This window comes from Epinephelus lanceolatus, chromosome 1 (genome assembly GCF_041903045.1).
Source record: "Epinephelus lanceolatus isolate andai-2023 chromosome 1, ASM4190304v1, whole genome shotgun sequence".
NCBI classification, from domain to species: Eukaryota; Metazoa; Chordata; class Actinopteri; order Perciformes; family Serranidae; genus Epinephelus; species Epinephelus lanceolatus.
The window spans coordinates 27686615-27747562 of record NC_135734.1 but is presented as its reverse complement, the minus strand read 5'-3'; the positions used below and the strand labels follow the sequence as shown (position 1 = coordinate 27747562).

The following is a 60948-nucleotide window of genomic DNA, read 5'->3' as shown; positions in this document are numbered from 1 at the left end:
GAAAAAACACTTTATTTTTAAGTACAGCAAATTTCCAGCACAGAGCTTTCATTCTGAAGTGCCGTTTCCTGCTGTAAAGTGAGTGGCTAACTGACAGCTACCTGCTAGAGACAACAAACTAGCTTAACGACATAACCAAACACAAATATCATGCTGAATGTATGAAAGTGTGAGACCTTGAGCTAATGACTGAGGAGAAATCTGGACCTGTAGCTGAAACAGTTTGAAACCACTGGTCTAGATGTTCCACAGCTGAGCAGCAGCCACACTGCCTGCTGAGTGGCTGCTGCTCATGCGGGCAGTGTGGCTGCTCTTACCTGGTAACAAAGTTTCCAAAAAAAAAAAAAGAAAGAAAAACAAGAGGGTCCAGGACACACACATGCACTGCTCACACAGGCAGTGTGGCTCGGATGTTAGTTTTAGGCGGGTGTACAAATTAAACTGTAGACCTCAGGCTGTTCTTACAGAGGAACTCCCAGTGCAAAGAGAATAAGGTGTCATTGCAGAAATATTTATTGAAATAAATATGCAATGGATACACTTTCATATTATGTCACATAAATATTGAATTTAGAGGCAGTTCTTTCAAAAATTCCTTTAAAATGTTCAAGATTTAGCTTTTCTCCAATTCAGTTTCTCTCCTCAAAACAATGTAAATACATCATTCTAGTAAAACGTACTGTCTGCAGTGACAGGTCATGGTCCAATTAATAATTATCTTGCCTTATAATACTATATATTGTTTTAGCTTATGATTTATACTGCTATCGTGCTGAATCAAGGGTCAAGTGTTCACATCTACTGCTATATCAATAGTACTCATTCATATAGAATATTGTGAACATGTAATATTTACAGTCTCAAAAATGAGCGAATAAAAGCTTCGGTTATATTGTGAAAAGATATCTTGATATATAAAACTTCAGGATTTAGACAAATATTTAGCAGATTTAAGAGTAAAACCAACCTCTACTATGCTTATTATTGTTATCATTTCAAATTCTAAACACCACAATGCAACTTGCTAGTCTAGTTTGGTGAAAAATGAAGGCTGAGTCATGCTAGGTTATTACAATCATTCAAACACTGATTTAAATGTCATTCTGTACAAGGAAACCATTTAGAAATCATAGGTAGATATTTAAACTCAACACCAAAGTCAGTCTGTTTTCATATCCTTTAAAAGAGTTGTGTTTTATCAAATTCATGTCACTGCATATGAAACAGTTTTACAGTTTGTTAGAGAAAATCCATCACTTTAAATCTCACATGAACAGGTGAGACTGCTCCGTTATTTCGATAATAAAACTAGTATAAAGTCTTAAGTGATATGAAAAACTCAGACGGACTTTGACAGTCCCGTTAAGTGCTGAACAAGGAATGCACATAAAGATCCACAAAGATTTTCCTAAAATATATTAAAACAAAGAAACTGACACACAAATATTCTCTTACAGTCTTAAAAGTACACAGTATTCTATTGGGTATGAGTGTAGGGATTCAGGGCATGCACCACCTCGCACTCAAGATGGCTTGTCACCTTCTTTCTTCAGTCGGCTTTAGGGAACAGAGAAAAAGAAAACACTTTAAGCACTTGGCTGTAAAACACATTTTACAAGAGTTTGATTAAGTAATGTGGAATAATTTTGGCTCTAAGTATACATATCTATATCTATATATCTATATATCTATAGATATATATATGTACATACTTTCCAGAAATCATGACCTGGTTATTCAAGATAATCCACAGACCTTGTTGTGAGCAGTTTCATGTAGGAATTATTTACTTTCTAACGAACTACCCCCACAAACTGTATCGTGGTGCAGAGGGAAGCATGCATTTACTGCTAGCTAGCTAATAAAAAAAGTTGTCATCTGTTATAGCCTGTGTTGAAAATGGTATCAAATATCGACAGTTTTGAATTTATTGTATCATGGTTAGTAATTCCACTATCAAGACAACAATAGAAGAGATTCAGCAATACCATTTCTACCATACGAACAGACTATGTGGCAAAGTAATATGATTTGAGCAGACATGGAGGAGGGGAGAAGCTGTAAATAAGGAAACCTGTAACACCTGAAATTATTGTTGTCAGGAACCTTAAAGCTTCAATTCTGAAAGAATTTTAGTTTTACTGTTTAGATTTTTTTGTTTTTAACTCAAGTGTTGTCTCATGAGAGTCAGTCGTTTATTGATTTGTATGTAAGTTCCAAAAAATAAAAAATAAATAAAAAATGTTGAAAAAGTTAAAAAAAAGTACAGTACGGTCATTTTCCAACAATTTCTTAATTAAATTTACAGAACAATTACTTTATTGTGATATGGACCGTTTCATTGCTATTCTGTTGCTAGGGCAACGACTTTGGTCCCTGTTTACTTCCTGTCAGCTTCTGCATTAACATACATTCAAACAGGAAATACAAAGGGACCCATTTAGAATGTTTATGTTGTCTGGTTTGAAACGGTCTATACTGTATATTGGTATAGAAGATTTGGGCCCTTCTGCCCGCCCCTACGATCAACAATAGAACAAATTTTAGACAAGGAAAAATAAGCTTTACAATCAGAGATTAAATAATAAGACTTATTCCAAAGACAGACTCTGTTTTAATCTAGCCATGAACAGGTACTGCCTAATCCCTCCTCTCCCACCGACCCCCTTTTTTTGTTTCTTTTCTTCTTGGTTTGGTCAAGTTTTGTATATTTTATTTATTTTCTATTATATATTAATTTAACCTGTATATAAAGTATAAAAATGTGCAATGGATTCTGAAGTTAACAACTGCCTGGAAAATGATGAAATATTGCAATTAAGTACATATATATAAAATAAAAGATGCGATTTCTTTTTCTCTCTGGTGTTTTTCTCGAGTGATTGTTTCAGCCTGTGCAGTAGATCAGACATTGACAAACCTTACCTGTAATAATCTTCCTGACTTGGTAGAGGGCCGCCATGCAGGTGATGCCCATGCAGCCACTGCTGCTCCATAGCCATCCTCTGCAGCTCTGCAGACTGAGCGTGCATGGCCTGGAGCTGGTGAGCAGCAGACATCTGAGGAATCGGGCCCTGCAGCTCTCGTGGATATGCAGCGCCTACCGAAAACACAAGAAAAACAAAAATACTAATTGATGGAGCAGGACACAGGAAAGAATCAAGTTGTGGGTGTTAAGAGATGAGATTATGTACCAAACAGTGGGTGGCGCAGCATCTCATGATCATGAGGAAGATCGCTGAGTAAAGGGTTGGGGATCGGGCCACCAGGGAAGGGGAACCGAGCCAGACGTGGTCCTGTAGCCATGGGGTCCACTAAAGGATGAGGGCTTGTTCCTGGATGAAGAAACAAAGTCAAACAGTAAATGCAGGTCAACGTTCCACCACTGGATATGTTACTGCTGACTCTGTAAAGTCAATAAATCCGACCTCACCTTGACCGAGGGGATCCTGTTGGTGCAGGTGGAGGTGGGAGTGAATGTGAGAGTGCTGGTGATGATGCGGCGTCACATTGAGCATCTGCAGCCTGGCAGCAGGGTCGGTCGCCACAGATGCCATCCTCTCTGCGTGAAGCCGCTCTGCAGTGAGTCGCTCTGCGTAAGTCAGCTCCGGGCGCAGCTGAGGTCCTGCTAGCGCCATCCTCTCCCGCTCCAGGTGGTTCAGCCCGGGATGGAAAGGTGTGAAGTGGTGGGGAGGCCCTGGTATGTGGGGAAGACCGATCGCCCCGTGTCTGGCAAAGTGCTCCATGGGGTTGGCCGAGGGGTGTAGAGTTTCCATGTCTGGAGGTTTGACCTCGTAGCCAGGCTTCATCCTCTCGCGGAGCTCCCTCTCTCTGAGGTTCCTCAGCTCGCGCTCTCTGAGGCTGGGCTCAGCGCTGTACAGTCCAGGCATGTGGTAGGCCAGCAAAGGGTCGCCAGGGCTCAGGGACACGTAGAAAGGGTGGTTGCGGTTGGTGGGTGACATGACATGGGGTCGGGCGTATTCGCTCAGGGTGCGCAGGGCGGGTGTGTCAGGGCCAATGTAGGGGGGCACAGCGGCTACAGTGGTGGGTGGCTGCTCAAAGGAGGGGCGTCCATGGACCTGAACCGTCATCTGAGGATCACTCATACGACTGTCGTGGGAAGAGCTGGAGGCTCTCTGTAAGCAAAGACAATGAGTGAGCTACCATGTACATGTTTGGTGACAGAGAAGATATTTAAAAAAAGGAATGAACACACTGTTGCACTCACAGCATTTCTGTCTGCCTCCCTTTCTCTCTCCCGCTCTCTGTCTTTCTCCCGTTCGCGTTCTTGTCGAGCACTGAGCTCAGCCTCTCTCCTCGACTTCTCCACAGCCTCCTCCCTCTTCTTGGCCAGCTTGGAGGATGAAAGTGGAGTGAAGAACAGGTCTGTTCTGGCACAGGAGTTGTAACCACGATCCAAGTGTTTGATAAACCTGAAAGAAATAACAGATGTACATTTTTTGAGTATAACTAATAAACTTCATCACAAAATAGTGACATGTTTTATTCAAAGGTAGATTATTCCTGTTGGTTCTAAAATTTCAGAGGCAACTTTATTATGGAGATCTGGGAATTAATTAACTCTGAAAGAAGTGCATTTACAACAAAGTCCAAATAGAAACCACATCAACAATTTAAAGTCCACAGTTTACGTGTACAAATTAAACCACTTATGTGTATAGGAAATCCAAACCAAACCCAAACCGACATTAAAATGCTGCTGACAGCCATGGGAACTTCAACTCAATCAACCACACTGAAAGAGATAGTTTGGACCTTTTGAAGTAGGGTTTTATGATGTACATATCCATAGTCAGTGTACTACATATAGTAAAAGTTTTTTGACATGCCCCCAGTGTGGAGCAGCGGTAGGAGTAATGCCACAGAAGCTAAGCAATTTACTGCTGTGGACAGGGGCAGCAGCAAAACAAATTTTAGCCTCTAAAAAAAGTCCCACCCAAAGAAATCAATAACAGTTTAAGTGTATTATTTAGGTGTTTATGTACAATATTTTCACCTCTTTACTTTCCGTCCGACAGCCCAGTCTATGCTCTTGTAAAAGCCACCACACTCCATTGACAACAATAGTAATTTTGGCTTACTGAACACTGGAGCTGCTGATCTACTGCTGCAATTCAAGGTCAAAAACATTTTGTGACTTTCCTAAAAAAAAGACAGCCCTCCAACATACCGTGCAGACTGGCTGGCATGACTCGCCATGTTGACAATGGTGGGCTCTGGCGAGGGGCTCCGAGGTGGAGACGGTGGGCTCTCAGCCTCTTCAATCTCATCCAGTGGCTCTTCTTTGATCTGAATTTGGGGTCCTCCTGCTGTGGAGCTCGGCGAGGGTCTCAGAGGAAGAGGTGGGAATGACGGCTGGAGGCTCGGGACAGGGCCAATAGCAGAAGATGTTACGGAGGTGAGAGGGTGTGAGGCTGCGGCAGGTGGGTGAGAGGAAGTCATGCTTTTTCCAGGGTGGGTCTGAACCTGAGAAATCACTGGAAGTTGGGTAGGAAGCGACTGCATTGGCAAAGGCTGTGGCATGAGCTGAAGGGGGGGAGGGGGAGCACCCGGAGGATGCTGGTTGGGCAGAGCGTTGAGTGGCTTTAGAGCAGGGGGAGGGGGGAGATTGGAGGGCATCTGAGGGAAAGGTGGAGCAGACTGGTGTGGCATCTGTTTGTGTGAGGGTGGAATTGGAGTGGTGGGAGGAGGCTTGATTTGTGGGCCAGCCAGAGGAGGCTGGGGGAGCTGAGACTCCCTGAAGAAGGGCAGGGGTCGCTGGGGGGCCTGAGGTGGCGGGCCATGAGGCTGCAGAGGCTGTGCAGAGCTGAGAGCAGGTGGGATGTGAAATGCTGGAGAAAGAGGAGAGTCCTGACCCAGTACTGGCGGAAGAGGCGGTGGACCGGGAAGAGCGTGAGAGCCGGGCTGCGGTCGGATGTTTGGAGCCTCTGACGCAGCTGACTGACCGGCAGCTGGCTGAGGGGGGTCTGGAGAAGGAGGGGGGGGGCTCTGAGCTGAATCAGCAGGGGGAGTGCTTTGCGTTGGCTGAGGAGTGATGGGAGGAGCCTGAGAAGGGAGGGCCTGTGGGACTGGTGTGTCAGCCAGCACAGCAGCAGGAGCGACAGGCTCTGATGGGACGCCGTTCGGCTGGGCAGATGAGTCCGAGTCGCTCTCGTTGCCCTGTTGAGGGCTGGGAATGCTGGGAGAGGAGCTGCGGTTGTCCTGATCGATGTCTTTGGTGTCACTGCTGCCATCGTCCTGAGCACTGCGGCTTTCTGAAGAGCTTTCCTCCTCTACCTCGGCCTCTCCCTCTGACCGCGAGCCCCGTGGATCCTAGAGGACAAAACAAACTAATTAAGTTCCAATACATTATTACTATATAACTTTCTGTGCTCAGATATGAAGGACGAGCTTCCAATAAGGAATGAGCCACTTGCACTTGAAACATATTGCAGAATTTTCTGACATTACAAGACTGACAGATTTTACTGCAAAAAACTAGACGTTTACTGTCTCTGCTGCACAAAATATCACAAATGGAGCATCTTTGGAGAAGTTTATACCGAAATGGTATTTGACATTAAAGTAGAGTTTTAACCCAGTTCCCAGGGTTTTTAAACCCAGAGACAACTTTTCAAGGAACTTAAAGGTTCCATTAGCACATTGTTGTCTGTGTTTCTATCCTGGGAGTGAACACACTGCAGCCTGCAGTTCAGTGTGCCCGTCCGTTTCATCTAAAAAACACATTAAAAAAACAATACACCTCAGGCTTTGTCTTACTACGACAACATTTACTGCCGGATGTCAGATGCAAGTTGGGTGTAATGAATGAAATTCAGAGGAGGAAAATGAAACCAAGAGTGCCTTTCTCTACGATAAATCATCTGCCGAGTGTTTGAAGGTTATTCATTTGTGCTTTGTTTTCCTCTTTGTCTTTTTTAAAATGAGTCGGGAAGCTGACAGAAAAGCCTGACTTTACGTGTAATGATACCAAACAAGATAAAATGTTTCCCTTTTGTCCTAAAATGGTCCTGAATTGATTGTTTTGTGAATGAAGTGGTGCATGCATTGAACCAGCAGTGCTGTGTGTGTTTGATCAATTAGCGACGGTCCCTACAAACCCCACCCCAAAAGTACTACCCCACTATCAGGGACTTTTTAGTGATTAAATAATGACTCTGCAGCTTGATTTGGACCCTGATCCCTGCAGTCAAAAGGCAATGAGTTCCTCAAAAGGTTCCTGGTCCCTGGGGAAAGTTAATGCAGTGAAAAGCGGGCTTATGTGTTCCCTCTTACCTGTGTCTTTGGCCTTTTCGGTGTAACTTTTTCAGGCTCGTCAGGCTCCTGAGCAGGACTCTCCCGTACACGTTTTGTTGTCTTTGGTGACATTACCTCCTCTTTTATTTTCTGTGGACGCAGCATGAGATTTGCACAGAAGTGTTAATGACCACCCAACATGACTATAATTGAGTCACATGTTGGCTGGGACTGACTAAACTTTCGTTTACTTAATGGCTGAATTCTTTGAAGACCTCCTCACTAGTCTGATAAGATAATGTCATGCAGAGGCAACATGTTGGCCTACATGCATATAAAAAAAACCCTGTAGATTGTGTTTACCTTGTTCGTCTTCTTGCTGGGTTCATTCTTGTTGTCAGTGGAAGACGATCTCAAAGAGTTAGAAGCTGCTCCGATCAGAGAGGGCTGGCTGCTGGTCTGCTGATCCTCACTGGTGGGGGAGCCTGTGAGCCTCCTGTGGCCGCTTCTCAAAGATGACAGCTGCTTTAAATAAAAATATTCAGCAGTTAGTATTGTTGTAATTTTTGTATTGTATTAATGTAATAACACGTGCAGGAAAGACACGTTTGCCCTCACGTACAAGATATTTTTCAGACTAAACAGTGACAAACACATTTTGACAGACTCAATAAGGATCTGGAATCTGTTGTAAATCGTGATGACATTTTAACTGCAGCGCTGCATTTGCACAAACAACTCTTTTGTATCTTAATGAGCAGTAATAAATACGACAGTTTGATTGATCTGTCAGCCTCAGGCTTACAGGTGCTCTGCTCCGCCGCGTCCTCATGCCATGCTTGCTGTTAACCTCTTCTTCTTCTTTCACAGGTTTAAACATGAATGGAGCGCCTGCAGATTTTGGAGCTGCTGGAAGACATCCATGTTTGTTTTCATATGTGCGACAAGACGTGCAGAGCAGCGGGCTGTCTCTTCTCCCCTGGTGCCAATCTTTAGAACCTGTTTCAAAAGAGTAAAACACTTCAGGTTCACATTTCACAAACTGTTTGCTTTTGTACATCAGGATTCAAGTATTTTCTCAGAATAAAAAGGCTTTCACAGAAAAGCACTCAGCCTAATCTGATAAATCTGAATAAAGATGTGTACTCACTTGTTGTGCCACAGTGGCTGCAGCTCTTGATTTCCTGTTCACTGTCTTCACTATCAAGATCATCCTCACTGGCAGAGCTCACATCCACTGCAAAGGAAAAGATTAGCTTCAATGAAGACCAACACCACACTATGTGACAGCACGACTATGAACAAAAATAATCTGCATGAATGTGAGAAAATAAAATGGCAACACATCTGAGAAGTGCTCACCTGAATAATTTCGCGATGGGGTGACAGGAGCTGCCGCAGAGCGAGTCTTTGCTTTGCGAGAGGACGGCTGTCGGCGTTGTTGTCGATAGGCTCTCGTTCCTGCAGCCTCAGGAGTTTTCTTCCAGTGGTAATAGAAAGTGATCAGCTCCCCCTGATGATAAGAACAAAGGACTTTGGGAACAATCCAAAACTATAGCTACCATTAAATCACCGCATGCATTACAAACTGTTCTGTATGCAAAAACATAGTGTTTAATTACAGTTTTCTTGCTGGGCAGAAAGTCTTTCCGGATGCGGAAGAAATTCTTTCCGTACTGTCTCAGGCCTTTGATGAAGCGTTTCTGTTGGGAAAAAGTAGGAAAGGTAATGGCAGATGAAATTACATGATATACAGTTGAAAATCGAAAGAATCCGGCATAGATAATGTTAATCCTGTGATACATAGCAGCATTTATCAAACAGATGTCTGACACAAATATTATAAATAAGTACGAGACTGATTTGCTGTTTACTGTGCCATATAAAAGGCTACTATTTAAGAAACTGCCAATTTCTAGACATCCATTTCATTACCAAGGATTTTTATCTGCCTGCAGATAACTCAATGACTGTGATGGATTGTGTTACAAGCTAAAGGTTTCTCACCACATCATCCTCCGACCAGCATTTCTCAATAAGCTTCGGCAGAGGCTTCTTGACCAGACGCTGGAGAGCTTTTGCTGCATCATAATGACTTGCATGTAGCTACAAAGGATAAAAACATAGATGTAAATCTGCAATGCAATATTTTTGTTCTTTGACTTTACTGTATAATGATGAATCTAATTCAAGTTGAGCTCCGCACCATGTTGAGTGCGTTGAGCGTGGTGTCATCACGGGATGCGGCCAAACATCCGTCCTCTGTGGATCCACCATCACACATCCCTGCAAACGCTGCCATGCTCCTGGAAAAATACACAGGTGAAATAAACATTGAGGATGCATTTTTACACTTTTGCAGTTTAATTTTTATTCTGATTCTAAGGAGAGACTCTGAAATACTGAAAATACAGGCCCTGGTGTCTCTAACAGAAAACTAGCAGTGTCAACAGTGTTAATCACTTCCCCATTAAGCCACATTTCTCAGCTGCATGGCATTTAAAGGAATACTTAAACCACAAAATGACTATGTTCATACCCGATAGTCGTGCTGTGTTACCTTGAATTCATGAAGACAACTTTGTTTATCTCGTATACCTCTACCGAAAAAGGCAAACATTGATTTATAGACTGACTGGGGAACACTTTAACAACAGCAAAACTTTATCAAGACATCTGTTTACAAACTCTTTTACAACTTGTGCTGTATGATCCAAGTCTCTTGTATCTAGTCGTATGCTCAGTACTTTCCCAGCACATGCATTTCTGCTAAAACCTTACTATTTACAAGTGAACTGAACGTGAGACTTGTCTATGCTCTCTTCAAAGCCAGACTTGAATACTAAGGTTTTAACAAAAATACATGTTTGGGAAGTACTGAGAATATGATGAGTTAAATGAGACTTGGATTACACTGCAGGAGTTGTGTGGTTTCAATCAATTAATAAATCAGTATGTCCACAGTTTTCCATGAAGGCATGTGAGGATAAACTTTTTTTTTTTCACAAATTTAAGGTAACAGCATGACTTACTGATATACAAATGGTGATTTTGTGGGTGAAGCATTCCTTTAAAAATCAGGTAAACAGAGGTTGCATACAATACAGTGTCAAAAGGTTAGTAAGTAATAGTGGTTATTTTTTGGCTTTTAACATTACTAATAATAAATAATAATGCCCCACATGACCTACTGTAAATACTGGTTTGACATACATAGTAAGGGCAATTCAGTAAAGCATTAAACAGCATCTGTATCTTGTTGTTAGTAAGGACATGGCTGCATGTTATATTAGTTTATTGTGAATTTCCCCAAAAATATTTTGGCTCCTTTGGCAAAGGTGCTAACCTCTATACTTCGGCTGTATCAAATAGTTCAAAGCTTCACTGATGGCGCTGACATTTGAATTCTAAATCATTCAAACACTGCACAGCTTATTTTTTTGCATTTTCTATCCATTCTGTTTAAACCCTGTATTTCTGCACAGTTGCAGACAAAGATTAGGCTACACCAATATTATAGGTATTATACTATTTGTAGAATTACATAGAGTGTCTTTAAAATCCAAAGGTGGAAATTTACTGAAAAAAATATATGTTTCATTTCCAAAATTCATACTAAGTTTTATCTAATGAAACATTCTGCTTCAATCCGCATTTATTGGCATTTAGCCTTTCAAAAACAAAATTACCACTGTGGTCAAGAAACTGCTCTCCCACTTGCTGCACACAAAGGAAGGCACACACCTGTATCAACAGGGCGGTCCAGCAACACCATAAACTAAATTTATTCATTAATGAAAGTTGAGTTAATAAAACAGACTAAGTCATTTAATCTGTTTAATCATTCTACTCAAATTGAGGTTTTCTGTTATTTTCTTAAAGGGTCATGACGTCATCAAATATGACAACAGACATTTAAAGCTTCATTTGAAAACCTCAATAAAAGCTTTTAATGTAAAAAATTTATATTTGGTACAGCCCTACTTAACACACAACTCAAGACTGACATAGTTCACAGAAGCACCAGTGATTTTAAGCAGTGTAGTGCAAACACTGACCTGGCAGCTCTAAGGTACATGAGAAGGTCACAGTCATTGACCCCAGGCGTCCACATCAGCTCCTCGCTCTCTGTCTGAGCCTGTAAACCAGGACCAGGCCGCGGCTGCAACTCTGGAAGCTTGGCCTGCAGTGACACCAGACAAGACCAGGAAACACTTATTAGACCACCCCAAGAACTGCAACTCAATGTAATGTAGTATTTATGCCTTAAAAAAGGAGAAAATCCAAGCACTTTTTTAAAATGACAATATTCACAAAACATACAAGATTTTTTATAAAAAAGTAAGAAAAAAAATACATTTTAAGAGCTGTCAAAAAATGTGTATTATTACCATGTGATATTAAAATGATAAATAGAGACAAGGATTTCTTCACACACAAATAGATGTTGCTGGTGTTTGTTTTAGGTACCTGCTAGAGTCTGTTTCACATGACTACATATTCAAAAAGATCCCCCAATTTAACACATGACAAAGAAGCATACATGCTGTATGACATGCAAATAACAAAGCACACTGAACAGACGGGTCTGACCAGTTTCATAATGAGCATAATGTGCCACTCTGAAGGCAAACAAATCAAAAGCAGGCACACATACTTCTCTCACAACAGTGTTCCTATAAATGTTGAGGTTTTTGAAATACCAAAAAATAATAAATATGACTTTTGGATGTCCTTAATTGTGTTCAAATGAGACATAAATAATATTTCAATTCAAGCAGGATGTACCTGGTGACTTGGTCCCACTCTTATCTCGCCCTGTGTGCTGTTCAGGCTCCTGAAATAAAACATAAAATATAAATAAAGCATCCCATTTCATCATGTGCAGTCATAATAATGTGCCACCTTCAGTCCTGACAGTATTAAAGTGTTTACAATGAAGCAGTCAATAGTGTCCACACAGTTAAAAGTCAGTCTGATATATATGAGCTGTTAATAAGAGGGTAATTAAGGCTGTGCAGTATGCAGACAGACGTATGATCAATATGTGTATAAGTTGGCTGTCAGAGCAGCTTCCCTCCCTGTGCACAGTGATTTCAGCAGCAGAATAACATCCCGCCCCTCCATCACTGTGAGCCAATCTCAGCTGTGACCTGCGTCGTTTCCTTATATTACATGAATGAAATCCGACGCTAGCTACCGCAAAAGACTGTCAATCAATCATACATGAGCTGCTAATTTTTACGGTCACCATTACGAGAACAGTGTGTGCTACTTTGGAGATCCTAACAGGTTGACAGTAGCTGGCTGACTTCGTCTCGGGGTGAACTGTTAGCTAAAGTATGCGATCAATAATAAATATCAACGTTAGCATGCACAACATGTCGCTGACATACATACATAATAGCGACAACGACCCGTGTCAGCGCACGTCAAGCCCAGAGGGAATAACAGCCGATTAATTAAACGATGCATACGCTTAATCTGCTTTACTGACACTACCCAAAACAATAGCTGCACAAATAAGCGTTAGCGACATTAAAGCGAGCTCAAAGCCATTTTCCAACAGGAGCTGCTAGCTGCTAACAGACAGTAACATTACGCTGTTATTTGGCTAGCTTGTTAGCCAGACACGAACTTCGTGACCACTGACACTCCGAGTATTTCATACAAACGGCTCCCAAAGTAGCGGTACAAAACACTTACAGACATATTCAACACGTAACAAGTAAAATATAAATATAAACGGTAAGTTAATCAAGTTACCTCCGCGGACTGAACAGGTCGTCCATGTCGAAGGATGTTTGGATGTGGCTTGTTGACACTACGCAGCGCAGTGGGCGATACACACACAAAAACTATGCGAATCCCCTATTACATGGCTATTCAAAATGGAGGCGGTGTAGTGGAGGGAGTCAGTCTATTTTTTTCCCAGTGCAATGACCTCAGCAGCCACAGCTAAGCCTTCAAAGTTGTCTGGGTGTACATAACTGAGCATGTGCCGCGGATCAGCAGGAGCAGGAACCAGTGAGGCTGCTCATCAGCTGCTGCACAGGCCTCCATGAATCAAACAGCACTTCATACTGTGTGTGTTCTGCTGCTGCTGCTGCTGCTGCTGCTGCTGCTGCGGTTATTAGACAGCATTATGTAAGCCATGACACCGACACCGACACCAACACTACTGTAACGTACCACTGTGGTTAATACTAAACCACTGACTGATAGACAGTGACACCTTTGTAATGTTCACAGCCCGACTGGTTTTAAGGTTATTATTCAATACTAAAAGTATATTAAAATATATATATATATTATAATATATAAAATAAACATCCTAATACTCCATAAACACCCATATACACATATATACATACATATATATGTATATAGATAGATTTTAATATATAATAACATATGATATGTTATACATACACATATAATGTATATGAGTGTTCTATATCTATATATTATATAATATATATTATTATTTATATTACTTATATTATATTGCTTATATATGACTTTTTAAGCACTTTGTAACTGTGTTTTGAAAAGTACTATACAAATAAAGTTTATTATAAGTTTATTATTATTACAGTAGCCTACTTATATAATATTACTTATTTTCATTACTTTATATATACATATATATATATATATATATATATATATATATATATATATATATATATATATATATACACACACAAGTTCATACCCATTGGTAGCTTTGTCACCTTCTACCTATGCCAATCCTCAATGCCTATGTGCAGTTTCACATAGATTGACCATGTCAGTGAGTAGAAAAACGTGGGACAGACAGAATATCACACTGACAGTTTCCATGATTATGTACAGCATACCATACCATGACTTAGTCATACCAAAAAAAAACAAACAAAAAAAAACAACAACAACACTGGGCCACAGGGGGAGCCACAGCGATCGGCCACATTTTAGCCATTTTTAAGCATTTTTCTGTTGTTATAGCGCCACCCAGTTGCCACTTGGAGTTAAATTTCTCCAGTCACCTTGAGGCGTCCTGTTCTACATATCTACCAAGTTTAGTAAAAATTGATATGGTGGTTAGGCCTAGATAAGAAATTAGCTCTCTAGCGCCCCCATTTTGTTTGATGGGGTCAATAATGGAGGGGTCCCCTCAGATTATGTGTGGTCATATGCCTACAAAGTTGAGTGGTGATCGGTGAAACCCTTGAAATGTTATACACCTTTATGTGATGAGCCACGCCCTCCACAATATTCATTGCCTTATAGAAGCTCAGTTTTAGTAAGTTTTCCAACTTTTGCCAAGAGGGAACTTTAGATATTGGTCCCTAGATTATGTTCACTGAGTTTCATGCAGATCGGTCAAACTTCCTAAGAAGAGATCGATTTTAAGTGTTTTTCAAAAAATTCAAAATGGCGGAAAATCTATATAACCGGAAGTTGTGGGTTCTTGAGGCAAATTTGTTTCTCATGAGGAGAGGCATCTCTGTGCAAAGTCTCTCATGTCTCTACGACTCACAGGGCATGAGATATGCCCATTCAAAGTTTGCAATTTCAATCGGTTGCTATAGCGCCCCCCTTTGGCCAATTGATGTAATATTGCTTCATTCGCATCCTCCCATGACCCTCTACCACTGTGCCAAATTTCACATGGATTGACCAAGTCAGTGAGGAGAAAAACATGGAACAGACACACAGACACACCTACAGACAAAGTTTTCGTCATTATATAGTAAGATATACATACATACATATACAGATGTACGTGTGTACATGTTAACTTCATATATTGTCTCATATATATATATATACAATAAATATACATACAGAAATGTTACATAGTATACCGTGTGTTATGTTTACTTATGTTTCTGTATGCATGTGTTTGTGATGTTTATATACATACAAACAATGATGGTATACTGTATGTCATTAATCTAAAATTGTTATTCACCATATTATAAACGTGGATTTCTTCTTCTTCCAATAAACTTACATGGTGAACAGATTAATATCCTGCTCTTGAACCTCAAAAACTTTAATTTATTGATTCATGTTTGAATAAAGTATACAATTAAAAGGTCCGAGTTAAGTCATTATTTTATAATGAAGGAAATCAAACTACACTTATTTTCCCTGAGAATTGTGTTTACTTTATATATGCATGTATCTGTGTTTGTGAAGTATATATACATACATATCTGACATAATGATGATATACTCTATATTATCAATCTGCATCAATAAAAAAAACAAACTTTGATACTCATCATATACTTTGTTACTGTAATAAAGTCTGCTGAGAAATTAACAGTCTACACATTTGCAGAATTGGATATTTGTGCATCTTTTTTTCCTCCATATTTTTATTTACAGCTCCACAGGTCCCGCTCTAGTTTAATAATCAGACTGGATTGCCCTTTTTTTCATTGTATTATAGATATATTTTCAAATCACTGAAGTACTCAAAAGATGTGGGATCTCCTTCAACTCAACATAAACATCTTCCACCAGCACCACAGTAAAATAAAACGAAACATGGGACAAATAATCACAATACATTTTGTTACTAATAAGATTTTTTTTATTATTAACGGTCTCAAAGTGCAGCTTTTATGATTACAGTACGTCAGTGCAGTAATTAAATATTACTCACAGTAACATCTGCTCTATTATTTTACTCCACATTAACAAACACACACAGTAGAAATCTTAATAGTCTTGTTCCCTCTATGAATTATATACCATGATTAGTAGCTCTACATTAACCGTTATCTCGTTGATGTGTTTTCCAGTATTATCAAATGTGTTGTCATGGATTTGTGTGTAGAAATTAATTTGCCTGTGAAGTAAGTGCTTCATCCATTTTTTATGCCAACGGCTTCCTGAAGTTTTTACCAGCAAAAACAGCCTTGTCTCCCAGCTCCTCTTCGATGCTACAGTAAAACAGACATAGTAAAAATTAATTTCCTTTTTTTAATGTATGTATTTTTACAACAAGTAGGTCTTTCCCCTTGTATTTAATCACATTAATGGTATGGATTTAACATCAGCTTAGTACAGACAATGCTGTTTAAAGGATCAGAAATGACACAAACTGACATTACTGCACTAACAGAAACAGTTAAAACAGTATTATTTATGTAGATTTTAGTCAATACTGCAGGAGTAGTAGTTAGCAGAAAGGCACTGGTGGTATTTTATTTCAGAAATTAAAGAACACCACATGCACAGTCAGTCAGATTTTATACTTTTCAAATGATGGTACAATTGGGATATAAATCATAATTATGATAGGAGAAGAATGAGACCTACCGAAGTATCTGGTTGTATTTAGCCAAACGCTCAGAGCGACAGGGTGCCCCAGTCTTGATCTGAAAGTGCAGGACAAAACATGTACAATGATCTTAACTGAAAGGTTTCAATATTTTCATTACTGTCTGTCCAAGTAATGTCATCATGATTTCTGTCTCACAGATTTGATATTGGATTTTGACTAATGGTTCCCCAAATTCAGAGTTTTCTCAAAGTAGTTTATCAAGTGGAAATAACATTTTCTTAAATTTCTGTTAGGAGAAAAGATAAGAGCAGTCAACTGCAGATACACCAAACATTCTTCAACAACCACATCTGAGGTCTTGTTTATAAAACAATACGTAGGATCCATACAAAAAATATACGTAAGGACAAAAGCCAAAATGGCATGTGCCAAAAAATATTCAACAATTTCTACAATCAGGCTTCCACCTCACCAACTGTGTCGCCAATTTCCTGTCTCCAAACTTTTCCATGGGAAGTGGCGTACGCCTCTTTAAGGCCTCGTTTTGTGTGTACACAATGTTCATAAAAGAGACCTCTGCTCTTGAATGATGAATCCCACTTGATCATAAGTAACCTGTTAGCAGTGGTAATGCCTCCTTAACACTGTATGAGGGCAGATTTTGTGCTGTGAGCAAAGACTCTGGCACATGCCCAAGAACTAGAGAGATGCCCAAAAAATGTCCATAAGAAGACCATCTTCAGCAGTGGTAAATGTGACTTACTATTAAATAAATTTAAACAAAGTAAACATGATTTTTCAGTGTCAGTACTAGTGTTAGAGTTGAATCAAAAACCTAGTGATGGTAAAATTTTGGGTAACACTTTACTTGAAGGTATCTACATAAGAGTGACATGACACTGTCAAAACTATGACATGACACAGTCATGAACATTATGTACATGTCATAAACGTTTATGACTGCTGTCATTAAGTGTCATTCAGTTTTTGTAATGACAAGTTGACATTGTTTGGGTTGTCTTGATTATGACAAGTTGACATTAATTAAAGTGGCATTACCAGAAGTTGTCTTTGTCATGACAAGTTGACATTAAATTTGTTTGGGATGTCCTTATAATTACAACTTGACATTAACCAGGATGACATTACCAGAAGATGTCTTTATGTTAATGTCAAGTTGTCATAATAAGGACATCCCAAACAAATTTAATGTCAACTTGTCATGACAAAGACAACTTCTGGTAATGTCACTTTGATTAATGTCAACTTGTCATAATCAAGACAACCCAAACAATGTCAACTTGTCATTACAAAAACTGAATGACACTTAATGACAGCAGTCATAAACATTTATAACATGTACATAATGTTTGACAAGTTCATGACCATGTCATGTCATAGTTATGACAGTGTCATGTCACCCTTATGTAGATACCTTCAAGTAAAGTGTTACCAAATTTTGTTTTACCCAAGAAAATAGCAAAGTAACTTAACACTGATGAATCAATGGGTACTAAAAATAAGAACAAATAATTGTAAGGAATACAAATAAGACAAAATTTGTGCCTATATTGATTCCAACATGAGGTCCATTGTCCCAGTGTAAAAATAGACAGTAGAAAAATACATTTTATTGTCCTAAATGTCTAATTTATTATGTTCTTAAAAGACACACTCAAACAATAAATATTTTTTATCCGAATTTACCTGTCCAGTGCACAAGCCGACCACCAAGTCCGCTATGAAGGTGTCCTCAGTTTCACCAGAGCGATGGCTGACCATCACACCCCAGCCGTTTTCCTGGGCCATCTTACACCTGTGAGGAGGACGAGTGACACATTACAGCTCATTGTATGGTATACAGAATATTCAATATTCACCTTATCTATAGCCACATCCCAGACTTTATTCAAATCTTAAGTGCTGACTTACGCCTGCATGGACTCAGTCACTGTGCCAATCTGATTGACTTTAAGCAGCAGGCAGTTGCAGGCCTTCTCATCCACAGCCTTGGTGATGCGATTAGGGTTAGTCACTGTCAGATCGTCTCCAACCACCTGGAGGTCTACGCTGCCAGTGAAGTTGGTCCAGGCCGCCCAGTCGTCCTGGTCAAAGGGATCCTCGATGGAAACCACTATCAGTCAAAAATATGAAGACATTTCTTATTGGATAGTGACACAAATGATCAGTGTGGCTTAAACTGAAATATCTGATCATGTTCAGCTGTTGTTCCATCAACACATCCTTCAGAAGAGAAACAGACAGCTCCTAAAGGAACTCATCATAGCTTATGATCAAATACTAAATAATATTGTTGGTCCAGCAGGGCAAGAAACATAAACGATGAGATAATCAGATGATTCAACAGGGTCATAAAGAAGTCAACAGTTTAAAGAGATCAGAATAAAAACATACTTTATCATCTACTTTTTGCATGCAAAAGGTGGAAATGTATCTTTGGTTTGTATGTGCATTAACATCCTATCACATCCAGACAGGACACATTAAAACAATTTACATTAAAACACAATACACAACAGAGGCTACATCAACAGGAGCACAAGGTACTTGATGAGTGAAGAGGACTGAATCAAGGTTAAAGAAACAGATATAAAGAGCTGTGTGCTGAGGCAGCATGCCGGCTTCAGCAATTGAATATTAGTCCTTATCTATGTTTGGTTTTCTTTGTGGTAAAACATGACAATAACTCATAACCACAGGTTGCAATTTGAAGGTCCTTAACTAACTGAATGACATGGGAAAAACTTAAAAAGTCTAACAGACTCTTTCTTTTTGTTTTTTTCAGTTTGCCAAAACTGTTTAAAACCTGTATGATCGTCTGATTGCTCATGTTATTTCTCTCAGACTTTTTGCAGTTAACCTGATTAGGTTTTATTTTTTGCATCTTTGGCTGTCATTCCCAAGTTGTGCCCACACAAAAGTATCCTTTCATTTTAAAAGAATCATGACATCAGTCTCGATGTACTTACATTTGAGTGTTATCTCATTTCAAAGTTAATGTCTGCTATAAAAAGGAAATTTAATTTAGTTTTACAGCTTGTAAAAACTCAATATAAATGCAGGTTTGAACATTGCTGGAATGACAATTCTCTATCTTTGTACAGGGTTATTTTTTTACTCCAAACAAAGACAACTGTTGTGACAAATATTCATTTAAGCTCCTGCTGGAATTCACAATAGCTTTCAATGCTGTCATTGTGATTCAGAGCACAAATCTCTGAAGTCTACACTTTGGCAAGTGCTTTTGCTTAGCTTTTACTTGCTTCAAAAATGAGATGACTCCCAACATTTTTTTTTACTTCAAAATGTTTTCCTTTATTTTTTCTGCTTCATATCTGTTTGAGACTTGAGCTGCCAACACATTAAACATTAATTTAAGAAAATATAGCGATGAAATATGAAAATTGCTGATCTTGAAAGCTTTCCAAGGTCATCAGGTCATCAGGTGTGTGGTGTTGTAAACCAGTGCTGCCAGTAGCACAAAATCATTTTGTCTGGGCCTCTTAGAGGGTGAGTAGATTAAAACTAAGATACCCCACATAGTTAAAGGGGACCTATATTGCTTCCCCTTATTTTCTCTCATGTATACACTGTTACAGTGTCGGATATTCGTACTAAAAGAACAGTGTGGATTTTTTTGAAGTGGGGTTGTATGGGAAACCTATTCATAGTCAGTGTTTTACATGGAGAAGCAGGTTAGAGTCCGACACAGAAGCTAAGTAATGTGGACGGGGCTCTGCAGCAAAACATGTTTTAGCCGCTTTAAAAGAAAGTCTCACTCTCCGCCTGCTATATAATGTGTAAATAGAGAAAGTGTGTGAAGGCTACCTGGATAATCCTTCACAAAGCTCTTGTAAAGGTCAGCCAGCTCGTCAGGGGTGATGTAACGGCTCGGGTCATCAGGAGACTTGAAGTCCAGGTCATATTTTCCCTCCCTGTAAAATTCAGACGCTGCCACATCCATGCCGATCACAACCTCATCTGTGTATCCTGCTTTGGAGATGGCCTCCTTTATTAACTCCAGAGCTGCAGAGTTAAACAATAAATGTGGAAAATATGAGTTGCATTGAGCAGCACAGAAAACAACAAATGATGATCATGATTTCCACACTGACTGAACAGAAAAATATAAATTCCTACACATTGTAATATAATCAGATAGTCCTGTGGCGAATATTACCTTCAAAAGCATGTATGTAGAGTGGAACAAATATTAGAAATGTCTTTCAAGAGAACACACTCCCATACCACTACCAACTGCAGTCTAACACTGTACGCTAGAAACAAGTAAAAGGAAGAACATTTTAAGTGTGAGTGTTTTTATTACAAGGTGTGATAACAAATTTTTACTGGCTGCACATTTGGTTTACAGCAAAGCCAATTTCTTCATGATGATAAAAGAAGCTTGCAGTGGTTTTTAAGGAACCTGAAAGTTATGCTAATCTTGGAGTTGTAGGAGTGTGTCATCATCAGAAGCTCAGACAAAATAATTTCTCATACATACCCTCCTGGTTCTCCAGGATGTTTGGAGCAAAACCACCTTCATCACCCACATTGGTGGCATCCTGACCATATTTCTTTTTGATGACGCTTTTGAGATTGTGGTAGACCTCGGCTCCGATGCGCATGGCTTCTTTGAAGGTGCTCGCGCCGATGGGCAGGATCATGAACTCCTGCATGGCAAGCTTGTTGCCTGCATGGGAGCCACCATTGATCACATTGAAGGCCTGGTGGAGGTGGAGGTGGAGGGGAAAGGAACAAGAGCTGTGACTTCACAATAAGCTGGAGGTGAACTGAATAATAAAGGGAAGATCTACCAGGAAAATGATGCATGTAATTTGGCACACAGATTCTCACCGGCACAGGCAAGATGACCTCTGGGTTTCCTGCAAGGTCAGCAATATGACGATACAGGGGGACACCTTTCTCTGCTGCACCAGCTTTGCAGACAGCCAGGGAAACACCCAGGATGGCATTTGCTCCAAATTTGGCTGTTTGGAGCGGGAGAGAGAGAAAGATTTATTTAAATTATGAGGCGGCCTCCTCAAATTCCATCCTGCCTCCAGCTCACAACAAAACTCTACGACGAGTGTCAAATTGTAAAACACTATTTTCTAACAAGTGTTGCACTTAGTAGATTTCTGTCATTTGTAACTGCCATTGCAGCATTACACATATGTGGTGGCTCTATCGTAATCAGCACACTTCATTGCGAAAGGCACTGCCAAAACTGCCAAAGAGGAAGAACACAGCAACCGCATCAAAGTGGGGGCCAGCCTGGTGTGCCACCGTGTTTTTGCTGATAAAGTCTTTGCCAACACAACATAAAAGAAAACACTAAAGAAAACAAAACTACTTTTCCCTGCTGTTCAATGATAGTTTTATATCACCAGATGGGAGTTTGTAAATGCCATTGCATATACATTGTGCAAGTGGTCTTGATGGTACCAGCCCCACCTCATTTTGAGCCATGCATTCATCATCAGATTATATCTGAATTTAGTATTTATCAGTAATTCAGGAACTTCCTGTCCCCCTGCTGCAAACAGCAGTGACGTTATTATGGAAACATCTCAGATTTAAGTACATGCATCACATCTAAGTAAAAAGATGCTCATTCAATAAAAAAAAATAATGCAGCAAAACAATGATCTTACACATAGAGCCAAACAGTAAAAATTTCTTTACTGGTCAAGTTGGTTGTCTGACCTCAAGTCAGCTGAAGAGGGGTTTCACTTGTTTAACGCAAGAGTGAAGGCAAAAGGGCAAACAAGAAGTGAAAATTGCTGCCTTGCCAGAACACTGTCGTAGTCCAGACAGTTATAAAAAATTATAGATAAAGATTGATCAGAACCACAATTACAGGTGTCAAACCTCCCCTGAACCACGGTCCAAAGCAATTAGCTAAACCTTGGTCAAATGAAAAGAGGAGGTCACAGTCTGGATCAAACTAAACCATGGTGTGAAAGCACTTTTTGGATGGTTAGGACTTTTGAAAAAATAACAGGGGTGTTTTGGCAGGCTATCGTCATGTGATAAGAGTAATCTTGTGCCTAAGTGCGTAGTGCACGAGCGGTTTAGCGACAGAGACATTCGCTGCACTCAGACAAGACAGTTGTTGGTGATCAGACCAGAGGAGAAATCAGCAGTTAACTGTCAAGTGGTTGTAAATGTACACCGTCAGTTTCAATTTGTCCACGAACAACAAAACGTGACAAACTGAGCTGCAGTAGCACTTGGAGAGACGAGGAGTGGACTTTATCAAGACTCAGTTGGAAACATTTACAAAAACTCTGACACTTTTAAATTATTTCCCAAAAGGATGAGGGAGAGGGAGAGGGAGACAAGAGAATGAGAGAGCTGGTCTTGCAACCAATCTATGTCAAGTATCAGGAGAAGAAGCTCACATAGCTGATGACAACAGAACATAGGTATGTCATGTAAAGTTCTTTAGTGAACTTGCTTGACCCAAATGTGAAACCAAAATTAAAAGTATACATTTTAACAAAAATGCAAACCCTGGCTCGGACTTTCAGGTGGGAAAAGAACCTTAGGTTAACAGGTGAACAGTGTGATTACTGTCACTTACATTTGTTCTCTGTGCCATCCAACTCTATCATCATACGGTCAATTCTTTCTTGCTCAACCACAGATACATCCTGAGGAGATGGGAGAAGAACAAGTTAGAGATGATTTATATTAGCACTGACAACAATGAACAGTCCAAAACTTAGTTGGTTCAACATTTGAGAGACAAAGCACAAAGACAGAGGGTTGAGAATTAATCTCCTTACTTTGCCAACAAGTGCAGGTGCAATGGTTGAATTTATGTTTTCGACAGCCTGTGAGACTCCTGCAACAGAAAAACTACTGTGATTATTATTTCACAACATTACGGGAAAATCTTGTAACGAAACCAATGCATAGATTTAGAAACACATGCAACTTTTTTTTTTTATAAAATACATATTCAGAGAGCATGCAATAGTACTTCTTTTATAATTTGTTTAAGATGAACAAACATAATTAGTCTTATTAAACATGTTAAACATAGTTTCATTTCACAGTCCATCAATCCACAGGCTCATCAGCAACACTGGGGTGCGAGCATTCTTTAATGACAGTTCACCATGCAAATCATATCTGGTTGATTGTCAGAAGCATTCAGTGATGAGTTTTTATGTTGTCATGTCATTAAATGATCATGTAATTGGTTGTTCTGTCAAATGGACAAATCTTGGTTTTTAATTTTAGAGTGACAGGCAATGGAAACTCACTAACCCTTTCACATCTGGCTCAGAGAAGAAAAGAAAATGGAGAGTAAAGATGACACAAAGAAAGACAGAGAAAAAAAGAAAAGTATAATATAGTATTTTTACATTAACTTTAGTTCTGCTTCAAGCTGTAAAGGCAAGAAAGGTTTTTTTTATATTTGGTGGTAAAAATAAAAACTACACCTGACATTAAACTCATTATATCCTATTAAAAAATTAACACTAAAGTGTCATACAAACCTTTCCCCAGGTAGCGAGACTTGTCATTGTCCCTGAGCTCCAAGGCTTCGTAGATTCCAGTGGATGCACCGCTTGGTACGGCTGCCCTGAACAAGCCTGTGAGATGTACATGGGAGCAGAGAGAGGACATAAGAGTGGTGCCATTATAATCACTAAAGATATTGAAATGAATTTTGTGATTGAGGCACATGGGTACTATAACTGTAAGGTTCCCACACATTTTCACCAATGAATTTTCAAAACTTTTCCACAACTTTTCCACAAGTATTTTACCCCACTTCCATGACTTAAATAAGTAGTTTAAAATGGATAGGTCTGACACAGCCATAGATAATTAAACATGCACTTCCTAGGCATTTGCAGATGAGCAAACTGCTAGCACTTGCTAATTTCACTCGCTCAAGAGACATCCCAGCCACCAACTAGATGCATATGCCAATAGACCAGACCAGCACATATGGGTTCTTCACTAAATGTCAAGAGTGTACTTTTATGTGGCCCCCTATGGCCACAGGTCTCTCTTGAGAATGTCACTGCAATGAGATTACCTGTCTAAATAAAGTTTAATTTTAAAAAAATTCCCCATATTACAAGCATTCGCCAATGCACATTACAGTTTCACAAACATCCCGATTCATTTGCACGTTTTAGCTCAACATTCTATGAAGACAGAGAACAGTACTGCTCGTTGCCGGCTAGCTACCGATATACTGGGACTACTGAAGTATGGGTTTACTAAGCCTGCTCAAACTGCTAACACAGCAACGGAAATTTAGGTGTGAAAGGAAGCAGGCATTTAAGTAGCTACAAAGAGGGCTACAGTTGGAAGTATGTATCATAAGCCCCTTTTACACTGCCAGATTTTCCGCGTAGAGGTAAACATATTGGCGGAACCTTTTTGGTTTAAAAAGAATGAGGCGCCCTTCGCCACGGGAGGGGCTGTTGATGACTTGTGGGAGGAGCTGTTGACGATGCCGCACGTGCGACTCGCTGGCAGTGGACTAACAGGAAACAGCTGATAGCAGGAATGAGCAGCTAGTAGCAAGAGGGAAACGCAAACCTGACAGACACTGTAAAGATGAGCAACTGGGGAGACAAGGAATTGCGCGCCCTCCTTGCACTCGCAAACGAAGAGGCCATTAACCGTCAAATGACGGGGACGGGCCAACTTATGAGAGAATCACCGAAGGACTGACCAGCCGCGGCTTCCCTCGGAGCAAGGCGCAAGTCATTAGTTACGTCACACGCTGGGTTACACATTGTGTTACTTGCTCACCCCCGAAAAAGGCACATTCTGTATAAACAAATGTAGGCAGGCAGTTTTCTGCTGCACTCCCCGATTTTGTTTTTATACTGTCAATGCTGAACGAAGACTGATTGGGCTTTCCTGCAAATTTGCACAATTCCTATTTAAAAAGGACTATAGGTTTTTTTTTTACTGTTTTTCGTAATGCATTTATTGCAGACATGACAGACAGTGGGAAAAGAAAGTGTGACAGAATATATGTATCGTATGTTCACTAAGACCTTGAACTATCACAGTCACGGAAGGCTTTGGAAAGTTGGGTCAACCTGCCTTAACAGAAGTTGGGCCACCAAATTTAGGGGCTTGGGGCCTCTAGGGCCAGTGCTTAAATATATTAGCGTCTACACTTGGGATGTCAATGCAATTTGATGTGTATTTGATTTAAAGTTTATATGCATTTATTTCTTATGAAACAACTGTTTGTTTTATAGACATGTCTAATAACTAATAGCAGTGATGCAGTCCTGTCAGTCCGGTCTGTGTATCACATGATATTAATGATGTTTCAATGGTCACAAAGCACAGCACTATATTTTAAATAAATAATACAAAGAATGTATTTTGTGTAAGGTTAGGTATGTTTGGGAATTTCTATAACCATATTTCAAACAATAGCTAAAACAATGTCTATTCAAAACTTTCCCAAAACATCCTGTTAATTTCAAACCGTCTCCAGGGCTAGGAAACAGTTCTTCTGATCTCATAACTTTTGCAGGAATTTAATGGCCGATGAAACGATGCACATTTTTCAATAAGTCATATTGTTGCCTACCTTTATCAGTGTAAAGGTCAACCTCTACAGTGGGGTTTCCACGAGAATCAAAGATCTCTCGGGCGTGGATCTTGGCAATGGACATGGTGTCGGACCTTGAGAAGAGACAGAGAGGTTAAACTTGTCACTATCTTTCAATCCTCTGGACAAAGATTCGCTGCAGCCTGTAACAACTCTGATTTAAGACAATAGAACAATGCAAAAAAACCTCAATGCTATAAAAAAAAGGCTATTTGTCCGTTACTACTGCCGCACCTCTTTTACTTTCTTCCTCCTTGGAGCTTACTCACAAAAATATCCTGACGTACGTGCAAGCTTAGGCGTGCTAACAAGCCTGCTACTATCCTAATTGGATTAGACCTTCTCATCTGATTAATCACATGGCAGTGAGGTAATGTAGAAATTGCTGCATCTGTCAAAGGCAGGATAAGCTTTTAGTTACAACTTGTGTTGCTGCAGCGAAATGTGTATGAATTTAAGTTGTACCAAGGAGTCATGATGCTACCGTCATTACAACAGAATCTATGCCATAGTAAAGTCCCTCTGTCATTCACCGCTGGACATAATATCCACAGTAATCCCTCTGCCTTGCATGCCACATACACAAGCAGGCTAACACACCAACACAATGACTCTTCCTGCAGACTGGGTTTCAGTTTCTCACTAACACTGAGAGCAGAAATGATTAGATAATTAATTAATAAGTCAAAGGACAAAATGAGCTAATTACTTTTCATGTTACAAAACAAGAAGGCCAAAAATCAAATGGTTTCAGATTCCCACATGTGAAGATTTGATTCTGAGTGTTGGTCGGATAAAACTAGACATCTGATTATGTCAGCTTGGGCTCTGATGGACAGTTTTTTGGAGAGTTGAAGAACAATCAGCACTAGTAAGGCAATTTTTTGCAAGTCACAACAAAGTCTCAAGTCTTGGCTTGGAGATGCTGCCTGTCATGGGACTCATTCGTGACTTAGTGTGAACCTTGGAATTTTAGATATTTTTCTGGGCATTTTTAAGCCTTTAATTGATAGGACAGATGAGCGTGAAGGGGGAGAGAGAGGGGGAGTGACACGCAGCAAAGGGCCACAGGCTGGAGTCGAACCCGGGCCGCTGCGGCAACAGCCTTGTACATGGGGCGCCTGCTCTACCACTAAGCCACACCAGACTTCTAAAAGTCAATACAGGAGCAGAACCAAGTAGTAGAATAACAACTACACATACACCAATCTGCCAAGACATTAAACCCACTGACAGGTGAAGTGAATAACGTTGATCATCTTGTTACAATTCAGTGTTCTGCTAGGAAACCTTGGGTCCTCAAATTCATGTGGGTGCACTTGATGCGCTCCACCAAGTACCCCGCTTCATTGCAACTGCACTCCAGACGACAGTGGCCCACCAGCAGGACAACATGCCACGTCACACTGCAAAGCACTGCTCAAGGATGGCCCACAAAACATGACGAAGAGCTCAAGGCATTAACCAGGCCTCAAAAGATCCCAATCTGATTGCACATCCCAAGTACGCTCAGATTAGAATCTGGGGGATTTGGAGGACAGGTCAACATATTGAGCTATTTGTCATGTCCCTCAGGCCATTCCTGAGCAGTTTTTGTGGTGTGGCGTGGCTCACTGTCTTGCTGGGGTGCCACTGCCATCAGGAAGTGCCGCTGCCATGAGGTGGCGTACGTGCGGGTAGGTGGAGCACATCAAGTGACATCCGCATGAATGGCAAGACCCAAGGTTTCCCAGCGAAACATTACACTGTCACTAGATGATCAGTTTTATTCACCTCACCCACCAGTGGTTTTAATGTTTCAGTATCTTTTATATCTTAAATATCTTTTTTTAAGTTCAGTATTTGCACATTGCTGGAACACATGCATTGCATAACAGCTAGCTGTCGATATGACTCACTGTCATTATGGAAATTAGGGACTTTACTCTGAGTAATTCTTGATCTTGGAAATAGTAGACTGACACACAAAAACGAACACGAGGTCAGGTTAGGACATGGAGTGAAGTGCTCGTTATCGCTGCATCTCATTATTAATGTGACAAATTTAACTATAACGTTATTCTGAATAAGTACGTCACAACTGATTTGTCTAGGATTAATTACTGCATAACATTTACACATCGCAAACTATTAGACCTCTGTTTAACCATAACAAAGTAAGGCGTTCAAAGTTTAAGTAGAGTATGAACTTCTGACTTTTAGCTAGACCTCAAACACTACGTTTCCGACGGTTGCTGCCAACGTTAGCTAACGCTAGCTAACTTTAACTGAACTGACTGTTACGTAAAACAGGAAATAGAGCGTGTTGGCACAAAATGCCCAAAAGAGAAACAAAATGATGAAACATCCCTGATAACAGAAGTGAAGACGCAACAGGCGACTATACCTTACTGTAAACCGCAGACAAGATGAGAAGACTCGGATGAAGCGTGTCTTGACAGCGTCCAAGACAAATGCGTGCAAGAGTCATAGGCAAGAATCAACGAAGAAGACTCTCTTCTTCTTCTTATGTTTTTCCGGCACGCCTGACGCCTCATATATGTGTTGCTGCCCCCATAGGTTTTTAAATGTGAACTACACCAGACTGACATAAAACTCAGCTCATCGGCTCATCAGTTGTTGGCAATGAAAATTTTAAGCTTGAGCCCCCCCCAAACAACTCTAATCAAATAAGTATTAAAAAAAAGAAAGATATGATGACGCAAACAAAATAAATTAAAAAAAACTAAACATAAAACTGAGCAAGTTTAAAAAACTGAAATAAAGTAATACACCGGACAGTAACTGCAAATTAAACTGAATGTTAACAAGAATGTAGTAGAAGTATATGAATTATGATAAGCATTGTTGGGAAGGTTTGAGATGTAATACCTTACAGATGGCCAGTTACCCTGTGAAAAAAAAATAAGTAAAGTAACCATTACTTGTCACATTTGATTACTTTTCTGACATATGCCTTAAACTGGGCAAAAAGCTGAAAAGTCCTAAAAGCACAACTGCATATGTGTCACACTCAAACTTGTCTCAAGGGCTTTGCTGGCTGGTATTGCCCTGAAAGCCAAAAGAAGACATTCCTGCACGGTAAAAAAAAAAAAAAGCAAAGCAACAGAATGAATGAATGAATAAATCACTGTTATTTCCTCATATAGGCTGAAGTAACTGTAATTTGATCACATAGTTTTTCTCAGTAACTGTAACTGATTACAGTCACATTTATCTTGCAATTTAATGTTGTAACTCAGTTACATGAAACTAGTTACTCCCCATCATTGATATAATGGTAAAGGATGTATTTAATCATCATATTCTGTCCTGAATGCATTTGTGAAGCAAGTAGTAACTTTTGTTTTAATAAGGGCCAAATAAATATTTATTTACTTGCTCACTCATGTAATTAGAATTACCACAATTACACATTTTCTCTTCAGGTCTTCCCAACTTGCTTCGGTTGTTAACACTGTTGCTTCATGAGTCTGTACATATTTTACTCCATCATCAGTCATGTTGTCTCCCTCCCTTTTTAATAATGAGCAAAGCTGCATACACACACACACACACACTCTGTTGGCTTTCAGTATATCTTGTCATCTTATCATAGATCTTAGTAATTCTGTCAACACCCAAGGGCTCAGTCATCAAAGCATAGTCAGAAATACCTGTGTGAAGTGCAGGGTGAGAGGAAAAAAAGCTAGTGGTGGTAAATCCTACTACAATCCATCAGCCAACAAAGGCTAGAATTAAACACGCTTGAGGAAGTAGAAGGACAGAGTGTAAATCATGATGTATGATGTTGGGATTTTAATGTGCTTAACACATGATGGGGGTGTGAGAGCACATGATAATGGTCAGGTAATACAAGATTTGTCAGAGGAAATTTGGTACTTAAACGATGGAATTAAAGCAAGGATAGATGTCTGTACCATAAAGGAATCTGTGTTTGGTCTTGGGCTTAGTCCCAATCATACTCCACCAGCATGTGACTGGAGGTAGTGACTGGATGTGACATTATCCAGTCCAGTGTGCATTACAGGATATAAAGTAAAGGCAAAACAAAGAGAAGAGCAGTACTATGGTGGGATGACAAATGTACATACTTGTCTGAGCATAGGGGGAGTGATTTTGATTTTGCTAAGTACCAGGCTCAAAACATACATGGTACGCATGTATTGATATGTTTGGCATGTTGTCGGTAGTGCGTACAGCTCTTGTTGGGATTGCAATGAGTGCAGGAAGGTGGATGTGGTGATGGACACTATTACATGGACACTATTTTGACACTTGTTTTTCATGGACTGCGAGTGGACATTTAACAGTGGTATGGTTGGATTCTGACATGTTTACTTATATGTCATGTTAATACTGTTATTTTGATTTACCTCAGTTTATTGGTTTATCATTATGTTTTTTTTGCTTCTATTTAATCTATTAGTATGAGTCAATTCTAACCTATTTTATTTTATTTTTGCCTGGTGTTTTTTTTCCCTTTAAAGGTGGTTTGGTGTTGTTGAAAATTTGAAATCCAATGAATATAAGTCATAAAAAAGAGAGAGACAGAGGCTTTCAGGTCCTCTCAGAGTCCAGATTGATCAGGCTAATTTTACTTATCAACTGGTCTTATTAAAGAGTCGGATGAGAGGTGGTGGATAACTTTTTAAAGTCTCATTTCAATCCACTAGAGGGCGGTAATGCGACCTTTTGGGTGCTAACCGCTATTAAACACCAACGAAGAAGACTGTACAGGAAACGAGCGACAACCCAAGAAGAAACTCCTCATGAAATGAATGAGATAAATGTGTTAGCTGATAAATAGTTTACTTTTTATTCAAACACGTTTGTTTATAGATCACTGAAGGCTACTGTTCAGAGTGATAATGTCTGGGATACCTCCGGACACATGGCAGCCGCCAACACTGGCTCTGGACACGACGTAAGTTTTATTTATTAAAACCGGAATGCTAACTGACTCGGCCTAAGCTAGCTTTCAGTAACGTGATGTCGGTTCGCCAACGGTTTGGTGATGGTAGCTAAGGGTCGGGGTTTCCAGGTTGACGTTATAATAATGATATATATAATAATGATATACTAATGAATACATAATGAAATGCTCGTGTCTCCCGATTTAAACTAATATTGCAAGAGCTTCGCTGTTCAAAATGCTTAAGATATGAATGTTTATATAAGCTGTATGTGGGTGATTTCAATATACTGACTAGGGGAAACATGCACCGAACATTTGAACATTGCTCAGAACATAATAATCTCTGAAAGCCTACTCAATGAGGATATTGTGCTGGGAAACATAGGACTGGGAACGTATACTGTAGCTTGGCTCCACTAATGCAGACCATTCATTGCAGGATGGGGACGATTGTGGTGGAGCTGTACTGGAGACATGCACCAAAGACCTGCAAGAACTTTGCAGAGCTGGCCAGAAGAGGCTACTACAACAACACAAAGTTTCACAGAGTGATCAAAGATTTCATGGTGCAGGGAGGAGACCCTACAGGAACAGGTGGGTTCATCACATTAACATACAATATGAATGAGGGTCCACATACTTTCATGTTCTTTTGATATGTTTTTATATGGTTTGGGCTGGTAACAGATGGAGGCAAGTTTAACATGGTTTATTTACACATACTGCCCACATTTTCCTGATACAAAGATGGTTGAAAATCGGCAAAGTATCCCCTAAAGTTCTTTACTTGAATAAATATAGGTGTTACTTTTTATCACTGGATAAAGCCTGGCTTGTTTTTGTGGATAACTGCAGGTGGCCCCTGTGCTGGGGGCATAGAGCAGTAGCAAGAGTATCCTCTCTGAGAACACGACTCCATTCTTTGCCTTCTTGGGTTTGAAGAACACCCAGTGTCTGCTGCCAGCTTCCAGATGTGTTTCATTTTCGAGTGTCCATATTTTTTGGCCATGTGGTGTATCTAGTGGCTTGCATCTCAGTCAAATCTCCGTATATTTTGTGGGCCTTATCTGTTAATGTATACTTTATTTAGGAGTGTAGCGGGATGCTTAGTAATATGTGGCCTGTAACATTTTTGTTCTTCATAATAAATATCATACCAAGTCTTACACCACATGCTGTAGCTCATGCTCCTACATTTGTTTTTTTAATCCATCAGTCACATTTCATTTGTAATCCTGTCACCCTGAAAACGCATTACAAATCCAAACTTGACCTCTTTGACAAAACGAGTGTGATATATAGTTCATTTACTTTACTTGGGAGTGAATCTGTGGTTTAATTGATCTTTGTTTGTCTAACAGGTCGCGGTGGCGCCTCCATATTCGGTAAACAGTTTGAAGATGAGCTGAACCCAGAACTGAAATTCACAGGTAATCACAGTGGGAAAATCCCAGTTCAATACAAGGTTGTAGATGTGAAGGAGACAAATGTAGTTTTGCAAATAAAGAAAAGGCTCCAGCACCCTTTACTATTATTGCTATTAGTATTGTGTCATTACTCGGGTTTGTGTGTACTTAATACAACTCAATATTCAAATACATTGATTTAAATCAATGTGCATCAAATGTTAGACAAATGTTGTCCCTTAAGAGTTTTATTTGAAGTCTGCTTAAAATTAACAACTTTGGTGTTACTGATTCGTAACATTTAATGTTTATGTGACACCTGATAAACTTTTACCAGCGAAAAGTCAAAATATTTTAACTCATTTCATTTGTGTGTCTTGTAGGTGCTGGTATTCTGGCGATGGCCAATGCAGGACCGGACACAAACGGCAGCCAGTTCTTCCTCACTCTCGGACCCACCCAGTGGTTAGATGGAAAGCACAGTATTTTTGGGAGAGTATATCAGGGGATAGGAGTGCTGAACCGCATTGGGATGGTAGAGACGAACCCTCAAGATCGGCCAGTCGATGATATCAAAATCATCAGAACTAATGTAGCCAGTTAAACAAATACTGATTTTTTTACACTGATTTTTTTTTCGAAATAAATGTTTGTTAAATGTTTCAGTGCTGTGTGTCTTAATTGTATAAGCCTGGCCTTCCAGGGTTACTACACAGTCTGAAAGAATATTGAATTTGATTTGAATCATTTCCAGATCTGGATAAGTGTGAAAAAGAGAGTATGGAAAAATGTGTGTTGCCAGACCACTGCCTCTTCTCCTCTGTCATCAAAAACAAGCCAAAAAGTGTGGCATGCAGCTGAGCACACGCACCTATGCAGAGCTACCTCTATGCTTGTGTCACAGCCTGCAAATCAGCTCTGCCCCCAGTGCCCTGTAACTGAACCACATCCAGACATCGGAGACCAAAATAGTTGGAAAGAAAATGCAGCAATATCTTAGAACAGTGGTTCCCAACTGGTGGGTTGCAGTCCAAAAGTGGGTCATGGGTCCACTCTGAATGGATCGCAAGTGACTCGTCTGTTAAAAAAAAAAAAAAAAAAAAACACTTTATTTTTAAGTACAGTGAATTTCCAGCACAGAGCTTTTATTTTGAAGTGCTGTTTCCTGCTGTAGAGTGAGTGACTGATGGACAGCTACTTGACAGAGACAGAAAACTAGCTGAAAGACATGGCAAAATGACACTGAACTGTGTGGACCTTGAACTAATGACTGAGGAGAAATCTGGACCCCGTGGCTGGAACAGTTGGGAACCACTGGCTTAGAATACATTGTATCACAATATAGCTAAATATTAAGCTTGTCTGAACATTCATGACGTATGCAGTGATGTAGTTATCAGAAACATATTATCTTTTCTATGTAAGGAAACCAAAAATGTATGTTTCCATGGATGCAGTGAACAAACAAGGCTGCACCGAGGTCATGAAAATTAAACTCATTTTAAGTTTATTTTCATTAGATTTCCTTCTCTTTGGGCAGAGATGTTTGACAACATTGTTTAACTTTCAGGAATTTGGACTAAATGGTGTTACATGATTTGTATGAGCTACAGTCCTATAATCTAATATCTTATATCATTTTTGGCAATATAATTGCACACATAGTCAGAATTTTACCTACATTTTAAGAGTTTGACTTTAAAACCATTTATTTACATAATAAACATCTGGCTATTTTTGCTCAGATGTAAATTATGGTTTGTAAATTCTACCAAGGAGTCTGGTAAAGTGTGGAGTTTTAAAATGGAAAATGTGTAGGAACCCTGGCCTATGGAAACTATCAATACATAACAGTAATGTGGTGGTGCCAACTGAAACGTAGAGAAACACAGAAAAACTCAAACCCAGCCACATATCACCATGTAGAGGAGCAGGGGCCTGTATCACGAAGCGAGATCAACCTTTCCTGGGTTACCCAGACCTATCCTGGGTTGACTAACCCTAACAGTGGCAATCAAGATAATCGGTATCACGACGCTGGATATCAACTCGGTAACTCAACCCAGGGTTGCTTTATCAAGAGCTGTGAACGCGCACGCAGCGGACCAATCACAATCATGAGAGAAGCGCAGCGTCACTGAGCGTCACTGAGTGTCCTCACAGAGCGCCGTATGTGAGGGAGAAAAAAGTATTTCTCGTGAGGATCAGAGATTAATTCTACTAAAATATGAGGAGGAGAAAAGCAACATTAGAGAAAAGGCCAACACCGTGGCAGCTGCAGGAGGAGGAAACATGCGTGGCAACGCATAACGGGATGAATAATGTTTAGCTTTAGTTTAGATTTGTTTATTTGCACATAATGTTAAAAACAGACAGTATAAAATTTACAAGATTAAAAAAAGAAAAGTGCCGGAGAGCTTAGAAGCCACTAAAAGCTTATCAAAGAAATTCCCCTGTCAAAACATCAATGAAATCACATAATAGAGAAGAAAAAAACGGCTCAGGAAAGAAGAAATAGAGGAGGAGAGAGGGAAAAATCAAGACAAAACAAGGTAGCAAATAAAATGAAGTGTAGGTTAAATTACTCATCACTGGTTCTGGTTCAAGTAGCTACAGTACCTGTACCTGTACATCTGACACTGATCACACCCTTGAATCCCATGAAATCAATGCTGCGCAGATGAATTGCGTGTATTACAATTATCGTCTAACATCATTACGTCTGATAAATTGGTCTTCTTTGTCATAACGTTATATATGCTACAATAAATCTTAAAGCTGACGTCACAATTAAATCATACCAACGCCAAATTGATAGTCTGAATAAAATCATCCTGATATTGAGCTGTGTTAGAAATTAACAGCTGCGCAAAAATATACCTAGTCTCCCTCTTTAAAAAACAAAAAGGAAAATCCCTCAAACACCATGAAGTGTAGACATGATAGGCTACTTTCCACATTTCCAGCAGCAAAGCTGTCAATTAGGCCCATTATCTTTAACAGGGATCATTTCCTCCAACAAAACAAAATGATGGCACTAATTAATGGTGCTATTGAGTGTCCGCAAATGATCAGTTTCTTTCTTATGAAGGGGTGGGATGAAATTTCGACTTCTTTCCACTCCTTTTTGAACAGTCTTTTCATTGTCTGTTGTTGTTGCTTTCTTTTCTTTAATGTTCAAAATAAACTTTCAAATCAAAATCAATCAAATGAATTAAACCTCCCATCATGACTGGGCTGCATTTCTGTCAGCGGAGTCTTTTTTTTTCCGAACAGATGATTGGCCAGTGGGTGGTGCTTTTTATAGGATCAGATTCAACCCTGAACTTACCCTGCTCCGGAGCAGGATAGCCGTTCAGAGTAAGTTACCATGGTGATCTACCCCAATAAGAACTGAACCGGCTTCGTGAGACCGAAAACCCAGGGTTAACCCTGAAGTTACCTCGCTAAGACATTAATCCTGCTTCGTGATACAGGCCCCTGGGGCCTGTTGTTCGAAAGTAGAATTAACCAATCCAGGATAAGTGGAAAAGCGAGGCTGGACAAATTCCCCTAAATCCATCCAGGGTTAATTGGTTGTTCAAACATCAAGCCAGGCTGAGGAGGCGCGGCTTTGTCAAGCCAGGTGTAACTTATTCAGGTGAGTGCGTGTCCACGGCTTTCTTAAATAGACCCCGAGATCGATCACAGATTCACCGATGCAGCAATGGAGAGGGCACGTGCCGCATAGCCTACTTCTCACCCAGTGAGCAGCGTCTCATCATGGACACTTATGAAGAGGTAAAACATATAATCACAAGGGGGTGCACCGCCCTTTTCATACAAGGTACATTATTCCAGTATACTGTACATGGAATCAATCATTTTATTAATTCATTAATCAACCATTGGTGTTATGTGGACTGTCTGACTTTGGATTGTCTTGTAGTGTAAGACAAATTGACAAATTAAAAGAAAAACCTTAAGGAAATTGGACTTGGAAATTAAGAAACTACAGAAAGAAGTAAGTAATTTTTAATGCACATTGTAAGCATGACTGTGATGCAATGTATTAATCAATGTTATTTCTCTCTTTCTCTCCACAGCTCAAAGCAGACAGTGACTGATTACAGTATTTTTCATTTAAATAAAATGAAGTCAAAGAATATTGTGGTTTCATCTTTCATTCATTGATGTAAAGTACACTCGAGTTATTGGTCCACTTAACTGGGAATATAATTTGGGAAGGTCATACAGTTGTGATACCTAATAACCACTAATTGTGTTAATGCCAAATACACCTACTTGTATGTTTATTCCAACAATTAATCCTTTTATTGGTAAAGATATGTGCATGTCAAAGTATGTTTGGGCTATGACAAAAATAATGTTTTAAATGTTAAGGTTTTTTTTATTATTGTAAGCTTAATGTATTTTGTTCAAAAATGAGGCAAATACATACATAAGAACATGAAATGACAGTAAAACACATTGATTTCTGATCGCAGTGACAGCTGACTGGTCAGATAAGGCACCAGGCCTGGCTGTTAGCCTGGTCGGGACCAGGCTAAGTGCACAGAATAAATATCCATGGCAACATATGTGCCTCTGCTTTCGAACAACTGAATCAACGCTAAATTAAGCCAGGATAACCAACATATCCCGGCTTAATCCCTTATCTAGGTTTCGAACAACAGGCCCCAGGATGTCTGAATCCTACTTTTGTGCAAAGGGCCCCAGCGCTGCAACAATTTTCCAATTGATTAATAAGGTCATTGACAGAAAATTAAACGGCAACTATTTTGATCAGTAATTAATTGTTGAAGTTGATGAGTCCAGATTATTACATTAATATTTGCTGCTTTTCTTGGTCTTTACAGTAAACTGAATATCTGTGGATTTTGTTGGTAAAACAAAACAAGAAATATATTACATTGAATCCTGGGAGTTTTCTAATGTTTAATCGAAGAGACGATTATCAAACAAATCGTCACATTAATCAGTAAAGAAAATAGTCATGGAACAAAGAGAAATGAATACATTTAAACAAATAAATAAATAAACATCGCCCCTTTTGTATAATGCCTGCGGGCTGCTGTTAAAAATAAGGTGAAAACATTAAAATTTTAAACACTTAAAAAGGCACAAAAGTGAAACAGTGACAACAGTTTGAGTAGACAAAACTCCACAGCAAGCAAATCAAATATTTATCACCATATTTTGAAAAAGAAAGAAGGAAGGAAGCGCTGCTTGGACAAACAAGGCTCTGACTCGACAGGGGCTCTTTAGTAAAGTAGGTGAACTGATATGGAACAAAAACCAAGGAGGTCTTGCTGTTTGTAAAAAATGCAGACAACCAAGGAAAAAATGCTGAGGCACTCCGTCTTCAGGTAAAAATATATAAAGTAACTTTATTTGAGCAAAGGCAACAAAACAGACCAAAAGTCTTCTTCAGGGTCTGACAAACAACTAATCAATCTCAAATATATTCAGGTGAGGTTGGCATTCTGTTTGACACCAATATATAAACAGCAGAGGGCGCTAAAGGTGTATGCCATGTGGATGTGTCAAAAAAAGATGGGGAAAACACCAGGGGGGTATTCAATCAACGTAGCCAAGAATATCCAGACTAAGGTGTAATCTTGAAGTTTGACTAAACGCCAACTCCCAATCTAGCTCCAACCCGTTCCATCAAGTGAAATCTGGTGGCTCCAGTTGACGCTAATTCAAGCCTCACCTGTTAAACTTCAACTCATGCACGCGCCCAGGGAAAATAAAAAGCCCAAACTAGTCAAGTGCCGAAAATGTTGTAAAATGTCAAAAAAGCAAAGGAAAGGAGCGAGCGGAGGCTTTTCCTACGGCGGAGCAAACGCTCCTTATGCAAGTGTATGAGGACTATAAGGACATGATTACGAACAAAGGCAATACTGCAGCAATTAATAAAGCAAGGCAGGTGGCGTGGCGGAATACTGCCGACAGGCTTAATGCGCAAGTGACAAAGAAAATTCAGCATGTCAGCATAATGTCATGTTATATAAATCCCGCATCAAAGGGACAAAATATATGTAGATAAGAACGCCTATTAAATCTAACAGTTCAAGTATGCCTAGTGAAATTCACCAAATGTGTAAATTAATATTAGTGATAGACTATTTATCACATTTATCTACTGATTCCTATGTATATTTCAGATGATGCATTTAATCAAACTATTTTATGTGAATCATTGCAATTATCACATAATTGATTGTAGATTATGACATTTCCGAAATGATCAGTTTATAGGAAATAATCACATTACATTTATCTATTGACTGTAGAAAATTCCATTTAGCAAATCCATCAGTTCAGTGGAGATGAGGAAAACTATTAAGTGAATGCAGGTCATAGTGAATCAATTATCTGTTTCTCATCATTTGGGAGTCAATTGTAAGCTCTATCCCTTATTATATCAAAATAAGGAAAATCCCCTTAAATGTATGGCATGTGCTATAGGATGAGGAACAGACAAACCACAATGGTGTGTGTCCCATTTTAATGTGGTTGCTTTGTGTCATGGTTAATTCATAAATATAAAAGATAACCTATGTTAATGTGAGCAAATCAAGCCCTATGCATGATGTATGGTGATGCTAGAAATAATCAAAATGAATAGAAAATACACCCTTTTTACCTCTCTGCAAACAGTTGCCTTAATTAGCCTCTCAGCATCACCAACACTATACAGGAATGTACCGCTAGCAAAGAACCTCAGTGCAATACAGACTGACTGCACAGTGGTCAGAGACAGGCTGCGGTATGTGACCTTTATAATGTGTAGTTCCAGCAAACTGCATAGATACACTATGCTTTGCCTGCTGAACCGGTACCTCTCCCACAGACAGGAGTCTGTGTGTATCAATGGGTTGGTCCTGTCCTGGAAGACCCTTGGGGCTGGTGGTGGTTGGAAGGCCCACTGAACAATGTGGGCCTCCTCATCAACAGGATCCTCGATGAAGGGGCATGCCATTATTTCCTAATTTACTCTCTCTTGCTCTGTCTCTGTGTCTCTCTGGGTGTGTCCCTCTCCTTCTCTGGACGTTGTCAGTTGACCTTAATTGGCTGTGAATTTGCTAGCCAGTGGGAAACAGAGTGGGGTGGGGATGAGAGGGCAATCACATACTCATGTACAATCTTTTTTTTAATGCCTCAGTTTCATTTTATTATAGTTTTGTTTTTATTAAATTGATTTTGGCTTTACTGTTGTAAGTGTTTTTTTTAATTATCTTATTTTTATTACATTTTAATTTGTTTTTTAATAGCTTTTATTTTTATTAATTATGTTATATATTTTATGATCTAGATATTATTTTATAATTATTAGAACTGTCTTTTAGGTGTCTGTTCTTGTCTATTGAACATTTTTTGATCATAGATGGAGCTAATCCTCACCTCAATCCTGCTACAGACCAGGATTGCCTGGCAGCATAAGTTACCATGGTTACTAGGCTGGGATTCAGGTTAACCACCTTGATGGAACGGAGTTGTGGCTCAGTTTGATGGAACGGAAACCGGAGTTTAGCTCAATGTATCAGGCTTAGCCAGAATCATGGTTTCCATGGTTACCGATGTGAGGCTAATCTTAGCCACTTTGATGGAACAGAACTCTGGCTCACATTAGCCAGACTTGGCCATTTAAGCCTGGATTTGCCTTTAGCCTGCTTGATGGAATACCCCGCAGAAAAATCACAGAGAACATGTAAACATGTGGAAAAAACAACAACAACACACAACAAGGAGACAAAGATCCCCCACATCAGTAGATCATGTCCAATAATAATAATGTCTAATATCCCTAAAGTAGCTAAATATACAGGCATACATTTATTTTAAATAAATAATGTTTTGCCAAATGTGATTTTAGGAAAGCAATAATGTTGTGTTTTTTAACCATACCTTATATACATTAATGTAGACTGCTGTACAGAAAATAATAAGGATTTTCAATACACAAGTTACAATACATCAAGTTTCAATATCTACTGGGAATCAGAGAAACAGCAAAAAGTCAATCTCATCATTAAGACCTGGGGTCTCAGTGGCCTTTAAAGTGACAATCCAAAATGTTTCTCGCTGAGTTTTTTCAGTCTGTCACCAGCTCTTATATGGTTAGGTATAATTTCAATAGCAACCACTTTTAGGGAGGAAGGACTCCCATGTCCTGCTTGATCATAATGAACAGCCATGGGATAGTTAGGGTTTCTTGTACGAATGGCAGTTTTGTGCTCCCCGAGTCTGTCCTTGAATCTTCTTTTGGTTCTCCCAACATAAAAAAGTCCACAGGGACATTCAAGACAGTACACCAAAAAAGAAGTATTACAGTTGGCAAATGATTAATCTTGTTAGTAAATACATCTCCAAACCTGTCTGTTTTAGACACATTCTCACAGTGGGAACAGTTGCCGCAGGGAAAGTTACCCACAGGTTTGTGTTTGTAAAGCCAAGTAGTTTTGGGTGTCAAGTAACTGTGGACTAGTTTGTCTTGTAAGGGGGGCCCTTTTAGAAACAACAGCAGGTGGTTCAGGGAACAGAGTTTTCAAAAGTGAGTCACTGTGTAGTAGGCTATGTTCCAACTGCGTTTGATAATATTTCGAATCTGGACAAATTGTTTACTATAAGTCGACACAAAATAAATGTTTGACTTCTGTGGTGGTCTATGTTTTTTGTACAAAAGGCTTTTTCTGTCCATGGCATTGACTTTAAGATATGATGCATCCAAGTCCTTGTTTTTATACCCACGCTCAGCAAAACGTGTCTTCATTTCTGCAGCTTTGAAGTTGAAGTCTTCCTCCTGGTTGCAAATGTGTTGAAGATGCTGGAATTGTCCAAATGGGATGTTTTTAAAAAAGTATGGAGGGTGGAAGCTGTCAGCATTCAGAGTGGTATTGTGGCCTGTATCCTTGTGGAAAATTGTGGAGTGCAGATTCCCAGAGGATGATTTTGTTATTTTAAGATCTAAAAAGTTTTTCTTCACTCTGACTGTACACCAATGAAAGTTCAACACGGTCACTGCTGGAGTTGAGGCGGCTGTGGAATTCCTGGAGATTGTGTAAGTCACCATTGTAAAAGAATATTAAGTCATCTATGTCCATTTATCACCATACTGTTTGTCTGTAGTCAATGAAGAGTAAAAAAAAAAGTCCAATATTTTTACTTAAAAGAACACATAATGAACACACACAAGCCATATTGCCCCAGAAAGTATTTTATTACATACATTTAAAGTCATAAAAGTTACAAATAAAGAAACCCTCATCAATATTGTAATCCAAGGAAATACTACACCTAAAAAGTAAAAGTAGTGTTTAAGGCACTTTGGGCTTTGCAATATAAATTCAAGCACCAGGTAGCTGAACTGCCGTGGAGGCATGTATATTTGGTTTAATGTAAGATGTATGTTGTAAAATACCCACTGACTACATGAAATATTATATGAAAATATAAAAAATATACCAGACCAGTAAGAAAATCAACTTTGAGAGATTTGTGTCTGAGAAATAAGTGTCAGCACCATTGATAATGCCGTAGAGTTTCACAGATGAAGTCTCATGAATGACTGGGTCTGTGATAATAAAAGTATCACCACTACATCGCTGTAGTGGACTGAAGAGAATAAAGGGGAGGAGAGCTCCAGGGGTGAGCAGCACAGTTATGTGTCTGACCTGAACAATGCACTGAAAACACATACAGAAGAATCCGTTGTATAAGGTTAAACAAACAGACGTGTGTAACGTTGCCAAGTCCACGTACTAGCTCTTGTTTTGGCTTGAAAAATATAGCAAATGCCCCTTTGAGTTAAGATTATTACGCCACAAATACTAATCCCAAAGTCAAGCATGAACATTCATGTTCAAGTCTATTGGAACTATCTCAACAACTACAAAAAATTCTTATTTTAGCACTGAAATTAAAAGGAGCAAACTGCTAGTGTGGCTTTTTCCATAGGTAAAACAAACAAATAAACAAACAAACAAAAAAGAATGCCAAATCCTCCACAGATCACTAAATAACGTGTTCTTTTTTTTAAATCCATATAAAAACAACAACAACACATAACTTTAAAGTTCAACAGCTGTTGAACTGTGTCCTCAGGTATAAACTGGGAGCAGCACTATGCTTATTAATTCTCAGCAGAGCAGTGATTCTCCAAGAGGGGTCCGGGGACCCACACGGGTCTCTGACACTGCCAGGCGCCTCCCTGAAAAGTTTCCACATTCATTCATTTAAGTTGCTCTGATTTATATCTTCTATTAAAATATATTATCACCAGAATCCGCATTTTATTTAGCCTTTGTTAGCATAGAGAAACTATTTCTTGGTGTGTGTGTTTATGTTCTCAAATGCACTTCAAATCAGCCCTTTCTTCTTTATTTGCCTTTGATAGTTTGTTAAGGTACAGCACAGTGTTACTTGCAGCTAACTCAATTTACCAATCCTAAATTATGCCCCCCTTAGTTACTGTTGCTAAGTCCGACAAGCTTGGCAAAAAGAAACATGGTGACACTGGTTCCGCTTAGACGAATTCTGCACTGTTTGTTAGAGTTTGTGGGAGTCAGAAAATTTAAGAAACCGACAGCAAGGACTGCAGTATGTGATGGAATGATGTATTCACAATGTTAACATTTATGAATGAGGCATTGACACACAAGTAGAGACAGGATGACAAGGCTATCAGTCAACATCGCTCTTGCACTGTATTGCTGTCTCTCAAATCGTGTACTTCTGTACTTACACTTAATATTTTGAGTGTATAAGTGCGTTCACACTGAGAAGTATGGAAAAATGCGGTACACTATGAGTACCCGGATGGTGCACTCAAAACGGTCAAGAAGTTGAGTGTGGAACTATGGACACTTCTTCGTGGAAGGGGAGGGACCACTTTTCAAACTGGAAATGGCGGCCAAGGACTGTGCGACCGTGTATGTCGCTGCATTGTACAAATACATGTGTTTTTTGCTCTAAACACCACTATACTGTTGTTCGATATAAGCCAGCAGTATGTTTATTGGGTTAATTCAGCAGTCTGTAATGATTTGGTACCGGGAACGATTATGCAAATGCCAATGCTAGTTTGCTAACTAGCTAATTTCATTTCCATAGTCATTTCTGGTGAGTGCACAACGGCCGTGTTTGATTTGAGACAACACTATCCTGTCGAAATCCACACACTACGCCAATAAGCACATAGTGCACATAGTATACTACATGGAGGTGTACTTACGGAAGTATGTGATTTGAGACACAGCATATGTGTACCCTAATCCCCATCTGGAGATCTGTAAAGTATTCTATGTATTTACCACTGACAACAGACCATAGTGCTGACCTAATGTTAGTCTCTCTTTCCTTTTATATTGATGGTACCTTTGCAAGTTTTCAAACTTTATCTGTGAAATTTAACCTGTCTAGTTCAAACATGTTTCAATACTTTCAAATTTGTCAATTTTTAAAAACTCATAATCCTTTGTTTCCATCACTACCACCCAAATCCAGTATAGACACACTCCTTGAAACTCCTCCCATGCCTAGAGGACTTATCTCCTGGTTATACAATAGTATTCTTTCTTTTAAGGACCATACACTTAACAATATTAAGGGTGCATGGGAGAAAGAGCTGGGTAAGGAGTTTGATGATGACTGGTGGGAGAGGACTACCACTCGTGTTAACTCCTCTTCCTCCTGTGCTCGTCTAAATTTAATCCAGTTTAAAGTACTGCATCGAATGCATCTTTGTAAAGTTAAACTTTCAAAATTTTATACTGAAATAAATGATAAATGTGATCGATGTGTGCAATCTCCAGCTGATCTAACCCATATGTTCTGGTCATGCCCTGCATTGTTAAATTTCTGGTCCTTTAATTTTAAAATGATCTCTGAGATTATTGGGGTGGAGGTTCAGCCGGGTGCAGGAACCGCTATCTTTGGAGTTCCTGATACGAGTAATAGTTTTACATCAAAACAATTAAACATTATTTCATTTAGCTCCCTCCTTGCTCACAGAAGGATATTATTACTTTGGAAGTCCTCTGCCCCTCCTTCATCCTCATCACTGTTGGAGGACCTGATGACATTTCTTAAACTAGAAAAAATCAAATTTGTCATTCGAGGGTCGGCCCAGAAATTCTATTCTACATGGCAGCCTCTCTTATCTTTTTTTGATCAATTAGTTGTCCTTCCATAAGGCCATTTGTATGTATGTATGTATGTGTGTACATGCATGTATATGTAGGTATGTATGTGTATATATGTATGTATGACTGTATGTATATATATATGTGTACGTATACATATATATATATATATATATATGTGTATATATATATATATATATATATATGTGATTCGGCTAGCTCCTTTTAGCTTAACATTTATTTGAATAACCTACCACATTTCATTGAGAGACCTGATAACTATAGTTGGGCTACTAGCTGTTGTTAGCTAACCGTTCCTACAGTGATGTATTAATATGCAAATCAAAGCCAACAGATCCATCTCTAAACTCTGGGCACTTTATTCTTGAGTCAACAAGTGTTAACAAACAGTGCGAAATCTACTGATTACGGTCTTGTAACCAGCAACCAAAGTGTTTTTGCCCCCTGAACGTGCACACACCCAACAATATTTGTATACAAGAAACCCGTATACGTTGGCTAGCTAGTTAGCTAGCGTTTTGCTAACATTAGCTAACTTAATATATAACTATAAACAATCCCCCAGCCTAATCTTTTAACCATCTTCAAACTTTCATTTTCTTTTCGACATAGACTACATACTTTGTGGTAAAACTGATGAGATACAAACTTTTGAAAAAAAACGTAATTAGAAAAACTACACAGGAGGCGGTCCCGTATGTGACGTCATAGCTTTCGCTCGCTTCCTGCAGCTTGGAGTGACTGCAACCTGGCACAAAACACACAGACATCTTTAATCATAAAACAGTGGAATTTCAGCAGGGAGGCCAAGCTGCAGGAAGCGAGCGAAAGCTATGACATCACATACGCGACCTCCTCCTGTGTACTCTTGAGTCTTTCTAATTAAAAAGCTTATATCTCAACAGTTTTACCACAAAGTATGACTTTCTTGACCTTAAAATGTATGTTTTAAATTCAACATATTTAGATTTCATGCCGCAACTCAAACAGGAACAAAATATAATATTGCTCTCCCCATTCACTGCCATTCATATTTTTTCTGATCTAAGGTCCCATGAGCTCTACCGGAAGGGGCATGACTTCAGCACTCTATTGCATTATTTTATGGGTTTTCCATGTTGAGATGGTGCAAATATTATAAATGTATGTCTACTATCTTTTGAATATATTTCTCTTGTGTTGTTCTTAGACTATATAAGGGTAAAGAAATAGGCCCAAGTATATTCTTTATCTTGTATTGGCGGAAAAAAAGTTGAGAACCTCTGCACTAGAGTCATAGCTTATGTACTTAATGTTTTTAGGCAACACTTGGAACCTGATTATTTTATCATACTAATCCATCATTTTGTTCACTGTGATGGATTATAAATAATTCAAACCACTCCAATCCAAAGTCTCATTAAGTTCATTGTAATAACATCTGATGTAAACAGTGGCTATTTTAACAATCTGTATCTACAGAAATACCCTACCTAGTATATAACGTAAAAGTTTTAGTGAATAGGCTAAAAAATCCAGACCTCAATGATTGGCATTTTATTAAACATTTTGTCCATTACCAGGGACACGCAGTGAGGCATTGATTCTCGCAATTTCCTTTGCCATCACTGGAAGGTCCTCTGCCGGTTGGGAGCTTTTCTTGAGACGCTGGAGGAAGGTTTAAATATAGTCAAGGGATATCACTTGCAGCAGAACATGCACAGGTGTCCATAAAGTTTAAAAGCTTCAAATGCATTTTAAAACTGTAAAATAACACAAAAAAACACCACTGACCTGCCAGAGAGTCCCTTTTCCTTTGGCCAGTTTGCAGAGTATGGTCAGTGGAACCATTGTAAGAGAAGAACTGGCCAGAAACCAGCCGATCCAGTATGCCCACGAAGGATACACATAGGAGTTGTTGAACCTCAAAGGGGTGTATCTCAGCAGCAAAAACACAAGAGTGGCCTTCAAAGGGAAGCAAATCACCATTATATAAACATTACTGGACCAATAGGAAAGCTAATTTCTCTGCATATTAGAGACGGGCAGATGAAGCCTCACGAAATTCTGGGGCTTTCTTTCTATCTGTGTTGAAAAAGATGCAAGGCTTCGAAGCTTAAATGCTACACACACCTGTGACATCTGGTGGCTTGTGAAACTTATGGCAGGTCTTCAAGACAGGCCCAAGCACTACAACACCCTTCTGATTTTAATGGTTTAAGTCTCATGTGTAAGGAATGAGAAAAGCTTCATCTGTCCATCTCTAATAACTATAATTTATTCTGGTCTCCTTATAACACCTACACTGCAAACAAGAGGGGTGCCATACATCCAGCAGTACTTGATCAGTGACAGAGGTTTGTACCCAATCATGTCCTCAATGTTGTCTGAGAAGCGTTCAGCACCTTGGACAGAGACAAGCACAGCACATGTACCATATAGTATGTAGTATAAGTTTCACCTTTTTCCATAGTTTTAGTAAAATTAATTTAGCCAAATTCTCAGGGCAAGAGCACTGCATATTTAAATCCTTTCTAATCAATGCAAAGTACGGAATTGGGACATTATAAGTGTTGTACAATTGGTGTCAATGGACCAAATAAAAATCAAAGACAATCTTACCATAAATCCATCCAATAACCACTGACTGAAAGATTGCCATCAGGAGAAGAGCAGGACCACTGCATACATAGTGATCAAAGATCTGCAGAATATATGCGCCCGCCTGAAATTAAAACAGGCAATAAATTAGGCTGGATTCCAGTTGTCTTTTATTCTGCGCTAACCAAACATCTCCCACTGATTTAAGTGGTAAAAGGCAGTTCACATGTTTTGTATTGGGTGTTCATTGATCTGAATGTTCTTCTTACGCCTTACCTGTGACACCAAGAAGAGGCCAAACATATAGCTAATAGCACAGATCAGCATCAGACAAAGCTCTCTGCGATATCCTTTTCGGATCTGGGAAGGGTAGACATCTGACAGAGAGGTCATGATGCTTTCAAGGCCAACAAACTGGAGAATGACAGAAAGCCATGTTAGTGTAAAGAAAAGCTAAAGGACCAGTGTGTAGGATTTAGGGGCAGAGATGATATATAATATTACTAACTATGTTTTCATTAGTTTATAATCACCTGAAAATGAGAACTGATGTGTCTCTGTTACCTAGGAATGAGTAGTTTATATCACATGTGGAACAGGTCCTCCTCTACGGTGGCCCAGAACAGACAAATGAAACACACTAGAAACACTCTAGTTAGGATGATTTGCATTTTCATGATTTTGTGTTTTCACTTCGGCCACCGTAGTTATCCAGCACACTTGGCACACAGGACCGTAACCTCACCACTAGATGCCGCTATATCCTACACACTAGACCTTTAAGACCTAACTTCAGTATTTTTTACCCTGGACCCTATTTTCCCATTTTTTGTCTCTAAGTGACTAATGGAGACAACAATTTTTAAAACTGGTCCAGTATTAAGTGCTGCAGCCAGCTATGGTGAAACAGACTGCAATGTCAGAGGGAAATTATGCACTGTTAATTTACGTCCAATAAAAATGTGTGTTTTTGTCACCGACAGGCTCAGACTGTTATTTTAAGTGATAACTACAAAAAAAGACCTCTTTTTTTAAAGCGTAAGATCTTTTCTGTTTAACCAGAGACAGCCCCAAAATCACTATCATCAAACCAGACACCATTTAAATAAACAGTCATTTTGTCATTGTAAAATTGTGACAGCCCTCTTACCTTCCTGCTTGAGCTGTCTTTCCCTTTTTAAGGAGAGAAGCAGGGAGTGTATCACTAATTAACTCTTTTCAGGTGTGCTGCTGCTCCTCAGCTACGTATATAAGCTGCTGGAGTCAGTCATTCGGTCTCTCTCACCTGGGTATATGCTTTGTTGTTTGGTTTAGGTTGTTCCCTTTTGTGTTTGTCTTTGTTCATTACACTTCACCTTACACTCAAACAACACGCACATGCATTACTGAAGTTACTGATTTATATATTTTATATTGCATTGGTTAGATTTATATTTCTGTGAAATAAATATTAAGTTAAAAGTCATGTGTGTCCTCTCCTCTTTGTCCCTCCCTTGAGCCTGGCTGTGACAAAACACACTTCCCTTCAGGACACCTCAAACTGCAAACAAGGCCAATTGTGACTCTTTCTTTTATACATTTTTGGCCCATGGAAGGTTTTATATTTGCAAAAAAAGAAATCTACGGTGGGACTTACACCACAACTTCAGGATTATTCTGAATCAGAGGATGCAAGTGCTCCACACTTTACTGGTTGTTTGATAAGTAGTTTTGTTTATTTGTTAGTATGTAGGTATTTAGTGTAATTCTACCTGATGGGTGGATACAGCAGTGCTCTTCAGCAAGTGTCTCTTTCACTGATTTGGCAGTGGTTTTACATAATCCTCTTAAGAGAAGTGTTTACTGCAAACACAGCGTTGTCTCAATCTTGCACTTCATTCAAAGTCAGCAAAGGCAAAATAAAACAGCCACCTTGGTTTGTCTTTTCACTGTTCCAACAATCACCAACTCTGGTTTGGTTCAAATAAACCCTTAATTCACCCAGTTAGATGTGAATATATGCTGGCTACATTGGTTACATTGCTCTCTCTCAATACTGGACCAATTTAAAAACAGTCATCTGCATGAGTCACTTAGACACAAAAAAATGAGAAAAATAGCACCCAGGATGAAAATACTGAAGTTACCCTTTAACAAAAGAAGAAACATCAGAGGACATTTTCTGGGAGACATAAAGAAGGCTGCAGCTGACCTGTCCGTCTATTCCTAACAAGATGATCATGGTGAAGAAGCACACGGACCAAACTTGAGGACAGGGCAGAAGGGTCACAGCTTGCGGGTAGACTATAAACACAAGGCCAGGGCCTGCAGAGTGAAACCAACAGAGTGTGAGCCATGGGTGTCTGCTACAGTGTCTTTCTGATACAATTTTGGCAGAAAAATCATAAAAGATAAAGCTGAAAATTAAAACAAGAAAACAACCTAATATAGTCTGAAAGTATGAAGTATTTTCAATTGACACAAAATACATTAACATTCGTACCTGACTCAGCAACTGAAGAAATGTCAACACCCTGTTTATGTGACATGTAGCCCAGAACTGAGAAGATGGCGAAGCCGGATACAAAGCTGGTCCCGCTGTTCAGCAAGCAAAGATAGAAGGAGTCTCTGCAAATCAGAAACATCAAATAGTGTCTTTATTTTTCTCTTGGTTACACAGGATTTGTTAAAGTATTTCAGTAAAATAATATACCAAACATGCTTACACACGCCTTGAATTGATACTATGTTAAAACTACATATAATCAAATTAAACTAATCAAAAATCGGAGAAAAATAATATATGTGTGATGCAAATAAATTAAATTTAATGAAAAAATAATTTTACAGAGGTTTTTTTGTGTGTTTTTCATACAAGACTATGGCCATTAGATTTAGGATGTATATAGTGTTTTATTTCTAAAATAAATAACGAAAAAAAATAACATTTGGATGTTGTTATCTTAACACAACCGCAGCCATCAAAATAGATAATTGAATAGGTAATTAAAACAGATACTATTCTCAGTCATATCCTGAAGTACTCACCTGTAACAGTTGTTGTTGTACTTGTTGAAGCTCCCAAGCGTAGTCAGGCATCCCAGACATATGGCATAAGAATAAAATATTTGGGTTCCCGCATCCATCCAAACCTACGAACAAGTGACAAATTGTTATACTCCTATTTTTACTATAAAATAATACAAATGCAAATTAGAATACAGGATTAACAATACCTGTGGGTCAGTGAGCCGTGCAGGATTGGGGTACAGGTAGTACTTGATACCAAGAAAGGCTCCAGGAAGGGTCATTCCTCTGAAGAACAGCACCAACAACATGACGTAGGGGAATGTGGCTGTGAAGTAGCTAGCCTACATTGAAACAGAAAATAATTTCGTTACAGATTAAATAAAACTACTTTATAACCTATGATTGTTGAAAGGTTTTTCTTTTTTGTCCACATTGTTTATCAGTGGCGTCAAAATTATTGTGCTTTGTTAAGAGACTTCAGACACTCAGCTACAGTGACGTTTTGCAATGGTTTGGACATGGATGTGTAAAGAGAAATGGATACAGCGATGGAGGCGGGGCTCCGTGCATTTCTAAAGTTGCTCAGTAGAGCATGAGGCCAAAAGTTTGGCTTCCTGGGTATAAGAGTACTTGGACCTTCTGCATGGTGGGGCCAATAGAGCATGGGATGGCTTAGGGGCTGTACACATGCTGAGTTTTTTGCACCATCAAATTTATTGCTGTCAATGTAGACGCATGGCAGGCGCGTTCAATTGCTATTTTTCAGGGTGCAATGGCTACACACTGAAATAAACTGAGTTCAACTTTAGGAACGCAGCGTGCACCACATCATGTGACAAGGCCCAGCCAATCACAGCTGACAGATATCTTCCCTTCATCAGTAAATATCAGTCTGTGATAAATATGGAGAAGAAATTGATCATAGGCTATGATATGGTGCTTGTTGTTGTCAGATGCAACCTGCTGCCACGACCTTGAAAGCTGGCACAGAGTAGGTACAAGAGCAGCACCCAGCGCCTGACCTTGCATTTTCCAGGTGGTTAAAGACCCAACATGTGTACAGCCGTCATGCCCTGAAAAATAGGCGCTTGGGAAAACTTGCGCGGCTTGACAACATCGTGCTGGTGTTTGACTGCGCCTGCTGCGTGTCTACATAGAAAACAACAGCTAGACAACGTAGTCATGCACATGAGATCAAAGACCACACAACAGATAAATACTATGCACATGTCAACGACTGGACAGCAATGTAAATTATTTAATTACGGTAGATCGCCCTCAGTGTTCGGCCTTCATATTTTTTCATCATTGTTGAAAAAAATTCAGTCAATGGCAAAAAATATTTGGTTAACGCAACCTCTGGTGTGATCCTGAAAATGTGTCACACAAAGTCTGTTTTGTTTACCAGTGGACAAATAATAACTTAACTTAAAAGGTGAGGGTGTGTAATCATGCTACGTAACTACAGGGCACTGATATCCAGGATCTTATGAAAACATCTCTTACAGAACAGTGTGCCAGTCAGCATTTCTGGCTCACTTTCTCACAACCACAGACCTCACACTAGGCCTGCTCATCCACTCCGCCCCTCACAAATGAAAGCATTGGCTTGTAGCCATGTTTCACACCATGGTGAAAAACCTCATTCAGACACCAGTAATACAGTCTCCCAATGCTCTTGGCTTGAAAAAGACCGCCAGGTTAGAGTTTCATAACCGTTGCAGGTCTGACGCAATCACAGGTTCGTCAATCTTATTTAATTAGACACAGGTTATTTGCAAGCCTGTCTTTGCCCCTTGGGAGTGCCACAGTGTTTGGTAACTGCTGCAATGCTGTAAGTATGTGTATTCACGAGACTCAAGTGGTTCTTTGGCAACCACCTGAGGAACAGTGCAATTCAAGCCACTGATTGTGAAAACACTGGTAGAGGAGAAGTTCAGTTTGATAACTGCCATGAATTTACAGAATTAACTGAATATATTGCCTGTCATTTCAGTGTTAAAGTTTAGCCCAGTAAATGGAGGATTTTTGTCTACTGTATGAATGCATAATTGATTTGGAAAAAAAAAACTTCATGACTGGTTTATGATGATATTTCAGACTGTACTGAAGGCAACCGGCAACCTTTAAAAATTATTTTACTCTTACTGAGTCAATGAAGAAAGACAACACGCACTCTCAAAAAAGAAGAAAAAAGTCTGGAGGTGCTCGGCCACAGAACAACAGTATAACATAATATTTTATTATGATGTTCTACTGCTTTGACTTGTGGCACTTTATATATTTTTTACTGTACCATTTGCTGCTAAGCAGTATTTTGTATATATTTATTTATTTTTTTGGGTGTACTCAGTAAGTATTTATTACTCTTAGGCACTTTATATTATAGATGTGTTTTCTTGATATTGGTCTATTTAATACCTACTGATACATGTTTTGTACTTTTTTCTCTTCTATGAGATGTTTTTCTATGATTACCAGGATTCTGCTTGGTGCTCTGGTGATTGTCTAATGCCATGCAGCTGTGCAGTTGGGAATGGTTATTTCTGCATGTCTCACCCTGCTTTTCTGTTGTTTCACACACTGAGGAAGACACTTGTCGAAACCGGTCTTTGTGTTTGATTGCCTGTACCGGTGAGGTAATAAAAGTTGGTAACAAAGGACACCGAGTGTTGCTGGCTTTATCTTGTTTATACTCTTACTGAGTCACCAAAGTAAAAATAAATAAATCAAATAAAAAACAACAACAAACTAATTCAGGAAATGAAGGATAATAAACACATATGATTTTTCTGAGTCAGGATTTGCAATTTTACGGTTACCTTCCCTGTGGATCTCACTCCCTTCCAGACACAGAAGTAGCAGATGATCCAGGCCAGGAGAAGGCACAAAGAAAGTTCCCACTGTATGCTTCCCAAGGCCTCTATGCCAGTGGATATATTTAGCACCCGTCGTCTGTAAGGACCAAGGTATCATTAATCAATTATTTGAGAAAATATGCATCTTAGCATGTCCATTACTCTCATTTAGTTCTTATTATATGTTTTTACCTACAACCAATGAAACCAACTGACCTAAAAGTTTAGAAAATGGAGAGCAAGTCAACTTTGTGCTCAGCTTTGTGCATGCTGATGAAAATACATTTAGACATTTTGATAAATCACAGGTGTAGCACATGGACTCATTACATTTAGATGTCAAGAGAATCCAGAAAAAAAAAGTCCTGACACACCTGAATGGAATGCAACCGTTATTAGTTACTTAACATCTGTAACTGACAAGTCAAATAGTCCAACATGAAAGGTCTAATGATCTTGAAGCTCTGCAGACTATTCATAACATTACATGCTTGAATGAGCAATTAAAAGTCCTTAACACCTCCAGTTCACAGGTGTCTTTAATCATTCTGGTTGATCGGACCCTTTTCAAGGTGAATTTAGGAAAGAACTATGATGGGAGTCAGGTGTAAACTGTCCCAGACTATACAAAAATATCAAAAGAGTGATGGATGATCAAACACAAGTCTGCACATGTCCACGTAATCCTGACAAGAGGTCTAATCAGCCAAAATAAATGAAAACACCTGCGTTTGAGTGTGTAGGAGCTTTAATTGGGATGAGTCACTGATCAGCACTGATGCTGTGTTTACATCACATTGGATAGATAGCGGAGTTGGAAAACAGCTCCCATGTAAACGAATTAGAGAACATGAAAAAATACTATGTATTGACGAAATACTGTAACAAGACATACAATAAAATTGTGTTTAATTACCTTGAATGGTGAACTTTTTCCAACATGAGGCATCCACATTTGTTTGCTGTGTCATGGACTTCCATTTCCATATAATTAAAGGTGCAATATACAACATTTAGAGTTGGTGCCAGGATTGCCTGAGCATAGCTCTCACCTCTGACATCACAAACAAACGTGAAGGCTGCTGAGCCAAAATGCAGGCTAGCTTGGGGCGGCAGTAGCTCAGTCCATAGGGACTTGGTTTGGGAACCAGAGGGTCAGGGTGTGGACTGACAGCTGGAGAGGTGCCAGCTTGCCTCCTGGGCACTGCTGAGGTGCTCCCTAGCAAGCCACTGAACCCCCCTGTCCAAGGCAGCCCCTTGCTGTAACATCTCTCAATTTAACGCATGTGTGTATATTTCTGGCCTGTATGTACATGACAACAGAGTGAAGAAAACTGAATTCCCCCCTGGGATTAATAAAGCATATCTTCTTCTTCAAGCAGTGCTTGTCACGCTAACGGTGCTAACTGCGCTAACTGCGCTAACAGTGCTGACCGAGCCTGAAGCAGTTTGTTACCTGACATAGTTATTGTTATCATGTTTACAGCTTTACTGTTTACCGTGATCACACATGGACAGTGTGTAAATGACCATTAAAAGGTTGCTGTTACGCACAGTCAAACATGCTGCATGCCACACATAGAGCAGAGCCTGTGTTGCGTTCAGACGTTGTCACGTAAATAACAAATTCCAGCACTTGAATAGGCCATAGCACAACACAGGAGAAAGTCAAGCGGGCCGAACCCGAACCAAACCCGAGCAAAATTTCTGATTTGTTATCTGAACCCTGCCCGACTTGTTGGGTTCCAAAAAGTCCCGCTGGGTCCCATCGGGTTTGGGTCGGGTATCCACACCTCACTTTACACCTCTGCAGCTATGCTGTCCCGCCACCATGGGTCAGGACAGCATTAGTGGTAACCGCTGTATGAGTGTAGCACAGAGAAGCATTGATTAGCTAGCCATTCAGACATGAAGGGAGGGACTTACATGCGCTAACATGCATGGGCAACCAGACCACCAGGAAGGTCAGATTACAACACACACAGAGGGAGCGTGACTTCATTCTCTGCTCAGGACACCATTACGCTACAATATATTTACATAACAACAGTTGTTTTCTGCTATATCAGTGTTGTATATTGCCCCTTTAAGCACCAAGTCAAATATATTGGGTCTTTCGGGAAAAATCGTAAATACGTATTATTGTCAATAGACAGTATTTCAGTCACTCTGGAGCTGATAGAGAAATAATGAATAATAAAAACAGATTCAGAGGTGGCTATTGTAGTAGTTAAAATTTAAAATATACTTAAACACAATGAAAAGCACAAGGAATTTGGGAAGTGATGCAAATTAAAACACCTGTGTGCTTTTTAGTTCAAGGACATGCTAGATTTTTAGATTTCCTGCCTCAGTGCAGATCAGATCACATCAGTACAAAACAGATCTAATAGTTTAAACCCGTCATTTTGAAAGTTGTTAAAGACCCCCACATCCACATTATTCTGGCTGTTTGGATTTCTGCTCTGGTTCAAATCAGGAATTACATGGGGTCAAGAAACTAAATAATAAAAATTGGTACAGGTGGAAGCTGTGCAGCCCTAAATATGTACAACAAAATTATGTCAGCAAATCATTTAAAGTTTGCACAAACCCAACCAGTGTTTAGCAGAGGTCCATTTGGACAAAATAAGAGTAGAGCAGGTGTGTGCAGGGTCTCTAACATTACAGCCAGTACCAGACAATACCACTACAGAGTCTGAACAGATACATGATATCATATGATGATAGAATTTTGGTAAAGCTCTGTTTTCCCCGTCCACACCAACATGCAAATAGCATACGTCTTTATCACTAAGGTTCATTTATCTTATTATCTTTTGTAATCTTTGAAAATGTTCAACTCAGTTCAGTTGCATTTGGATAAAAAAACTTACTGCCAAAACTCTATTACAGATGATGACGCATTCACAGGCGAGGTCCAGTTAGCAGTGGTATTATAGTTGTTCAATATCACACAAGAATCTAAAATATATTGAAGTACAAACACAGTTGACACTTAACACTTGTTAAAGATATACTATGCAGGGTTTTCCAGAAGCACAATGTATTCATACAGGAGTAATCCCTCTCAATCATCACTTATGACCCGCAAGAAGTGTGAGGCCTTGTAGTTATTTGCAGAGACGCTGTCTGTATTTTTTTATTTTCTTCTTATTTTGCTATGGTTGGGACGTTTATGGCCGTTACCCCCACAGCGCTCAGGTGAGGTTGGGGCTTTATAAAAAGGTCGCGACCAGGTATCAGACTGTAAGCAGCAGGAATATACAAATATAGCGAGTTGAAACACCAAACAGAGGTAAATTTGGGGTTGGCTTTTGCTTTCACTTTTGCTGGAGAGCACATAAACAAACAGGAACCCACAAACCTGCATAGTATACCTTTAAACACAGTTAAAAGTGAAAATACATGCTCAATTAATGCATTATTAGATCAGTACTGCACCATAAATGAAGTGTTGCATACTGATACAATAAACAGTTTAGGTAAATTCCCATTGCCTAAACCAGATATTATACTCAGTTATAAATACAATGAAATAATGCAACATTTTCATTCTTTGTATGCTATTCAGATTAATAGTGTAAATGATAAAATGTTCACTGTTATTGCTAATAAATTTATATGTGGGAGTTATAATGCTTGCAGAAAAATAATTCACTTACCTGTATTCCATGTGTTATTACAGGTGGCCCATGGCAGCTCGCCAGAGAAGGAAGAAAAGAAATAGAGAAAAGCCCAGGCTAAGATCACAATGTAGCTGATACATCCATAGAAAATGATCATTTGGCTGGCGTATCCCAGGCCTGGAAACAACAGAGAATGTTAACATTGCATTGTCATATTATTTCTGCCTTAACTTGCTAAACTACTGACAGGTATACCTTACCTTCAAACAAGGGGCAGACCTTTCTCCAGCACATGATTCCTCCCTGACTGGTGTACTGGCCCAGCGATACCTCCAGTACAAACAGAGGGATGCCGCAGGCCGCAAGGAATAGGATGTAAGGAATAAAGAAAGCACCTGAAAGTGTGAATAAAGCATAGTAAATGTCCCGGAAATACCAAGCACACCACAATCACATTTTTTTTCTGAATTCCTCTTCTTCCTGGATATTTGACTTTCACTATAAATTGATACATATAACAGTTCACAGAGTGAAACCAGAAAATGCATTTCCTGTAGAAAATGTGTGAATGCTGACAGCTGAATGAACCACAAAGCAGTGCTAAAAATGCAGAAATGTGAAATGACTTGCAATAAAAATGTTAAAGCCCTGATGCACTGCACTGCACTGCACTGCTGGAAAACCTGGAACTTAAAATGTAAAACTGGCAAAGTTGGAAGCTGAACTGCATTACCTAAAGAAGCCATGAGCTTTAATACATTGCTAGAAATGCTGGAGGCGTAACTGTAACACTGTCAAAAGCAGAACCTAAAATCTGGTAACTGAAAAGGCTGAAATAAGAGATGCTTTGTACTTTAAAACGCATAAAAGTAATATAGTTAATACAAGCATACATGTCCTTCAAGAGCATAACGTTTTGACAACCTAATTGTTTCTGTAGCTAAAAGTATGCCGAAGTAGTAGTCAATTGAAAAATGTTACTTTGTGACCTATTTAAAGCTCAAATGAGGTAGAAAAAACTTTGCAGAAGTTGTAGAATTTCAAAGTGGAGTAGTTTGAAGATTTGATTCATCCCATTCACTGCAACTCTAGGAAAATATGTTAAGGCCTCTGTATGGACTACTGTTGTAGTGACTCGCATGCCTGAATACAAGCCATATTGATATGTAATATTTGTACTGACTCGTATTGTGTATGTAGGCGACTATTTTCATGTGGAACACTTAATGCAATTACTACAAATAGTGAACCGTAAATGTAGTACACTACATACAGTAAGGTATGTAGTAGGTTTGCATATGGACGGTAGGGACATGTCCCTACCAATATTTTCAAGGTCAGAATTGCCCCTGCCAATATTTGACTGAATTCGTTCACATTATCCTCACTCTAACAGTTCTATGCACAAAAATATGGCATAAATTGTGTCTCTTGTTGATTCAGTGAGGGACAGTGCATCTTATTTTTCAATATGAAATGATCACGTACTATGACTGATCGAATGTGTTTTCTGATAGTTTTGGTTTTCAATCTCTGATAAAGAGCAGCGCACAGCTGCTTAAACTTTTCCCCCTTCAGAGAGAGTCCCAAACATGTCTCTGTGTCCGTCAGACGATCTAAAGGGGATTCTACCATAACAGCAGAGCAGTAGCCTAACGTCATGCACATTTCAAATTTCAAGTTTTGACCATACGCAAGAGTCTTACTGAAACACATATGAGCTTTTAAAATCCAGGGTTTATGAATTACTTAAACTAAATCAATAGCCCCTTTTACACTGCCTGCACTGGAATATGGCGCCATTATCCCACGCCACCCAGTTGTATATAAGGAACAATTGCAGATTGCGGGGACAGAGTGGTCTCACCTTCAAGTTGCCACTGGTAGTGACAGCACCAAAACGGTGTCTGTATGAACAGGACAGCCAGCAGGACATGACCATGGGCAGGATGATGTGAAGTTTTGACAACATGTTATGGGTGCGACCCACCATGGGAGATTTAAAGAGTAGCTATTGGTAATTAGTGGCTAACTCAAAAAAGAAGAACAGCGATTGTGATTGTCTGCAAATTGGGAATATAATGACATGTGGGAGCTCCTTACCCTCCAAGCAGAGGACGAGATCAGCCGCCATATAACAGAGACAGTAATTGTTATTGCATGTTTTGCCATTGTTGTTGTTTATAAAGTACTGCCATCACCTATGTCACACTTGAGGCCGACGCTGTTGTGTTACATGTCATGCCCATCACACCTCTTTTCATGATGCCATGTCGGCATTCAATTCAATTCAATTCAATTCAATTCAATTCAATTTTATTTATAAAGCCCAATATCACAAATCACAATTTGCCTCACAGGGCTTTACAGCATACGACATCCCTCTGTCCTTAAGACCCTCACAGCGGATAAGGAAAAACTCCCCAAAAAAAAACCCTTTAACGGGGAAAGAAAAAAACGGTAGAAACCTCAGGAAGAGCAACTGAGGAGGGATCCCTCTTCCAGGACGGACAGACGTGCAATAGATGTCGTACAGAACAGATCAGCATAATAAATTAACAGTAATCCATATGACACAATGAGACAGAGAGAGAGAGAGAGAGAGAGAGAGAGAGAGAGATGCAGGTAATGACAGTAGCTTACAACAACATTAATGAAAGTAATAATATTATAGTTATAGTTCTGGCTACTGTGGTACAATATGTTGAAAGTATGTATTAATATCAGACAGTATACTTGTGTGACAATAGTCATATGTGTATAATAACAGTAGAAGTATGACTAATGACTAATGATGGCAGCAGCAGCAGGAGGCATCTGGCAGGACCACGGCAGCAGCACAACCACACACGTCACACTGTCCAGGCACCGCTGCGGTATGAGTTATTCTGAGAGACAGTGGAGCACAAAGGCTCCGGAGAAGAAGCCGAGTTAGTGACATCCAGAATGGCCGAGTTAGCAAGATGCAGTAATAGGATGAGAGTGAGAGAGAGAGAGAGAGAGAGAGAGAGAGAGAGAGAGAGAGAGGGAGAGAGAGGGAGCCCGGTGTATTATAGGGGGTCCTCCGGCAGACTAGGCCTAAGTCAGCCTAACTAGGTGCTGGTACAGGGCAAGCCTGAGCCAGCCCTAACTATAAGCTTTATCAAAGAGGAAAGTCTTAAGTCTAGTCTTAAATGTGGAGACGGTGTCTGCCTCCCGGACCGTAACAGGAAGATGATTCCACAGGAGAGGAGCCTGATAGCTGAAGGCTCTGGCTCCTGATCTGCTTTTGGAGACTTTAGGGACCACGAGTAACCCTGCGTTCTCAGAGCGCAGTGTTCTGGTGGGATAATATGGCACTATGAGCTCTCTAAGATATGACGGAGCTTGACCATTTAGAGCTTTATAAGTTAACAGTAGGATTTTAAATTCAATTCTGGATTTTACAGGGAGCCAGTGCAGAGAAGCTAAAACAGGAGAAATATGATCTCGTTTCTTAGTTCCTGTTAGTACACGTGCTGCTGCATTCTGAATTAGCTGGAGAGTTTTTAAGGACTTACTAGAGCTACCTGATAATAGAGAGTTACAGTAATCCAGCCTTGAGGTAACAAAAGCGTGGACCAATTTTTCTGCATCTTTTCGGGTCAGGATAGGCCTAATTTTCGCAATATTACGCAGATGAAAAAATGCAGTCCGTGAGGTTTGCTTTAAATGAGAATTAAAAGACAAATCTTGATCAAATATTACTCCGAGGTTTCTTACGGTAGTGCTAGAGGCCAGAGCAATGCCATCTAGAGAAACTATGTCATCAGATAAAGAGTCTCTGAGTTGTTTGGGGCCAAGAACAATAACTTCAGTTTTGTCTGAATTTAACATCAGGAAATTGGTGCTCATCCAATTTTTTATGTCTTTAAGGCAGTTATGGAGTTTAGTTAATTGATTACTTTCTTCTGGCTTCATCGATAAATACAACTGTGTATCATCCGCATAACAATGGAAATTTATAGAGTGATTTCTAATGATGTTACCTAAAGGAAGCATATATAGAGTAAATAGGATTGGTCCGAGCACAGAACCTTGCGGAACTCCAAAACAAACTTTGGTACGTAAGGATGATTCATTACGAACGTCAACAAATTGAAAACGATCAGATAAATAAGATTTAAACCAGCTTAGTGCAGAACCTTTTAGGCCAATTAAGTGATCCAGTCTCTGCAGTAGA

The 60948-nt window shown here is 39.5% G+C and overlaps 4 protein-coding genes across 6 annotated transcripts in view; 1 reads left to right on the top strand and 3 right to left on the bottom strand.

Moving 5' to 3' along the window:
• Positions 1–492: 492 nt before the first annotated feature.
• Positions 493–13180, bottom strand: rereb (arginine-glutamic acid dipeptide (RE) repeats b). Of its 2 annotated transcripts, none has more exons than XM_033626550.2 (17): positions 13024–13180; positions 12046–12094; positions 11316–11440; positions 9464–9563; positions 9265–9363; positions 8880–8960; positions 8620–8770; positions 8408–8494; positions 8063–8256; positions 7621–7782; positions 7297–7407; positions 5192–6333; positions 4229–4433; positions 3434–4136; positions 3195–3335; positions 2926–3100; positions 493–1557 (listed from the first exon to the last, which is right to left on the bottom strand). In XM_033626550.2, exons 1-17 carry the CDS (start codon positions 13047–13049, stop codon positions 1524–1526), a joined length of 3585 nt encoding a protein of 1194 aa, XP_033482441.2. In that variant the 5' UTR covers positions 13050–13180; the 3' UTR covers positions 493–1523. The 2 variants fall into 2 exon arrangements, with proteins under 2 accessions (XP_033482441.2, XP_033482442.2); XM_033626551.2 differs by having other exon boundaries at positions 7621–7779.
• A 2644-nt stretch (positions 13181–15824) lies between these two features.
• Positions 15825–28749, bottom strand: eno1b (enolase 1b, (alpha)). Of its 2 annotated transcripts, none has more exons than XM_033627645.2 (12): positions 28569–28749; positions 26157–26251; positions 24079–24174; positions 23359–23417; positions 23154–23223; positions 21422–21555; positions 21069–21291; positions 20393–20590; positions 18476–18677; positions 18251–18359; positions 16579–16637; positions 15825–16199 (listed from the first exon to the last, which is right to left on the bottom strand). In XM_033627645.2, the coding sequence occupies exons 1-12, from the start codon at positions 28712–28714 to the stop codon at positions 16133–16135; spliced, it is 1458 nt and encodes a 485-aa protein (XP_033483536.2). In that variant the 5' UTR covers positions 28715–28749; the 3' UTR covers positions 15825–16132. The 2 variants fall into 2 exon arrangements, with proteins under 2 accessions (XP_033483536.2, XP_033483533.2); XM_033627642.2 differs by having other exon boundaries at positions 28564–28700.
• A 2161-nt stretch (positions 28750–30910) lies between these two features.
• On the top strand, positions 30911–33164 carry ppil1 (peptidylprolyl isomerase (cyclophilin)-like 1). Its single transcript, XM_033627488.2, has 4 exons — positions 30911–31104; positions 31535–31689; positions 32457–32525; positions 32885–33164. The coding sequence occupies exons 1-4, from the start codon at positions 31049–31051 to the stop codon at positions 33103–33105; spliced, it is 501 nt and encodes a 166-aa protein (XP_033483379.1). The 5' UTR covers positions 30911–31048; the 3' UTR covers positions 33106–33164.
• An 11850-nt stretch (positions 33165–45014) lies between these two features.
• The window catches only part of LOC117256394 (sodium- and chloride-dependent GABA transporter 2), a 23455-nt gene continuing 7521 nt past the window's right edge, over positions 45015–60948 (bottom strand). Inside the window, exons 2-14 of the mRNA XM_033625796.2 lie at positions 57008–57142; positions 56784–56924; positions 55995–56082; positions 53083–53215; positions 50467–50601; positions 50279–50382; positions 49734–49858; positions 49443–49555; positions 47528–47665; positions 47273–47375; positions 46955–47055; positions 46445–46615; positions 45015–46318 (exon numbers count right to left, since the gene is read on the bottom strand). Coding sequence (XP_033481687.1) covers positions 46211–46318; positions 46445–46615; positions 46955–47055; positions 47273–47375; positions 47528–47665; positions 49443–49555; positions 49734–49858; positions 50279–50382; positions 50467–50601; positions 53083–53215; positions 55995–56082; positions 56784–56924; positions 57008–57142 — 1595 coding nt within the window. The 3' untranslated portion in view covers positions 45015–46210. The remainder of the gene's footprint in view (positions 46319–46444; positions 46616–46954; positions 47056–47272; positions 47376–47527; positions 47666–49442; positions 49556–49733; positions 49859–50278; positions 50383–50466; positions 50602–53082; positions 53216–55994; positions 56083–56783; positions 56925–57007; positions 57143–60948) is intronic.

What these genes read in the sequence shown, in the direction of transcription:
- rereb (XM_033626550.2), bottom strand. Translation starts at nt 13,049, where the DNA reads ATGGACGACCTGTTCAGTCCGCGGAG. An exon ending in CGCTCAACGCACTCAACATG is followed by an intron (nt 9,364 to 9,463) that starts GTGCGGAGCTCA and finishes TATCCTTTGTAG; the next exon opens with CTACATGCAAGTCATTATGA. An exon ending in CCCATCGCGAAATTATTCAG is followed by an intron (nt 8,495 to 8,619) that starts GTGAGCACTTCT and finishes TTTCCTTTGCAG; the next exon opens with TGGATGTGAGCTCTGCCAGT.
- eno1b (XM_033627645.2), bottom strand. Translation starts at nt 28,714, where the DNA reads ATGAGGCGTCAGGCGTGCCGGAAAAACATAAGAAGAAGAAGAGAGTCT. An exon ending in CATCTTGTCTGCGGTTTACA is followed by an intron (nt 26,252 to 28,568) that starts GTAAGGTATAGT and finishes TCTCTTCTCAAG; the next exon opens with GTCCGACACCATGTCCATTG. An exon ending in GGATGGCACAGAGAACAAAT is followed by an intron (nt 21,556 to 23,153) that starts GTAAGTGACAGT and finishes CGCTCCAAACAG; the next exon opens with CCAAATTTGGAGCAAATGCC.
- ppil1 (XM_033627488.2), top strand. Translation starts at nt 31,049, where the DNA reads ATGTCTGGGATACCTCCGGACACATGGCAGCCGCCAACACTGGCTCTG. An exon ending in AGGAGACCCTACAGGAACAG is followed by an intron (nt 31,690 to 32,456) that starts GTGGGTTCATCA and finishes TTTGTCTAACAG; the next exon opens with GTCGCGGTGGCGCCTCCATA. An exon ending in CCCAGAACTGAAATTCACAG is followed by an intron (nt 32,526 to 32,884) that starts GTAATCACAGTG and finishes TGTGTCTTGTAG; the next exon opens with GTGCTGGTATTCTGGCGATG.